The 72,089-nt window shown below is 36.1% G+C and overlaps 2 protein-coding genes across 3 annotated transcripts; both read right to left on the bottom strand.

Moving 5' to 3' along the window:
* Window positions 1-17,524: 17,524 nt before the first annotated feature.
* On the bottom strand, window positions 17,525-27,082 carry LOC134846318 (apolipoprotein D-like). Of its 2 annotated transcripts, none has more exons than XM_063863625.1 (6): window positions 26,979-27,082; window positions 26,371-26,595; window positions 24,123-24,201; window positions 21,750-21,846; window positions 21,140-21,362; window positions 17,525-17,904 (listed from the first exon to the last, which is right to left on the bottom strand). In XM_063863625.1, the coding sequence occupies exons 2-6, from the start codon at window positions 26,506-26,508 to the stop codon at window positions 17,746-17,748; spliced, it is 696 nt and encodes a 231-aa protein (XP_063719695.1). In that variant the 5' UTR covers window positions 26,509-26,595; window positions 26,979-27,082; the 3' UTR covers window positions 17,525-17,745. The 2 variants fall into 2 exon arrangements, with proteins under 2 accessions (XP_063719695.1, XP_063719694.1); XM_063863624.1 differs by lacking the exon at window positions 26,979-27,082 and adding an exon at window positions 26,778-26,902.
* A 3,199-nt stretch (window positions 27,083-30,281) lies between these two features.
* On the bottom strand, window positions 30,282-63,440 carry LOC134846729 (neuronal acetylcholine receptor subunit beta-2-like). Its single transcript, XM_063864115.1, has 9 exons — window positions 62,807-63,440; window positions 55,337-55,474; window positions 45,920-46,108; window positions 42,183-42,316; window positions 41,570-41,596; window positions 38,663-38,781; window positions 32,615-32,784; window positions 31,736-32,218; window positions 30,282-30,713 (listed from the first exon to the last, which is right to left on the bottom strand). The coding sequence occupies exons 1-9, from the start codon at window positions 63,065-63,067 to the stop codon at window positions 30,456-30,458; spliced, it is 1,779 nt and encodes a 592-aa protein (XP_063720185.1). The 5' UTR covers window positions 63,068-63,440; the 3' UTR covers window positions 30,282-30,455.
* Window positions 63,441-72,089: the final 8,649 nt, after the last annotated feature.

The following is a 72,089-nucleotide window of genomic DNA, read 5'->3' as shown; positions in this document are numbered from 1 at the left end:
AAGATCGTCATAGAGCTTTCCGAACTAAAAGAAGCGTTAAATGAACTTTTATCAATAGTCTTGATTTTTTCATGTCTGATTTTTCAAATCAATTTTCAAAGTTTATTATTACAAGAGTAGATATATTTTCAACTTTGATGGTCAAAGTGAGTTATATTAATCATTTGAAGACAACAGTTTTGTATCTGAAAATTTGCCCCTGGGGTTATCGGCCTTCCAACTATTAATACTCATGATGAGTTAGTCCTCAGGATCTGCATTATACACTTCTACAACTTGTACAAACTTTGCCAACTTCTTTATACAAAAAATAGTATCAAGTGCGCTTCTTTATTCAAAGAGTAGTTCGATCAGTTTTTGAGTTTATGACGGACGTAATAACGGAAATAGAGATGACCGCTAGTGTACGACTGTTTAATACTAGTTTAATTCTATTTTCTGGCTGCTGTTCGAAAGACAATCTCTTGAGACTAATGCCGGTCTGTTTTGGCTCTCCTTCCCCCGTTTTGCTTTTGTATTCCGCACTTAAGCGCCTGGTCCCCATTCCTCGTGCGTCATTGTTCCGCTCGTCCCTTGACCCGCTGCGATTGCTTCTTCCCGCGGCGCAAATTCGACTGGTAATTTCGAATGGTATCGAGTACAATGGCGGATAGTCCTCACTGTCCGAGTCGTCAGATGGTTCGGCAAATTATTGTTTGTTTCGCAATATTTACAGTTTTTGGCCGCATCGATTTGGGACTTCGTGTAACTCCTCGTTTCGCACTTGTAGCATCTCCGTAACTGTCGCCGGTTTACGTTTCTTCGGAGTAGTCTGTTTGGGTTTCGCTGCTACGGCACTTTTTCTAGGTACAAACCCGTTTTTTAATTTGATTCGGATACTATATTCGATTTCAATAGCTTCTACCGGCTTAGCGTTCTGCTAGTAGACGCTGGTAGATGTCGGCAGCCTCCCCACTCCCTTGGTCTACTTCCATTTGCTATCTATAATCAGAGATGCCTTTCTTAGAGTTAGGGCGAACTCCAGGTCCGACCTTTCCTCCAAGGTCGAGTGCCGTGGGTAAGCTATGGCGTTCATCTCCGAGTCATTTTTGTCTAAACATAAACACTTTTGTTTTAGGATGTTACTCCAATTCAGGTTTTGCAGACTTGGTATTTTCGTGAGATTACGCAAAATTGTATTCGGTTGCCGGCCGTGAAGTGCTTCAAAGGGTGCTAGTGCTGTTGTCGCTTTTTTGAGAAATGTAATACACCTAACGATCTGTTGACCCCACACACGTTTGCAACCGGAAAGGAGCAAATTTATGCTCTTTTTCGGTTGCATAGCTGAGCACGATTTTTTTGAGGCTTCCTATTGTTATCTCCACCGAACCTGTTTTCCGGTGATTGTTTACTGGGGAGTATATTAGCTCGATGCTTTCGCTGTTACAGAAGCTTTTAAACTTTTTGGACGTAAAACATGACCCTTGGTCTACGTGGATTCATCGAGGAAGATATAATTCTCCGAAAAAATCAGTGCTTTGTCCTTTATTTGACGTGTTGGTGGTAGTAACTATAGCCGATGGCCGCCTGAAAAATGGTCATCGCGACCAAAACATACTTTTCAGTTCATTTAAATAGCTTCTGAGGCCCCAGAAGTCCAACTGTAAGCATTCATTCGGTTCCCCTGGTTCAGGATTGGTCCCGACATCTCTCTTGGTTAGCAAAATTTTTAAGTTCATACATTCATCTGTGTACTGTTGACAGTACGTCGTTTTCACCGCCAGACTTCGGTACATATAGGATTACCAAACAACCCGAGCTGCCTCGAACATGTTTCGCTTCCCATGCTGGTTAAAAAAAGAATCCGTGCTTTGACCGGTAGTTGGAGTGGTAGAGGACTTACCAGTCGTCCGTCTAACCAAACACAGTCGTCCTTGAGTGAAAGATCGTTGGCGTGTTGAGCCCAGTGTTTTACCACTTTCGTCAACTGCTCCTTCAGGTTTGTCTTCTTTTGTAAGGATTCTTTAATTTCAAGTAAGTCGACATCCGCAGGTATGTTTGAAGCGATAAATTCCAAATTAAAGAAGTCAGGTAAGGCTGTAGATTTCGTAACAGTTTTACAGTCGCGTGTTATAATTGACGTGACTCGTTGATTAGGATTTATAGTTGGAAATTTAGTAGAAATGGACAATACTGTAATATTTTTCGAATCCCGTGTAATTTTAGTGATGGCTTCAATTTCTGGATTTAAAACTCTTTTTCATCGCTACTTTCAAGACTAGGGTCTAGTCTGATTGAAGAATTGTTTTTGAATCAATTTTAATGACTGGAAAGGAACAATTTGAACTTTCATCCATTTTTTTCTTCGTTGTAAATTACACCTAATGAACCGTCTTCCAGGGAACGATATATAGCGCACACTGAATATCCCTTTGATCTAGTTGACGTATGCGGTATTCAAATATATCGACTCTTATTGGCCTGCTTTCACACGCATGACTTTCCGCGCTCAACCGTTGATGTGCGTACGCATGTTTCCCGTTCTCGATTCTGATTGGACGGGTCCCGTTTAAATTGATTAGAACCAGTTTCTTGCGTTCTAATACTTTTTCTTTTACCATGGGGTTGACAATTGACCTTGAAACCAAGAAATTTCCTTATAGAGTCCAGTTTAGCAACGGTGAGTAAGTTATCGTATTGACTAATAGGCTTAAGTGGTTCGCTTGGGTGTCTTGACAAATAATTCGCAAATCCGATTTTCGCTCCTAGTTTATGTTCTATGACAAAATCGAACGGAATTAGTCTGTCTAGCCATTGTGTTAGTCTCACAAAAATGGTTTTGTTCTTCTTACTATTCTCTTTGAGTACCGAAATTAAAGACTTATAATCTGTGAATACAGTAAAGGGTCGTCATAAGATACAGTTTCTAAAATATTTGGCCCCCCACTCAACTGCCAACAGTTCCAGCTCGTTCGTGGATTATTTTTTTTCGGCGGCGTTTTAAAACAATGATGCATAGGAGAATGGGCGGCACCCTTCTGTACCTAATTGTTCAAAAACCGCTCCGAGACCATTTTGACCCGCGTCACAGACAACTCTAATAACTTTTTGAATATCAAAATAGTTTAGTTCGATAATGTTTGCTACCCCAATTTGACATTTTGAAACGCATTTTCACACTCTTCAGTCCATTTATATTTCTATTCTTTGCTAGGAAGCGGTCTTAGTGGCGCTGCCAGCTCTGCTATTGGCGGTAGGTTTTTATGAAGAGTGAATCGAGCCAATAGATGATTTTAATTGCGTTACAGTTCTTGGGGCAGCCATCGCGTCGATTGGCGCGGTTTTCCGTTTCAGAGGTGTTACTCCCGATTCCGTTATGCGGTTTCCGAGCCACTCGCGTTCTCGCTTTGCGAACTCAAATTTGGGTAGGTTCAATGATATGTTCTCGCGGTTTAGTTTTCGAAGGACCTTGTCAAGCAAGGATTTGTTTTCCACTTTGGTTTTCTTGGTTGTAACCAAGATATCATCAAGAAAGCGTTTGCTTGAGGTATTTTGTTCAAGTTTGAGTCCATTACCCGCTGGAGTTTGGCCAGCATTGACGTTTATCCGTAAAATCCCGTCCAGAACCGGTACGTTCCAGTCGATCGCCCGTCCACCAGTAAGAAATTACCATTCACGCTCGTTTCTTCGCCGAGTGGGAGTTGCCGTACGCATAACTTAAATCCATCGTGGTAAAGTACTTGTACCCTTGCTCTGCTATTGGCGGTAGGTTTTTATGAAGAGTGAATCGAGCCAATAGATGATTTTAATTTCGTTACAGTTCTTGGGGCAGCCATCGCGTCGATTGGCGCGGTTTTCCGTTTCAGAGGTGTTACTCCCGATTCCGTTATGCGGTTTCCGAGCCACTCGCGTTCTCGCTTTGCGAACTCACATTTGGGTAGGTTCAATGATATGTTCTCGCGCTTTAGTTTTCGAAGGACTTTGTCAAGCAAGGATTTGTTTTCCACTTTGGTTTTCTTGGCTGTAACCAAGATATCATCAAGAAAGCGTTTGCTTGATGTATTTTGTTCAAGTTTGAGTCCATTACCCGCTGGAGTTTGGCCAGCATTGACGTTTATCCGTAAAATCCCGTCCAGAACCGGTAAGTTCCAGTCGATCGCCCGTCCACCAGTAAGAAATTACCATTCACGCTCGTTTCTTAGCCGAGTGGGAGTTGCCGTACGCATAACTTAAATCCATCGTGGTAAAGTACTTGTACCCTTGCTCTGCTATTGGCGGTAGGCTTTTATGAAGAGTGAATCGAGCCAATAGATGATTTTAATTGCGTTACAGTTCTTGGGGCAGCCATCGCGTCGATTGTCGCGGTTTTCCGTTTCAGAGGTGTTACTCCCGATTCCGTTATGCGGTTTCCGAGCCACTCGCGTTCTCGCTTTGCGAACTCACATTTGGGTAGGTTCAATGATATGTTCTCGCGGTTTAGTTTTCGAAGGACCTTGTCAAGCAAGGGTTTGTTTTCCACTTTGGTTTTCTTGGTTGTAACCAAGATATCATCAAGAAAGCGTTTGCTTGATGTATTTTGTTCAAGTTTGAGTCCATTACCCGCTGGAGTTTGGCCAGCATTGACGTTTATCCGTAAAATCCCGTCCAGAACCGGTACCTTCCAGTCGATCGCCCGTCCACCAGTAAGAAATTACCATTCACGCTCGTTTCTTCGCCGAGTGGGAGTTGCCGTACGCATAACTTAAATCCATCGTGGTAAAGTACTTGTTCCCGTTTTTTTTAATTCGGAATTAAGCTTTCCTATCGCATGTACAAGTTCATCTATGTTCGGCATCTGACATTTGTTTTTATGCACCTGTTTATTAGCTTCTCGCAATTTGAAAAAGGCAACACAAAGGTCTAAAAATTGCGGGTATCGGATCGTTTCCATATCCAAGTGTGGTTGCTGATTATGCAGTGCCCGCTGTCCCTCGTGTCCAAGTTCAAATTAGAGATAAACGTCCTTTCTCCCTCTTCACTCGATTTTCCTCCAACATCTCCCGGTGCAGTGATTTGTGTTTCTGTTAAAGTCGCATCGAAGTAGTAATTGGAAGAAACTAATACATGTTTCGCCACCAACGCCCAATGAAATCTTTGCTTCCAATGTTTCCAGAGTAGTTGTGGCTTCGCCTGATTCGGAGGCCAGAATGCAACAGTTCTAAATGAGGTTTTTCCCCCTCCATCTACCTGCTGCGCCATATCAAGGTTATTCAACTTGATTCTAACTCAAATAATTCAGACACTGAATTAGAGGTCAACAACTAGACAGACCTAGATTGATTGACAGGCAGGTACCAGCTAACACTTAGTAGTGATATGAGAAACTCTTAAGAATATAAATAATGAAAGGTATCAACTGAAATGATTGACATCCAAATATGTAGCCTCTCACACAATTAAGACGATTGAACTCATAGAACATAGAGAAAGATGGCGCGAGACAAGTGGAGACTATACTTGCAGTTCGTGGAAATTTTTGGTAAAAAATACAAGGAAAAGTTCGAAATCAGTTGGCTTATTTTCGGGATTCCTAATAACGTACCCAAAGTGGAGAACTTCAGCTGTAGATGTGAAAAAGGCCTTTGTACATGGAGACGATATTAGGAGATCAATTTACATTGCTGTTCATGCAAAACGGACGCTCCGCGACGTTAAGTATGGCAAATGAGGGTGGCTGCGAATGGATAACAGAGCCAAATCAGAGACAAGTTTTTGTTTTGTGGGGTTGCAATTATAGCAAGAAGATAATCGAGGGACGTTGACTTCTATAACAAAGAAGACGAGTGAATAGCAACTGATGATTAGAAGAACAATTCCAATACTTCCCTCACTCGGGAAAAATTAAGCAAGGTGAAGGTAAAACGACTAAAATACTCATACTCTTTCCTCTGGTGACTGGGAAAACAAATAAGAAATCACAACAAAACAAGATGTATGGAATTAAAGTGCAATTTAAGAACAACATTGATGGGGTGGATGAATTTTTAAAAGCATAACTGATCCATAGGTTTTTATGAAGTACTGTGACTGTCTGAATGGTTTTAAAAATTACGGTACAGTGCAATTAATGAAGGCTAGAAAATAGCGATTTAGTGTTCTTCAAATGTTAACGGTATGAGTTGATGCAGAGGAGTTTATCAACTTACTGTAATTATGCTGAATGTAGCTATATCATGGAAAATTTGTTAACTTAGCACCTAGGTTTGTCGAAGATTGTGGCAAAAATCTGTACTTCTGCTTAAAATTTCCCTTCTTCTTGGGTTGATCCGCAAACTTAGACACTCTAGGTGATTTTGATCCTGAGGTTGAGCAGTGATTACCACTTCTGTCTGGGTCCTAGGTTCAATTTTTCTCGTCTGGAGTGGGAGAGCTTTTATAAGCATCTTTGGTTTAGCAGCTGAGCAGCTGTGGTTTAAAAAAGGGAGTGTGAAGTTTTATTGAAAGTCCCTGGTTTCTTTCTCTCAGAAAAGCGATGTCGGCATTTCCAAATTTTTTCCGTTCGGAAGACTAATAGAGGATTCCAACAAGCTAATTGCTTTGTATTTGATTTTGCGATTCTTATCTCCCCATTGTTCCTAATGGACACTTTTCAGAAAAAAATTGCATAAGCTTAAATGTCTGGTCAACGATTGTCTTCTGGATGATGAGCCTCGTTTAGTAGGTGAGGCAGAAGGGTTCAATTCGTATTCTTTTTCCGATGCATTTTTTTTATTTGCGGTACGAGAATCCAGATAGCCGTCCTTCACTTGGTTATATGCCGCCCAATCAAGCGCATTATACGCAGATTGATTAGCTTGGATCTAAAGTTTTTTGCGTTGTTCTCCACCAGTCTTTTTACTGTGTATTAAGTTTGCAGTTGTACTTCTTCTCGATTGAAATGCAAACTAATTTCGATTGAATCGTACCTGTTAGGTACCAACTATTTTGAGATAATGGGTCGTTTAATGTAGATTGTTTTACCCACGGCATTAGTAATATGTTCTCGTCTGTAATTATAGGAAGATTTTTGAAGTTGAAAAAAAATGATGTCCAAAATTTGTTTTATTTTTTAACAATTCTCCACATTTGTTTGCAAAAATAAGTGTTTTATTTTGGATCTTTCAACAATTGGAGACTAAATGAGCTGAGGAAACTACAATTTTGTAATTTACACTTATACATTGAAAGTTTTTAAAATTTTTATAGCCTTTGATTTTTCAAAACTTTGATTAATTGCGAAGAAATAAGAAAAAACACTTTGATAAAAAATAACTCTGAAAAAAAAAATCGTTGTTTGAATAAACTAAGAGAATGCAATTTGTAGTACAAAGTTCAGAACAAGTATGTTAATAGTCACATTTTTCAAACTAAAAAGTTGTTCGAACTGATAAGTTTGTTATGTAAAACTTCGACTAAATGGTCATTGAAGTATTCTAAACTGTGGCCAATCAGATGGCTTTTCTTACAATAACACCATCTTCATCCAATGGATTGTAAAGTAAAATTATAATGTTTTCACTGTACCGGTTCCATGTTTTTTCGTCAAAGTATGGCGTTTGGATGGGTTTTCTTTTTGCAAATCTAGAAACTAGATCTGGAAAACCCATATCTTTCCTCGCGAGGTGTGTTTTACTGTAAATTTAAATGGTGGTATTTTGCCAACACAGTGTGTTAAACGGGCCTGATAAGTTTTTTTTCACTCGCTTGATTGACCTGGCGGATGGATAAATAGGCTTTATAGTCCATTATAACTCCAAAGTTCGATCCGTTAAGGTAGTTCCTGTAACGTTCCACCTCCCAACTATTCTCAGAAGTTTGAGTTTGTTAGTAGAAAGTTCGCGTCGACTGTATTAAGTTATCTATATGCGATTAAAAGTGTTTTTTTTTTTTGCGATTAAAGTGTTTTTTTTTCGGATTTATTCCGAGTAAAGTTTCAATTTTTGATCAAAAGTGGGCATAAACGATTCTGTAAGGTAGCTAAATTCGGGACAGAAGTTTTTTTAAGTTTTTTTCTCAATAGGGTCTGAGTTTCTTAACTATTTCTAGGGAGTGGTAAAATTTTCATGGCTAGTGTTTCAGTAATTTTGCAGCCAGTTGCAATTTTGGCTGATTCAGTAATTTTGCAGCCAGTTCATTCGAGTTCTTTTGCATAAAATTGGTGATTTCATTATTTGACCGAAAACGACTGGTTGTTTAGATTAGCTGAAATTCGATTGACTATATCTTTTTGGTCTTTTAGAGATTTGAATCCATGATTGAGATCCAACGATTAAGTCCATCATGCGCTGGAAAATGTTCGTCATACTGCCTTGACAATGGCAATACTTTTGGGTGATTCAGATTCCAATTTCAAATCGTAGTTTAGTTGTTGCTTTTAAATGATTTCTTTCTGATTTTTGAGTTTTGAGTCTTTCAGTTTACTAATTTGGCGGCATAATCATGTCAAAAATGTGGTAAAATTAGGTTCGGCAAAGATTAAAGTTCAAATGTCGTAGACATAGCCGGGCCCATTTGCAGGTTGCAAATTAGAAAATTGTTCGTTGAAGCTGATGGTACGTCGTCGTTGATTGTAATGGTCATCTAGTTGTTAGCTGTCGTTGATCATGTTGGTCATCTAGTTGTTACTGTGGTCCAATACTCGCGAGAGTTTGACTGCTGGTCGGTGTAGAATCCCCCTGCTAGTTTTAATTTCGCAGGAGCGAACGATTCCGTCTGCACCTGGGAAAGTACGAAGTACCCGTCCCAGGGGCCAAAGACCTCGAGGCGTTAGGTCTTCCAGTATCCATACAAGGTCTCCTTGCTGAAGATTTTCCACTTGCTTTGTCCATTTCGTTCGGGTCGTCAAGGTTGGCAAGTAGTCTTTGAGGTATCTGTTCCAGAACTGTTGACTCAAGGCTTGAGCTTGTTTCCAAGTTTTCTTGTCCGTTGTGTGGCGAGGGAGAAACAATCCGGGAGGCAAATTGTTTGTTGGTCGTCCTAGTAGAAGGTGATTGGGTGTAAGGGGCTCGTCGTCGGTTGGGTCTGATGAGACGTGGGTTAGCGGGCGAGAATTCATCATAGCTTCAACCTCGCACGTGAAGGTTGACAGAGTTTCGTCGTCCAGTGCCCGTGTTCCAATGACTTTGTAGAAGGCAATCTTAAATGTTTTTATGAGGCGTTCCCATGATCCACCAAAGTGAGGAGCTGCAGGTGGGTTGAACTTCCAGGTTATTCCAAGTAATTGGCATTGATTGTTGAAGTCGTTGCTGTGTTGAATCTCAGAAAGGCTTTCCTGTAATTCCTTGTCAGCTGCAACGAAGGCTTTTCCGTTGTCAGAGAAGATGATCCTGGGTTTACCGCGTCTAGCGATGAAACGGCGTATGGCTTGTAGAGTTGAGTTTGTGTCAATTTGCTGGCATATTTCTGAATGAACTGCTCGCGTGACGAGGCAGGTGAAGAAGAGAACGTATCGCTTACTGTACTCGTCGTTGTTCCGCGTGGCAAAGGGTCCAAAGAAGTCAATTCCTGTTGAGTAGAAGGGGTAACTGTTTTCCGATAAAGGGAGTCGTTGTAGGGGTAGATCTGCCATCAGAGGCTTCACTGGTTCCTGTCGAAGGCGTCGGCAAGGTATGCATTGTCGAATAGTTTTCTTCAGATGCTTGCGTGATCTTATGATCCAAAAGTCCTGTTGAAGAATGCTTCGGGTGTGTTCCATTCCACAATGGGAATTTATTTCGTGTGTTTGCTTCATGAAGAGTTGTATTGGGTAGTTTTCTGCGTTCAGAATGACTGGATGTCGGCTGCAAAGTAGAAGCGGGGCTTTCTGTAGTCGTCCTTTGGCACGTAAGTATCCGTGATCGTCGATGAAGGGGCAAAGAGGTTGTAGAGGGCTGCGGGGTGGAATGTCAGATTTCTTTGTCAGGCATGCTATTTCCTTGGGGAATGATTGATTCTGTGAGTGTTTAATGATCCATGCGAATCCTAAGGTGAGGTGTTGAAGTGAGAGGTTCTGGCGTGTCTTCCTTTTGATGTTTTCTGCGAAGAGAAGAACATATGAAGTAACTCTGAGTGCTCTTGTCCAAGTGCTAAATCGGTTGAAGTCGATTACTGATGTTGGCGGTTGTGGGTCGTTGTCTGTCAGATGAATATCGGCTGTAGGTTGTGTTGGCGGGTGATTAGGCCAATCGGATGATGGTCTTAACAAGAAGTCTGGTCCTTTGATCCATCGTGAATCGGTAGTCATGTCACATGCTTTGTAACCACGTGTTCCGTCGTCTGCAGGGTTGTCTTTGCTGGGCACGTATCTCCAGTCCAGAGGAGATGTTGAGTCCATGATGAAATTCAGGCGGTTGGCAATGAAGATCAGGTGTCGTTGATTCGGCGAGTTTATCCAATGAAGAACTGTTGTACTATCTGTCCATAGTGTCGTACTGTCGATTCTTATGTCATGTTGTTCTTTGATGAAACGAGACAGTTTAGCTCCGTTAGTGGCGGCTTGAAGCTCGAGATTTGGAATTGTCATTCTGCTGATGGGTGCTACTCGGGCTTTTCCAATGACGAACTTGAGTTCCGTTGTGTCGTCGTCGTATCTGATTCTGAGGTAAGCAACTGATGCTAAGGCAAGTTCGGAAGCGTCGCTGAATACATGGAGTTGGGTTTCCAGTATCTTCGTTTCTGGTTTGAAGTAAGTCCGGGGCAGGCAGATGTCGTTGAATTGGCTTCGCTTGTCTATCCAATCGTTGAGGTCTGTTAAATGATCCATGTTTAGAGGTTTGTCCCATTGAGGTCCATTACTCCAGGCAAGTTGAAGTGATTGTCGTAGTCGAATTGTCAGTGGCATCGTAATTCCAAGCGGGTCAAAGATTGAAGAAGCAAACTTCAATAGTTTGCGCTGCGTTAAGTCCTTCTTGTCAATGGCGTGAAACTTCTTTGCTTCCACAAGAAAGACGTCCGTGTCTGGTTTCCATTTCACTCCAAGAACTCTTTCGAGGGGTCGTTCCTTCTTGGTGAGGCTGTCGTTGTTTTCCAAGTGGTTCTCGTTAACTGTTGTGAGGAATTGTTGAGAGTTTGAGGTCCATTTTGTGAGGTTGAAACCTCCAAGGCTGAACATCTTTTGAAGGTCGTTCATTAACTGTGTCGCTTCCGTCGGCGTTGAAACGGCTTTGTATAGGTCGTCCATGTATATGTTGCGTTTTGTGATTTGCTCCAAGGCTGGATATTTGTCGGCATTGTCCTTCGCACATTGTCGAGTGGCGTAGCAGGCAACACATGGTGAGTCGGTAGCTCCGAAGATGTGGCGGGTGTATTGGAAGGTTGTGGGTTGGCCCGTGTTGTCCTTCCACAGAAATCGCAAATACGGCTGGTCCTCTGGGCTCACGAAGACCTGCATGAACATTGATTCAATGTCGGCAGAAATAGCGATTTGGTCTTCGCGAAATCGCATAACGATTCCAGTAAGGTTTGTGAGGAGGTCTGGTCCAGTTAGTAGGTTGCTGTTGAGTGATACTCCTTTGTAGATGCTCGATGCATTAAGGACTCGGCGTACCTTGCCAGGTTTATTGATGTTTGTCACTGGATGATGAGGAAGGTACCATTTTCCTGTTGAGTCTTCATGGGAATCATCAACTTTGACTATGAAACCTTTCTGCAAGTCGGTGTCGATGGTCTCCTGATATTTCTGTGCCATCTCGGTGTTTCTCTTCAGTCGTCGGAGAAGGCTGTCGAGCTGCTTCTTGGCAAGCCATCTATTGTTTGGCAGTTGTTGTCCACGTTTCCTAAGCATTCCAATTTCGTAGTGTCCATTGGGCAAGCGAGTTGTTGAAGATTCCAAGATGCGGAGAGCTTCCTTGTCGTCTGTTGAGAGGCTGCCTTGGTCAGTTGAAATCCCTTCGGCGTCCAATTTCATCCATTCAGCTACGTGGCGAAAGAGTTTATCGTCTGTCGTGAAGTTGATTGTGTTGATGTCGTTGGGTGTCGCTGCATTGTCTCGTCCGCAGAGAGACCATCCAAGTGGCGTTTTCCATCCAATAGGCACATTTTGTTTTGAATGGATTACTTCTGAAGGTGTCACGAGTTCGGCGAAATCGCATCCAATGATGATTCCGATTTCTTTCGAGGGCAGTGTGGCTATCCGAATGTGTTGAAGAGGCTCGTTTCTTTGGCAGATGGAGTTGACGAGTTCAGGGTTGAATTGGGAAGGGTTCCAATCCATTATGACGTCGATGTCATTTAGTTGAAATGGCTGCTTTTGCTGGTTGTAGGGTCCAATCGCAATCGTCATCTTTGTAGAAGCTGTGTCTGATGATGTCAGTGCTTGGTTTAGCTGGATGGTGTCGTCTAACTGCAGATCTGGTTTGAGTTGGAGGGCGATTGATGATTTAAGCAATGTCAGTTTGCTTCCACAATCAAGCATTGCATAGGCATGAACTGTATGTTTGCCATGAGAGATCGTTATTGGCAGGGTCGGAATGTGGCGAGTCGATTTCCTTCTGTTTATGCTGGTGCTGCAGTTGGTGGTGTCGTCATGTTGTCTGGAGTTCCGGTTGGCTGTCTCCCTTTGTGTCGTCGAGTTGTAGGTGCTGCTGTTGTGCAGAAGTGTGTGGTGTTTCTTACTGCATCCGTCCGTCCGGCAGGTTTGCGTTGATTGACAGTCGGCGAACTTGTGGGGGCTGAGGCAGTTGAAACATAGTTGTAGGTCCCTGGCATGCTGTAATCTGTCCTTTGGGTTCATTGCGATGAAGTGATGGCATTTTCCAAGGTACTGGCAATTGCGTTTCTCCGGGCAAAAATCTCGTCGTTGATCCTTTTGTCCAGATTTATGTTGCTGCTGGCTGCGTTGCTGGTTCCGGTGGTTCTGATTGGCGCGGTGATCCGATGGTCCATGTTGGTGGGTGTGACCGTTGGATGATGATCCTTGAGTGTTGCTGCTGTTGTAGTTGTTGTTGCTGCTGCTGTTTCTGGTGTTGTTGTTGTTGCTGTGGCTCGGCAAATCGCTGCATGCTTCGGCGTAGATGTTGAACCAATTGGTGAGGTCGATGAGTGATGGTTGTCTGATGTTGCATTGCAGATTGTATCTATTCCATTCTAGTCGGCAAGGGGTAGGCAGTTTTGACAAAACTGTTTGGACATTTGTCGTAGAGTGTAGATCGTGCTGGAATCCAAGTGTCGTGAATGTATCGACCATTGTCTGTAGGAAGTTGGCGAGGTCCTTGTAGCTTCTGGTATGTCGTAGATTGGGGCCGCTGATGGCGTCGAGTCGTCGAAGGAAGGATGTAACTATCTTCGTCGGGTTACCAAAGTCGTTTTCCAGTCGCTGAAGGGCTGCGTCATACATTGCTCCATTGCATCCATATCCTCGGATAAGAGATTTTGCATCTCCGGATACAAGTTTCTGCAGATGTGTCATCTTTTCCGAGTTTGTCATGTCGGTGCTGTTGATGGTTGCGTTGAACAGTCCTATCCAATCTAACCATTGTTCAGGTTCTCCGTCGAATATGAATGGTTTGACAATGGGCACTGATTTCCTGAATGTCTTCGAGATCGTTTGATGATGGGTGTGGTCTGTCGGTGCTGTTCCAAGGTTGGCAGGAATCGGAGGAAAATAAGACGGCTGGTTTTGATGTGCTGCATGTTGATGTGCTGCATGTTGATGGACTGCATGTTGATGAGGGGGAGGTCGGTTGATATTTTGGTGAGTTGATCCTGTTGGTCCCCTGCAGCCTGCATGAGTGAAGGCTTTTGTTGATGATGTCGGCATGTTCGTAGGGTTGTATGCTGTCGTGGTTCCCAGAAATCCTTCCTGGTACGATCTTATGGCAGGTTGTGTACATTGGTGAGTCAGGGTCGGCTGGCTGGAGGTCCAATTTGTTGCTGTTCGTTGATCTCCTTGGTTTGTTGGCAGTAGTGCTGGTTGTGCTGGTATCGGTACTCCGTTGATGTTTGTGATACCCTTAGCTGTCGTCTGGTGTCCACAGAACACGTTGGTGGGGGGATGATTGGTTGAATTCTGATTTCCAATCGTCAAGATGGGTCTAAAGGCGCTATTCGGATTATGTGTCCTCTGTTGCTGACTTGGATGCTGATTCTGTTGTAGGCTTGAAGGCTGGTTCTGTTGTTGGCTTGAAGGCTGGTATAGTCCATGTGGGGGGCTAGCTGTCTGGGGAGCAAGAAATGGGTGTGTGATTTGCTGTCCAATCATTTGACTCTGAGCTGCTTTTGAAGTTGCTGTCGGAAGAAATATTGGCGCTGAAACATTTCTTTGTTGGGTTGCTGGTGCGTTCATCTGCTGATTGAAAACTTGGATTTGAGTTCCAGGGTTGGAGTGTGGTGACGTTTCATGAAGTTGAGCTTCTGAGTTCGGTCTTTGTCCCACTGTTGCTGTCAATTGCTGATTGTCGATTTGGAGTTGAGTTCCATTGTTCAATTCTATAGTCGTTCCTTGAAGTTGAGCTTCTGGGTGGTTCGGCTGAAGGTTTGAACTTTGTGACAAGTCGGCGTTCGACTGCTGCAATGAGAGGTTTGACTGAAGATGGAGGTGAGTTCCATGGGCAGTTTGAGTTCCAAGAGTTTCTGTTTTTTGTTGATGAATGCGATGATCCAAGGTATTGGCGTCGCTGTTAGATCCGGGGCGAAGTAGGAGTCCTGAATTGTCCTGGGCGGAATTTGATCTGTGGTTTGAAGTAGCGTTTAAGCTTGCTGGCAATCCTGAAAATTGTGGCAAATCGTCCGGGGTGTCCTGGTCTATGGTGACGTTTTGTGTAGTGGTACTACGGGTTAAACTTTCCGTTTGGCGTCGAAGGGGAAGATTTTTCAAGGCTTGTCGTATTATTGAAGGCGTCGAGACGTTGCTGGCTACTCGTGATGAGTTTAAAGAAGACGTGGCAGTGTTGTTGAGGGTACGCTCGTATCGTTTTGATCGTAGTTGGATCGTTCGGTACAAAACTTTCAAAGTTTTCAATCGTTCAATGATTGAGTCTTGCTGGTCCGTTCCGGTGTGTATTATCTTGACTGCTTCGTTATTGGCATCGTCAAGCAAGCTCTTCAATTCCGTTAAGAAATCGTTTATGATCTGTACTTCGTCGGAATCGCTTATGGCTTGGTTAATTGCTTTTGCTAAAATTTCTACGTCTGTTTCTATGACTTTAAAAACAGCATCATAGGTTGAATTCATTTTTAATTGACTTTGTCTCCTAAACTTAATTCACTTTTTGACGTGTCAGACAAAAATGTAAATGGCCAATATGTAATTCCTTTGATTACATGGAACCCTCGCAATTGTATTGTAACAAAAAAAAATGATTTTGAGTTTTTTTTTTCTTTGGAACTTACAATCCAAAAAAAAAAATAATAAACTATATGACTGGTTAGTATAAGGATGGGTTCGTTGATTTTTCCAACAAAAAAAAACCTTGGTTTCGGTTTCTTTGTTTTAAAAACTATTGGGCGCCAATGACAATGGCAATACTTTTGGGTGATTCAGATTCCAATTTCAAATCGTAGTTTAGTTGTTGCTTTTAAATGATTTCTTTCTGATTTTTGAGTTTTGAGTCTTTCAGTTTACTAATTTGGCGGCATAATCATGTCAAAAATGTGGTAAAATTAGGTTCGGCAAAGATTAAAGTTCAAATGTCGTAGACAAGCTTTAACGAAACTAATTTTACGTAAAATCAAAGACAAGCAAATCAAAATTTCTTCGTCATCAGATTAATGAAAAATTAACTAATGACATTTTCCCAGTTCAATTTTGAATTTTGGTTTTGTTATGAAATAAGTTTTATCTGCGATTTACTTTTTTTTTTTAAAAAAGCAATATTTCCGTGTAAAATAACGTTATCAAAAAAGCGTTTTTTCCGTATGAAATTTTTTTTATCACTTTGGTTAAAACGTTCAAAACGTTCAAAAAATTAATTTAAATCATTTTTTTTAAATTTTTTGTTTGATTTAAAAGAAAAGCTTATTTCTGGTAACTAGCAGCCACAATCTGTGACAAAGCTTTCTAATTTAGAGCCCTGATTTTAAAAAGCTTTTCAGTGCTGAAGACAATCAATTGTGACCGCATAGATTTTGTTAAATTTTAGCGAAAATAAAAATTTTGGTAAAACTTAAATATCAACTCATGCAGCAAAATCTATCCTGGTAAAACGCAGATCACCTACAGATGCATCAGTGGCAGTTTTTGGAACAAATAATCCTGATTGTTTGATTGGTTTGCTGTATTCCAATTGCAATGAAAATATTTCTTTGTTTTTTTCTCGAAAACTTTTTTATCCGAATTTTTGGTATCATCTGAATTACATATTGGTAATTTTTTCAGATGAGTTCAGGTACCTTGAAAACACTTGGTAGAGTTGGAAAAACTTGGTAGAACAAAAAAGTTATAATATCCACCTGTTTCTCAGGTTTTAAAATGACGCTCATCTGATTTTCACCTGGTTCATCTGATTTTTCACCAAAAAAATCAGGTAGTTTGATAAAAGCTCAACTGAAACCAAATGTTGCTTCATACTTTAAGTCCATTAAATTTTACTTTCTGTTTTTCTGACTAATATAAAGCTTGATTATCAGAATGGGTTGTCCACTTAACCACTCCCAACCGGTTTTTTATTTTCCAGTTCTCAGGCTGGAAAACAAAAAGGCTGGTTTCAAAGTAGTCCACCTACGAAACTAGAAGAGGAAAGCGTGGAAAGAAATCAATAAGTTTTGTCGGAGAATATTTTGTTTATTTCAAAGCGTCACTTTACTCTCTACTAACTTTCCAGGATGGGTTGCTGGTTAATCGTTTAGCATCGTTGACGTCAAAAAGTGCTCGCTTATCTTGAAATTTTTCTCGGAAATTTGCGTAGCCTAACCATTAAATCCTATTTCTACAGTGCCGGGAATTAGAAAATGCAAACTTTTAAATTCAACAAGAAAATGAACAAATTTTTTTCTTCACGTTTAGATCGTTATAACATAGAGTTGATTACTTGTTACATGCTAGATGTATCAAGACATAGGGCTGAAGAATTTGTTACGTTTTTAAAATATAGGGTTGAAACTTTCTTACATGCCAGATGAAACTTTAGTCCATAAAAAATCAAATTACTGGTGTAATTTGCAAACTAGTCATCATATACTGGCTGTTTTTACTTCTTCAAAATAGAGTTTCTCAAATTAACCCCAAATTTGAAATAGTTGCAGAGAAAGCGTCAAAAACAGAAGTAAATGTTCATTTATCAACTGCAAGCTAACCATTAACATTTTGCAAGTTAACAAAAAATCAAAAATTTTTTTTTTTTTTTTTTTCAATTTGCACGAGAAATTTCTTTGATATATCTATCCAAATTACCCAGCCAATTATTTTGAGCTAAGTGATATGATTGTGTTTGATCAAAATCATTGTTCAGCTTGCCTGAAAAAAAAAGAAATTTCATCCGCTAAATATATATCTAGGAGATACTAAATTTAAAAAATTGCTTCAAATTCATATTTTATTAACGCAACCTGAAAACTTCTAGATCGCCATATCCGAAAATAATTGAAATTTTTCACAAAATATTTTTTTGTCTATAGCAATGTTATGTTAACATAATTTAAAGGTTTTCAGCGCAATTTTATGTCGCTCTTTTTATTTTTTTTTCTCACCGTAATCATACTTCGTGCACCATGGTAAGTTAACCATGCAGAGTGATACGAATTTCGTGACATGGCAAATTTAGCAATTTTGATGTAAATTGATGAATCTGGATGCTGTATAAATAAAATTAGTTTTTTCTTTCCTTCCGAACTCTTTCAAACTTCAATTTCGTCCAGAAGAGCGAAGTCCCACTTCAATCCGGATTCCTGCTGAGTTTCCGATTCCGGGTCATCTTGTTGCTCAGAACCTGACGATTTTGCATCATCTATTGTTGAAACTTCGCCATCATAACAAGCGCTGTGCTTTTGATTTACCTACAGCAGTCGTCAAATGGACATCAGTCGCGGTCAATTAAAAAAACGCTGAAAGGATACGTCTTAAAAGTCGAAAGAGTACCCTTTAAAAGAAAAAATGAGTTCTAATAATTCTTTAGTCTTTAGAAAAAAAAAATATATATATATACCCCTATGAATGACTATTTCAACGGTAACCACAAACTAAATTTCTAACCGTATTAGATTTTCCTGCCGTTGGCCTTTTTTGCAATAAGGGGGGGGGGGGGGTGGTGTAATTGAACAGATTTTTTACCGCAAATAAACCTCAACTGGTGTTAAGTGATGTAAAATATGCAAGTTTTCTAGTATAGTTTGAGCTGTAATAAAATATGGGTGTTTCTTCTCAAGGGGGATTTTCAACATATGAGTGAAAACATTGTCGACCTTTTTCTGATTTTTAGGCCGACCAAATTGATTTTTCGAACTCTCCCGAAGCACTATAAAGACCATGTACTGTGCCTCTGTCAAGTTTTTGAAAAAAAACAGTCCTAAAATAGTAAAAATTGTTTTACTTCCATAATTAGTATAAATTTCGAAGGCACCTTTACAAAAACTTAAGAGTCGGTTGGCCGAAAATATATGTCTCAAAAAAGTACCTTTGGGTGGGGAGGGGTCGAATCTCTAGGAGAAATCCGCCCCTGATTCTCTCCATGATAAAAACTCGCAGTAAACTATGCCCCCCTAACTAATAATAACGTCACAGCCACAGGATAGGGGGAGGGGTGGGGCTATAATTTATTTGTTTTTTGCCTGAAGGGCTGCAATTAAACTCTTCAGACACTAGCTACTGCGTTGTTGAGCAAGCAAATTGAAATAATGTGCTTAAATTGTTGTTTAAGCACCCAACAATCCCGCACCGAAGTTTCTCCGATTATTATCTATTATCTGGCGATTTTGTGGTCGAACCAAAAATTATTCTTTTAATAATCAATTATCTGGTGATTTTGTGGTCGCAGAGTAAAATAATCGATTATATGGAGAAAACAATCCATTAAAAAGCTTTATTTTTATGACCATTATGTTGGAATTTTAATAGATTATAATAGATTATAATAGATTATAATATAAGCAAAATTGATATAAAAATTCGATCAAAAACACAAAAATGTGCGACGTCAACTTTTTCGAATTCTTAGTTGCCTGAGCATGGAAATATAAGATTTTTAGCAGCAAAACAAGCTTTTAAGTAAATTTCGAACTGAACTTCAAGTTTTGTTACGTGTCTTGTTCTTACATCATTCTCAATCCCATCAGAACTCGAAATAATAAATTTGATTTGAATTGGCGGGATGAGCAGCAGGTATGAAAAATGACTCAACTCAACAAAAAAGACTTCGTAAATTTGTTTAATTTGCATCGTATTGTAATGGGGGAGTTGGATAATGTATCTTAGAATAAAATCTAAAAGTCTTTTTTGTTGAATACAGTCATCTTTCATGCCTGCTGCCAATCCGACCCATATTTGATTTGGTGAATACTATGATGTTTTTCTAATGTTTTTAATTTTCAGATCAAGTTTTAATGTTCACGATAATCGCAGCTGTTTTCTGGGCGCAGCTGTTTTCGGACGATTTTGACCTGAAAGGAGACTACTCCCTCTGTTGTTCTGGGCAGGAATTCTCGTTTAGTATGACGTTTCTTCCTACGCTTTTCGATGAAGATGGTGATCAACTGAAAAGGTGTTCTAGGAGGTCAAACTATTGTCCTTTGGCTTGGCTTCTTACAGATTGTAACCGATTAAGTCGGGCGAGGGGTCGGGAACATGGTGGACTTGTAGATACCATTTGTACTATCTCAGCTGGTGGGGTATCCTCGTTTTGATTTTGTTAAAAAGTTTTGATTTTATTGAGTGTTTGTTTCGCTGAATCTTGTCGGAAGAGTTTACACCCAGACAAATTTTATCTCTGTGATAGAAGGCACGAAAACCTACAGAGTGCTAAGAGCAATATCTAACGTAAACGTGCCAAATGCGAGAGATGCAACTTGGATTTAGAGAGAGGAATCTTTACAATTGTGTTTGCGCAAAATCTGATTTACAATGATGATTTTCTACATTTTTGTTGCATATTTTCGAGCTCAAAATGTCATTTGTATTGACCCATTTAATCATTTCTTTTAAAAATTTTTGCCCAAGATCTGATTTACAATAATGATTAACTATGATTTCATTGCATATTTTTGAGCTTAAAATGTGATTTATATTAACCCATTTAATCATTTGTTTTGTAAATTTTTTGCCCAAGATCTGATTTACAATAATGATTTACTATAATTTCATTGCATATTTTCGAGCTCAAATTTGGTTAATATTGACATTTTTCTGGAATCTTTACAATTGTGTTTGCCCAAGATCTGATTTACAATAATGATTTACTATGATTTCATTGCATATTTTTGAGCTCAAATCTGGTTTATATTTACAATATTATTGAATTTTTACATATGTTTTTGCACAAAATCTGATTTACAATGATGATATTTTGTATTTTTGTTGCATATTTTTTGTGCCGAAAATCTTGTTCATTTTGATGATTTTCATGATTTGTGTCGTTTGGTTTGAATTCAACTTTTGCTTTGAGTTTTCATATAGCACGCTTTAAGAAGAGAAAAATTAATTTTTCTGACAATATAATTAAATTTTTTGACAACAATCGATTTTATTGCAATTTTATGGCGATAGCAATAGTTTTTGTTGCGATTTTATGGCAGTTTTATGGCGGAAACAATAGATTTTATTGCAATTTTATGGCAATAACAATCGATTTTATTGCGATTTCATGGCGATTTCAGGGCAAAAAAAATAGATTTTATTGAGATTATATGGAGATAAAAATACATTTTAGTGGAATTACAAGGCAATATATTCTTGATGAAAATAATCTATTTTCTTTCTATTATAATAGAAAATGTTGCTTAAATTGGTTACACATAATCGATTATAATGGCAATATTTTCGGCAACATTTTCTCAATATAATCTAGTTTTATCCGAGAAACTTCGGTGCGGGATGTTTTCCGTGATTTCCTTAGTTCTAAAGTTAAAGCCAAAGCCCGCAAGTTGGCCGCCAAAAAGCAGGCATGAAAGCAGGCACTAAGATTAAATCATTTTTTGTTAATTCTAGAGCAACCGCAGTTCTTTTGTATTTTTAACTTAGTGGAAATGCGATCAGTTGTTTTGTTTGAATCAGAAAAACACCGAACTCATTTTTTCATACCTTTGTCATTTTCAGATCAACTTGGAGAGATCTCAGTTTTTTCTCCAGTCGAAACAGGTCTTCAGGCGAGACGTGCTGTTCTCTGCTCATGATCCAGGCCTTGTCTGATTTGAAAAAGGGACTAACGGGTTGACATAAGAAAGTGAGGGCGAAGTTGGGCTCGGAGTAAATTAGGAAGAAGTTGGGACTTGTGATCAAGCTGGGCCCGACCATGAACTCCCCTGTAGAGATCGGCGATATAAGTTTTCTTTTGGTGAAAATTATTTTTTTAAGAGTCCATAAATGGAACCATAACTCTCATAATGACCATAATCTTCGTAACAGACCATGACTCTCTAAATTTGAGGAGATTCACCCCTCCTTCAAGGATTTGACCCCTCGCCATTTAAAAAGCCCCCTTTGGCTCTATATTTTCGGCCAACCGAACCCCAAGTTTTTCTAAAGGTGTGTATGGCTCCAAACAATTATTTGGATGGATATGATTTATTAATAGTTACTCGGTCGAGTTTTTGTCTTAACTTTTTCTTTGCCTAACATATGAAGAAATACTTGAAATGTAGAAAATTGCAATAAGATGTTCTTCTATCGCCGATCCATCTAGTACTCTCCTTTCAAATTTGCCGATGCTGGTCTTGGTTCTATTATCATACTTTCAAAGTGAGTCCCTTCCACGTAACTAGTGCTGTTCATCTGAAAGCTCCACTCATCTACAAAAGAAGCAAAGAGGGAGTTAATTTAGCTAGGTTTTATTTGAAGGTCTGTTTGCTCACTATAGAGAAACTATATAAAAAACAAGACTGCTCGATCAGGGCGAAGCCCTGAATGTTCCGACTTCCTTTTAGGGTCTATGGAGCAGCAACAACCTGAAAAGTTTAAATGTAATAAAATGAAATTAAGTATTTTTTTAATTTTGAGATTCTTTTTTTTTGTTGTGAAAACGTCCCCCCACACGCCATAATTAGTACAAAGTGATAGACTTTGCTCCTATTAACAAATCAATTATGGCATATAAGCTTCCTTGAATCAATTTGGAACAATTTCTAATACGGATTAAATCTCGCTTACGCGTTAATAGCGCGAAATATATCGCACGTTAATTGTCCCAAATTGGCCGCAATGACACTTTTTAAACCTCCATAACTTTACGAAAAATAATCACAGGTGAAAAATATTTCAAAATTAAACTCAGGAAAACAATAGTTTTTGATTGATAAAAGAAAAATTCCGTCAAAAATGGCTAGTTAAAACGTCGAAATTTGTCTGAAGAAAAAAAACCACCCCGAGCACAAAGATTCCGTTACTTTCGTATCGAAAGTCGGAACAATAATTTTTGACTGCAAATATGATAAACAGTTCAAGAATTCTAACAAAATGTTCTAAATTCAAGAAAAAATTCAAAAATATGTTTTTGATATGCTCGTTTTGTCTCAAAATTTTAAAAAAAACTTTAGTTAAAAATTTAAAAATTAAGCCCACAGGTTTCAAGTAGATCTACAAAAATCTTCTAGCGTCAATCAGAGCAAAAAATAAGTCTCTTGAAGTCCATTCGTTCATCTGATTTTTTAAGAGAATCTAGTTTGCATTACAGATGTGTTACTAAAACTAATTAAATAATATTTATTGTATATTTTTATTCTTCCGACTTTCGATTCGAAAGTACCGGAGAATTTGTGCTCGGGGTTGTTTTTTTTCTTCAGACATATTTCGAGTTTTTAACCAGCCATTTTGTTACTAAAACTAATTAAATAATATTTATTGTATATTTTTATTCTTCCGACTTTCGATTCGAAAGTACCGGAGAATTTGTGCTCGGGGTTGGTTTTTTTTCTCCAGACATATTTCGAGTTTTTAACCAGCCATTTTTGAAGGAACTTTTTTTATCATTCAATGTTACTAAAACTAATTAAATAATATTTATTGTATATTTTTATTCTTCCGACTTTCGATTCGAAAGTACCGGAGAATTTGTGCTCGGGGTTGGTTTTTTTTCTCCAGACATATTTCGAGTTTTTAACCAGCCATTTTTGAAGGAACTTTTTTTATCATTCAAAACGTATTGATGTCTTGAGCTTAAATTTGAAAAGATATTTCACCTGTGATTATTTTTCGTAAAGTTATGGGGCTTTAAAAGTTGCCATTTTGGCCAATTTGGGACAATTAACGCGCGATGTATTTCGCGCTATTAACGCGTAAGCGGAGATTTAATCCGCTTATAAATCAATCCAAATTAGTTGAAAGAAGCTGATTTTAATTATTTGTTATAAGAATTAGTTGATTTGTTACAAGGAGCGAAATCTATTCTTTTGTATTTTATATGGCATGTGGGGTGATGATTTTCACAAAACAAAATCTCAAAATTGAATTTTTTTCTCATTTTGTTTTCTACATTTTTACTACTGCTCCATAGACCTTGCAATGCAGTCGGAACATTTAGGGATTCGCCCTGATAGGAGCAGTTTATTCAGGGGTGGTTTTTTTATTCAGTCAATTTTCGCCGATCAAAAAAAACAGTTTTCAACAAAAAATTTTATACATCATTAAAAATATTGACTTCTTGAGTTAAAATGTAAAAAGATATTTTTTCTCCGATTATTTTTTGAAAAATCTGGGGGTTTGAAAAATCCCAAATTGGCCGTGTTCTGGACTGAATTATGCGCACTTTGAAGAATTTATTCATATTGCTGAGAGCGTAACGCGAATTACGTATGCGTGGTGAATTATCCCGCGCAAGAAAATCGTTCCAAATTGAATTGAGGCTAAATAATTTGATCGGTCGTATTAATTTTTATACGACTCAACATTTCACACTTTGATATTGTCCAAAATATGCAAGTTTTTCAATACTTTTTTTCCCAAAAACTATTCTGTAATTCGATATGAATTAAGGGACAGCCGGAACATTCAGGGCTTTGCCCTGATATACGAGCAGTCTTTTTATTATTATTTTGATTATTATTGTTATTAAGTTAGATATATTACTAACTTTTGTTGTTTTTTGTGAAAGTGAACTCTGCAGTGCTGCACACCCGCTTGTTCTTGGCCGAATTGTCTACTTTCGCGACCTGAAAGACAATCGTGAAATTCAAAAGAAAGGAGTGAATCACAATTAAACTACAATCTGGAAACAAAAACAGACTATGGATTTTGAAAATTGAAAAAAATGCGTTTAAAAGACTTTTTAAAAATATAATTCATAGAAACCCTTTCAGAAAAGTTAGACGGATGATTACATTTTTTTCACACAAGTTCTTTAGATTGCGATGAAAGTTTTTTCAAGAACAACTATTTTAAATTTGTGGCTTGAAGACAATGATCATGCTTTTTAATCGTGATTCGAGAAGTACTAGTATCATTTTTCCGCCCTAGAAAACCTATAATTTGAAACTTAATAGTTTTGAAAAAATTGATGGTTTGCAAAAAAAATATGGATGACAAGGATGACAAGGCTCAAGGATTCTTATCGTCGTTAGCTCTGTGTCCTTCAATATCACCCGACATCAAACCAGCCTTTTAATTCAGCCCTTATCATACCAAACCCCATAAAATTACAGCCCAACAGTTTCAGCCGGATTCATTCAATTTTTCCGAGGCTCTTACATTTAATCCTGTCAATTACTTACTTTGAGTTGCATATTTAAGTATTATTTTCGACAGTTCAAAATATAGCAACTGTTTCCGATGATAGAAAACTATTTTTCAGTATGAAAAATCAAGTCGCATTCTAATGTTTAAAGTTGTTTCCAGGCTCTATTCCACTTCTATAAAACTTTTCAGTTTCAATTTTAAATACTTATTTTAATGCAATTATAATGAAGTCATCATGCAATAAAACTTGGCATGGTGAATAAACTAACGAATTATATGAACTTTTAAATTATATCGCAACGTCATGAATTTAGCCATAACTACACGTAAAACAACTATAAAAAAGAAGATTTGAAAAGTTGAGGAAAATGAAAAAAGCCCGTTTCTTTTGGAACTGAAATAAAATTTGTGCTAATTGGGGCATTTTTGATAGTGTTTTTATCATAACAAACATAATTGTGGTCTCAAAGCTTGTTTTAATTTTTCTCATCAAAGTTTTGTCAAAAAATTTTAGATTGCAAAAAACTGCTCAAAATAGCTAGTTAAAAGGTCAACATTTTTCTGAAGTAAAAAAAACACGATCAAAAGTATTCCATATTTTTTCGAAAGTCAGAACAGTAAACAGCTCAAAAATGTTAGGTCCCTTAAGTCTAGTTTCGAACGTTCAGAAACAGGTCTTTTTCATTTTAAAAACAAACAATCCAGCGCCCTAAAACTTTGTCAACATAAGACAATACGGTATTTAATGCTAAAACGCCAAAAGTAATTTTTAAACAAGAATTTCAAGGTTTCAAGGTTTACTCAGTTTGTTGAAAAAGTAACAGTACCAATTAATTGGATTTTTTCTACCAGTTAAATCATTCGCAAAAATTTTTTATCTTAAAGCTTCTAAAAAATTGATTTGAGATTTTGGGTATATTTCCTTTGTTTTCAACATTTCTTGCAAGTTCGACCAAATTGATTTTCCGAAGGCTCCCAGAGCACTATAAATACCCTCTTTTCACCGCTGTAAAAAATCAGGTCAAAAATTGGTTTTTTTTTTCGGCGCGCCAAAATCAAATTTTTCAAAAGCGTCTTTTATCTTGATGTTCCTTGTTGTTCTTGATTTTGCCCGTTTTTTATCAGCTGGAAAGACAGTTACTACTTCAATTAAAATTTTTGTCTATTTCTTTTTGTAAACTTTTTTGTTTGTGGAAATATTTCAGAAATTCGCCATTCATTTTAAGGAAGAAGTTAGGAAAAAAGAGAAGGAAAATTGTCCCCGTGAACTAAAAATCTTAAATAAACACTCAAAATGTAATTGTTTATTGATGCCCAAAAAATTTTATTAAGAAAATGTCTTTTTACTGTTTTGGGATAGCTCAATTGTCATCCAAACTGTCATCCTAATAGAAAATAAACAAACGTTTGAAAAATCCGAATCCTCAGCCGTCTGAATTTGCCAAGCTTCAATTCATATTATATAGGCAACCAACAAGATAATCCTTATAGAGGGGGTGGGGGGGGGGGGGGGGGGGGTAGAGGTTTGCTTAAGTAATAAACACAGAAGGATTTTAGTTTTAGATAGACCCGAATTGACTCATTTCACTAAGCGACCACTTTTAAAAAAAAACGAAATTGATATACTGAATTTGAATTTAAATTACCTCATACCAGGTTCCCCCTAGATCATTTGGGTCGAAGGTGATGGGTTTGACCTTGGGACAGCTCCCTTTCCTTACTCCCAGGCAGACTCCGAACAAAACAGTAGCCAGAATCAAGGTCACGTGAACAAAACGTGACATACTTGTTAGCGAATTTTCTCTCTCCGATTTGCGCACAGAATTCAAAGCGGGATAATTTTTTTTCTCGCTTAGCCAATTTTAAATGACCTAAACAACTTTTCTGATAACTTGATTTCTTTTGATGATTGAATAATCAATGCAATCTTTGGATAACTTAGTTTTGATTACTATTACTTCAGCCAAACTTCGTATCCATTGAAAAGTTCTAAAAGCAACACAAGAAAAACAAAAAATGTAAAAGTAGTTTTGTCAAAAAAAAATGGAATTACGTTTCAAAATTCGAAACTTTCAGTTGCTTCGTTGGTCAAATATTTGATCACTAAATTTTAATAAGACGTAATGTATGACATGGTTTGCTTAATTGTTAGATTGTTTGTTGACCTATCTGTAACCATTTTATTTTAGTAAATAAATAGCGAAAATGACATGTTCAAATAGTTGTCAGATTTGACATTGAATTTGTTAGTCACCTGAAAAAAGGCAAGGCCACTGGTTGCGAATTGAGGTCAAGAATATTCAACCTTTAGATCAAGCCAAATTTGTCAAATTCATCATTCAAAAGGTTGAATTGCTTAATGCTAGATAAACATAACTAATCCTCATAGTTTGTCCAATTTATTATAATTTATTCTTTAAATATATTTGGCTGACTTTTCTACGCAGTGCGGTCTACAATTGGGGCAGTACAACAGCGCCTAAGTGCAAGAGTTTCGAAAAAAAATAGTCAACAGTGCCGAAGTTTAATTTTTTTTATTCAACAAAGCCCCCCGCAAATTGACCAAGTTAAGATCCTCCACCCCAGCGCTGAATTTAAATAAAATTTGTTAAGGGCTGCATGTACAATGCTCGATTCTGATTGGCTGAAAATTCCCAACTTAGAACCAAGTTAACATCCTCCCCCTATCCCTTTCGAAAGCTTAAATCATTACTTGCAACGTCAAACAAAAGATTTTCAAAATTTTCCCAACGTTTTTGCTTTCCCCTCATAAAATCAAAATTGAATTTTGAATTGTGATTTTCAATTCGAGTTGATTACAATAAAATTAATGCAGCTCGATCGTGTCAGATTAATTAATCAAGAATTAGGTAAGCTGGAAAAACTCATTTGAAGTGGAATTTACGTCAGAATTTCAAAATTTGTCGAAATTTTGAAATTAATGTCGGAATTGGATTAGTATAAGATGCCAGTGTCATTTGCTGCCTCAAATATTTGTAAAATTTAGCTCAAAATTCCAACAAATTGAAGCATGTGATATTTGGCACCCAATACTTTAACATTAATAATTGTATGTTTTATTCCATCTAAGTTACGTCATATTGAGCATTGAAACCAGCTAATTTGATACTATAAGCATAATAGTAAGCCTATAATCCAAATTGTTGTGCTGATATTTGGTGCGACTTTTTCAGTCTTAAACCCATATTCAACCTGCATACAAAATTTTAACAATGGACAATTTCGCATAAACGTTGAACAGCTCAAAGGATATTTTTTCTTGAAGTTACAACTTCCATATTTAAAAATTACTTAATATCAATCGGCAATCGATGTTAAATAATAGAGCTACAAGTTTGCTCAAAAACGCTCTGCAAAAAACAGGACACGACAATTCAATTTACAAAAAAGTAGGCGTTTGATACACAAAGGGCACATAAACATCTTATCTTTGAGACATTTCAAGAAGAGCTAAAATGCAAGCAGACTTCAAACAAGACTGCTCGTATCAACGCGAAGTCCCGAATTTTCCGACTGCTTTTTCAAGTCGATGATGTAGTGTTTTGATTAAAACATTGACAATTTTTTCAAGAGAAAAATGCATACGAATTTTAATGTTATTTTTTGAATTTTTGAAAACTATACACCCTCGCGTTATCTTAAGTACAAAATGATCTAATTAGCATAAAACAAAGTATTACACAGACCAAAAAACACGCTTCTATTTAAATTGATACGATTTCTAAGACGGATTAAATCTCAACTAAGGCGCGTTAACAGCATGAAATAGGTTGCGCGTTAATTATCACGAAATGCCGAAATTGCCATTATGTAAACCTTCAAAATTTTACAAAAAAATCACAGATGAATTACTTTCTAGATTTTGAGCTTATGTCAACAATGTTATTCAGTTGAATTTAAAAAAATGCAACAAAAATTTTTCTTTCAATAGTCGAAAAATGTCTAGAGAAAAAACCCGATCACAAATACACTGTCACTTTCTTCGAAACCTGGAATAAAAACCTTACTTCAAGCAAGTATTTTTTTGTCTTGAAACTTCCAAGTTGTATCATTTATAGTATATAGAAGCCTAAGCATTTCAAATCCTCTACATCTTGGTAGATTTTTGTTCCGACAGGCGAAAATTTGCTGCATGGTTGGGAACGATCCATACACCTCCGTGTTCACGGAGGACTCGCGCACAACACCTTACTCTTCAGTCTGAGTGAACTGAGTCTAAATAAAACAGTTCTATTAATACCAATTATCCAGCGTTACAAAATTATTCCTAACTGAGACAAGCTAATTGGTGTTTTATTTCCATATGCAGTTAATATTTCAGTTTTCAAAAACTATTTGTGACCAATTGAAGTGCAGTCTGGGCGGATCATTCACGCCTTTGCCCTGATATCCAAGGAGTCTTGTTGTTCCAGCTTTCGAAAAAAAAGAACGTATATGCTCGGAAGTGTTTTCTATTCAGACCAATTCTCGAAAGTATTTCACGCGATGCATCGATGCATCTTGGTGATTCCAGAAGGGTCGCGCTCACGACTAGAGTTTCGTGACAATTATTTTGCTGTGAAACACTCTTTAATAGATTAACGTGATTAATGCACTGTGATACTTTGAAAGCAATGCGATACGTTTCGAATTCAATTGAGGCAGGCTAATTGATTGTGTTTGATTTTATAAACACGATTCCTTATATGCAGCTTACAGCTCATATTTTGTTCATATTTCATTAACCGAAAACTCTATGAAAACATTTTATGGACAGCCAAAACACTCAGGACTTTAAAAACTTTTAAAAACTTATTCAATTTAAAGCTGTAATTTACTTTTTTCAAAGCACTCGAATAAAGCTTTGAATTATTGGTTGGATTACTTCGAATCAAGCGGTTATTTGATTACTTTAAAAAAAAATTTTACTATTAGTAAACACAAGGAAACATTTGCATTTAAACCAACAAACTTAAACAACAACAAGACTGCTCGTATGAAAGGCCCAGCCTTGAAATTCCAGTTGCCCCTTAATTGATGTCAAATAGTTCTTGGGAGAAGAAAATTTTAAAGAACTATGAATTTTGGTCAATATCAAAAATCTATTTTGAAAACTTGAGTTGTACGAAATTAATACGACCAATTAGCTAGCCTCAATTTGATTTGGAACGATTTTGCGGTGCAGGATAATTGACCCCAGATATGAAATGCGTGTTACGCTTTCAGCAGTATAAATGAAATCTTCAAAGCGCGTTTGAAATGGTCCAGAGCTTGCAAAAAGAGCTTTGCAAAAAAACATCGAAAAATATCTTTGTAAATTTGATTTCAGGGAGTCGATTTCTTCAATGATGGGGAATAAAAGTTTTCTATGAAAACTATTTCGATCGCCGAAAACTGACTGAACAAAAAGCCATCCCAAGCATACATATTCCGTTTTCTTCAAAAGTCGGAACAACATTATACGCGTAGAATGCTTTATCAGACTTCATGCTCATATATATGGCAAAATGTCAATGAGTTTGAAAAAAAAAACGTTCTTGACATTCACTGATTGAATTTCGATGATAACTACAACAAATATTTCAACTTGTAGGAAATGCAGAGAAACAATTAATTTTTATTACCACCAAAACCATCAACTTGCCCAGAGTTGCTTCAAAAGATAACAATCTTCTGCCAGTTTTTTTGTTACTTTTTCTTGAAAATATTAGGTTGAAACGAATGTAGTTTTTTAAATGTATTCAGCTGTTGTGTAGTAGTTTACAAATGGCTCCAAGAATAAGGTGAAAGTGAGGATTAAACAAGTGGCACTGAAGATGATGAGGAAGAGTCTGTCGACGACCATTGCCACGAACTGCCAATCATCCGACACCTTCTGTGAGTCATCGTTCGACTTCAGATTGTACACTATGTACTCAATGCACCCGTATGCAATCTGCAGGTCACGTGATATTCCCATCACGTCCAGCTGGCTGTTGTGAACTCGGTTCTGCAGAAGAATCTAGTTATCAGTTTCAGACCATGCTATAAATTTAAAAAAAAACAATCAAAGTAATTCAAAAAACGACAAAAATTAGTTTGAAGCCGCACAATCTTTAACAGGATTCTAAAAATTTGATGTTTTTTACATTTATTTTTTGGGGAGCGGTGATGAAGTGGTTACGTCTCCGCCTCTCAATCGAAAGGTCGAATGTATGAGGCCCACCATGATCCGTGCTCGTTGCTTGAGGGCGAGGCAACAATACCCTGCCCAGAAAAATAACTTAAAAATATGCATTTAGTTCTTAAGCAGGAGGATAACAGCAGCTCGCCGTGATGAGCTGTGCAGCTCGTATGTTGGTCTTAACAGTTTTATTTTACAACAGCTCGAATGGTTTGTACCATTACCAGCTACTTAATAAATGTCAAAAAAACCCAAAGCGATGAATACAGATCACGATGAGCAATTTTATTGTATCATTTGAGCGCAGCCTGATTTTGAGGCAACGGTACAAGTATGATAGCAAAGGTGCCTAGAATACCTATGGGTGCCAGAAGAAAAAAATATGTACCTCTAAAATATCTTCACCAACAGTTTTTGAATAAAAATTCTAACGCTTTTGACATTTTTGCAAACAGAGGAGGACTTAGCGGGAGGAGGCGGAGGGGGAGGGGGTGAAGCGGACGATCTTTTCGCTCAGAATTCGACCCCCTCACTAATCAAAAGATCCCCCATTTGGTATTATTTTATGACATCCATTTTTGGCTGACCAACTCTAAAATTTTTTAGAGGCACCTTCGGCGCCAATGTATACTAATTTTAAACGGGAGCGTGCGCCGAATAAACGCAAATTTTTGTTCTTAATTTCCAAAAGGTGCCCAAAAACGGCATTTGACCTGATTTTCTTTTTGTCAAAATAGGGTTTTTATAGTGTTCTGGAAGCGCTCGGAAATCAATTTGGTCGACGACTATTAAAAAAGGGTCGACAAAAAAAGGTTGACCCCTACTCTCCCTAAAAAGAATCGATCGACCTTATTGTTAACTAGATTCCATCCCTGATTCGGCAGATGTGATTGGTTGTTCTCCGCGCCTGCTCCGAAACGTCGACTTTTCCTATTGGTCAGTTGACTATTAATCGACAATGACGTCATTGATGCTTTAGTGCCCATAATTGGACTGTCGTTGATTTCAGTCGTTGCATGTCTTGACATGTCAGTCGATTGGGTGATGAACCCTGGATTAAATTTCCGAGAAATTGGAACCCCGTCTGAGTCAAACTCTGTAGTTCCGTTTTGCATGCTGAGTTTGTCCAGAAACTTCTGCAGTTTTTTCTTTTTCCGGTCGTTTTTGGTCGCAGGGCGCTCCATGTATAAGTATTTGGGCAAAGTTTTGACAAATACGAATTTGATCCAGTTGGACATTTCGGTCGTGTCGGCTGATCGGTAATGAATATTAACCACAATAACTGAGCTCATAACTGAAAAACTGCTTAGAACCATACCCGACATGATGTACTGAAGAATAAGTATAGGTGATGTAGCATTATGTATACCTGTCATACATACAAGTGGTGCGCCAACAAGCCGAAAACTAATATTTATAACCAAAATAGCCACAAATAATCACGGTTTTTATGCAATTCTTAACGCTGATGTAATTTTGCCTTCAAGATGTGGCGTTTTGTAGATATGGTGTTTTTTTTTGAGTTTGCGCTGCGCGGTGGAACTCTGATTTAAACAGCGAAATTAAATTAAAAAACTTTATTAGTAAAGGGGGTTCTATTTAATGATTTTGTCTGGAAGAATTGTCTGGGATTCGAAGCAATGTACTATAGGTTGGGGAGATAGTAAAAAGATCCAATGTAGTAATGGGATTATACTGTATGACATGTATAATCTATGATACATCACCTGTAGAATCATAGGCACTGTATCGCCCCCGTTACTCATGTATTTGGAACACAGCATGAGAGGTAGAGTACATGTGAGGGTTAAAGAGATACTCAAACCCAGTTTTTCACCCGCCTGGACGGGTAAATAGAACACGAGTGGAACCAGTAAAATAATTATTAAAGTTGGCACTATTAACAGGTACAAGTACGATAAATATAGATCCCCATGATAATACTAACGTAAGAATTTTCGAATTCTATTAAAACTAGTAGAAAATTTAAATCAAAATCTTCGTAAATTTTACATTTAAAAACAGCTTAGCAACCAATCAGAAGCTGGCTATTGGTCAAAACTGAGCGTGAAGCAAATTTTCAGGGGTTGCTTCCACATAACTCGGGCCCTATGGCACTATTTTACGACATCCATTTGTTTTGACCAGGGGCGGATCTAGGATTTTCAATCTGACGACTTTTTTTAGTGTGAAGAGAAAACTTTCTCCGCAGGCAAATTATTAAAAGCAGGCCATTATTAAAAACCGGTCAAATTTATCATAATTCAGTTTTGATTTTTTTAAAAACGCGTTTTTGACCCCCCTTTCCCACAAAATTAGCACATTGAAGCCAAAAGCGCCGCTAGAAACATTTCAGAGTCGGTCGGCCACAAGTAAATGTCTTAAAACATTCTCATAGGTAGACCAACCCTTTGAAAATGAGCGGGAAAAAGCGTAAAAACCGCACCCAAAAAAAACTCCGTTACTGATTGTTATCCGTACATATAAAGGATATCCATTAGAATGATAAAAAAAACTAAAATATCAAACCATACTTAAGATCACCATATGATTCTATTTAATCGCTTTGCAATTATATAAAATATTATTTGGAAGTCTGATTATGTATACGTACTCGAATCTTTAGTTTATGTCTCATGAATAATCACACAGTTTCCGTGGATATTACAAAGCCCAGCAGGAACAAAATATTCATTGGGCGTCGCGTCATTTTGGCCAAAGGCATCGGCTGAACATCCAACCAAATTAAAAACGTGGACCAGCAACTATTTCTAGAAAATATTCCAAAAGACGGTACCAATCTCCAAACATTGCAACACAATCCATCACCAGCACAAATCAGAGACTCAGGCTTCCGGAAAAAGGAAAACAAATCAGGCTTACGGAACCGGAAAAAAGGGCCCAAGGGAAAACCAATGCACCTATTTTCAAAAGTTATGCCCAACAGTCGATGGTATACCATTGGACGAGGCCTACATAAAATTATACCCTTACCTTTATCTATAATCGGAAACCGAAGGACAAAGACGCCTTGACCAAAAATACCCAAATCTGAGAATGCAGGAAACCACAACCAGACAATCAAGAGTTAACCTATAACTTTCTTCGTCAAGCCAAATAATATGACTTTCGATAGATACGATGCTTTCGCAAGAAAGCGGAACAGATTTCCGAATCTAATCACCAGCTTTCTTAGTCCGCAATGAAACTGCTCTAGAGTCGGAATTCTGTTCCGCTTTCTTGTGAAAGGATCGTATCTATCGAAAGTTATATTATTTGGCTTGACGAAGAAAGTTATAAGGTTAACTCTTGATTGTCTGGTTGTGGTTTCCTGCATTCTCAGTTTTGGGTATTTTCGGTCAAGGCGTCTTTGTCCTTCGGTTTCCGATTATAGGTAAAGGTAATCACCAGCTTTCTTAGTCCGCAATGAAACTGCTCTAAAGGGAACTTCAAGTGCACTGCCTGTCAGAATGGTAGCCCAGAAGGCAAAAGCATCAGTGATCTGTTCACAGCAAACAAGTCAAACAACGAGCTCCAGAAGGATTTGTTGCACAAAACAAAAAATCCAGAACAAGCGTTCGACTATGAGATTGAAAACCAAATGCAGATTAGAAAATAAGGTGTGCCAGAAGTGTCAAATCATTAGACACATGTTAAGGTTAAGTCAGAGCCAGTCACGTATAACAAAACACGAGACAACAACAACAGAAACAGTTAACGAGGTGGTCCAGGACGAGTTTTTACCCCAAAAGGGAAGATCCTAACGACAAAGGCAAAAAAACGCACAGAAAAATAAATAAGGCGTTAAATAAATTAATCAGCAAAAAATGGCTAACCTTGTTGACAAATGTGAATTTGGAAACAAAAACCTTGAATGGATTGGCTTCGTTATAGATGAAAACGGCATAGTTACGGTGAAAAAAAGTTCAGAAAGTTGAAAGGCTTAGCTTTCTATTGAATGAGTACGGCACAACTCCGATGCCCAAAATACTCGAATTTTTTTTTTAAATTGATCCATCCTATAACTTTCATGCAAAATTAGGTGTTATGAGCTCCATTCACTACTTGATTATGTTTTTATCAAATCTCGCTGAATTATAAAAACGTTACGCTCGCCGCTCGGATGCTAATATGTTTCATCTTGCATGCACAACCATTGACAAAATTTTCGAAATTATGCTTGACCCGTTGCATAATATAACCAAAAACCGCCACCTCAAAAACGGCCATGAAACATGGGTGGTGTACAATACACTGGGTGGTGTATAAGCACACTCGCATACGCATCACGTTTCCCAAATAAATATGAAAATAAATCAAAGACAAACAAGCAAGAATTCTCTGCCGCAGTATTGGCGATAGAATAATTTATAGTTTACCTATATTGCAGCAGACTTATGCTGATCACCGATAACCAAGTATTACTTGGTGCCCTACAGAGCAAAAAGCAAACGAAAAAATAAACTGATTAACTGGATATACAAACTGCCTTTTGTCGTCTGATTTTGATTTTAAACATACATCGAGTAAGAAAATGGGTCTAATTGACTACATTTCACAGCATTCGAAGGACAAAATTTAGCTCCGTGCTTCTTGGGACAATCTTTTTGATTTCTTCAGTGCGGTAAAAGAAGAAATCATAGTATGCCCTGAGTTTTAAGATAGCACAATGGCAAACCTTGAAATGAACTCAAATCAAAACGGATTTCCAGGCTCGCACAAGAAGAACCGGATCATCAAACTTTTAGCTCAAATGGCAACGCAAAAAGCTTTCACTGCTATCAGTCAATGGCCAACTCTCAACAGGTTAAAATCTCATTCAATTCAAAGCCAAAATTACAAAATTGAGAGCTGTAAATTGGTTCTTGTAACTGAGATGTCTGTTCTTTGTACACGATTTGGATTTGATCCTCACTACTAGCTTCCCAGTTCAACATGACTCGGGCTGGCAGCGCTGGTTTTGTCGGTTTTCAGTCTCAACATGAGAATTTTGTACACAGGCGAAACACAATTCTGGAAACAAAATAAAAGCACCAGCAGAGCACAGAAAAGACCAGGGAAGACAAAGTAAGGCAGCGACCAAAGAACCTGAACATCCGCAATGTACCGATGATGACTTCGACAGGAAAAAATCCATAAGTGTGCATCTATCTTCAAAAAATATACCTTATGATATTATAAGGGCAAAACGCTGTTTCTTGAACAAAAATTAAAAAAATGACATCACCAACTGAAGAACAAAAAAGCCGATGCGCCTATTACCAATCCAAGAAAACACAACCTGGATTACCTCTAGATTTTCTTAAAGACCGGTATAATGGTCCACATCATACAATAGACCCAAAACTGGGACAAAAATGTGAAGAAGTAGTTAGAAAAACTGGGAACGTAGCTAGAAAAGCGAGAAATCCAGTGGCTTTTGGGACACAAATTAACTTCATCGAGAAACGGGTCCATATTTAAATTACTCAACACTTACGGCTCTGCTACAGGAGGACGGACGGATCAATTGAGCAATCTCCCCCCCCCCCCCCCCCCCATTCTCGCGTGGGGGGGGGGGGGGGGGGGAGATAGCTCAATAGGTACTTGAGACATGTTTATAACCACTTGAAAATAGTTTGAATGACATGAAATCATAAAAAATATTTTCCAATGAATGTGGAAAGCCGAAATTTACGATGAAAAAGCTCTAAAGTTTCATTTAGATTCAAAAAAAGAATAAAAAAAACAGGCATAAAAAGCGACTTTTTTCTTTCTTAAATTGACAAAAAAATTTTGCGAACAATATTAGGGTGCTACGGAGAACCGTTTTTGCTATTCAGATACAAGGCTAGAGCACCAACCCTGGTAAATTGCTTTCTTCGATGAGGCTATGGTCGCCTAAACAAAGTTTTGCAAAAAAAAAACATTTTTTTTTTCATAAATTTCGATTTTATTTTTTTCAAAATTTTTCTCGATACTCATGTAAGAAAAACTTCATTCGGTCAATTGATTGCGTGCTATAAACACATCATCCATCTACTTGCGTTTGCTGACGTCTTTTTGTAGAGTTTATTCGTTTTTGCTGGGGGGGTAGATAGCTCAATTGGTCATTACGGGGGGGGGGGGGGGAGATTGCTCAATTGATCCGGACGGACAACAACGTAAAGGTTATCAGACATGACGGGCTAGCCTTCGTCGAGATCTTCGATCTTAAGTAAGATAGAGATCTGCCGCAATAAAAGACTTTGTCTAATATAATCAATTACATCAAGTTAATCAGCGTATTTCGGTACCAAAAAAAAGAAAGGTGCCAGCGAAGCTCAAGCCACAACTAACGATGAGTCAACCAACAAAATCGCAAAAATTCACGGGCAGCCATAACAATCAACAACCACAGGCCCCAAACGGCAACCCCCCGAAAACATACAAGAGGTCATATATTCCAAGAGGTCAGCTCTTCAAATTTGTTTGACAGAGGCAAAAAAACCCGGATCGCCAAACAAAAGCAAAAAGTTGGTGCAAGATAACAAAAAAGATATACTAAACCAACACTTGAAGGCAGCCCGCAGAAATTGAGAAAACGAAAAACCGTCAAAAATACAGTTTAAACATGACACGTCAGTTTCCCCGTCTTCGGACTCAACAGAAAATGCTTTCATCCCAGAAACCAGCCGCTTAAAAATTGACTCAAAACGTACCCCGGGCACAACACTTTTAGAACGTCGTCGGTCATCAAAAGTACGATCATTTAGATTGGCTACAAAACCTCAACGACTACATCGACATCTCAATCATTTAAATTTTGGACAGCAACCCTTGCACAAAAACAAAGTATGAAAGCTTACATTTACTCCCGCAAAAAGATTAAGCTAAAAATTAAGCCAACAAAAAGGGAAAAAGACACGGAGACACTCGAAGACTTAATGGATAATGAGTGTACTGTAATCAAATAGATACCACTGCGCCAGAAAATATCCGAAAATAGGAGGAAGCCACAAACCCGAAAATTTTCGAAAATTTTGACCTTTTTTTAGGTCGTCCAAATTGTCTTTCTGGGCTCTCCTCAAACATTAAAAAGGTTATGGTTTGGTCAAATTTTGTGCACCGCAGATAAGATTTTGAAAAACAGCTAAAAAACGTTTTTGGGCAATTTTTTGAAAATAATGACTAAAAAATCGCGTTTTTTGGCGCGCGCTCCCACTCAAAAATAGTATATATTGGCGCCGAAGGCGCCTTTGGAAAAATTTTAGAGTCAGTCGGCCAAAAATGGATTTCTTAAAAAGATCGGCAGGGGTCGAATCCCTGAGCGGGGAAGGCGTCTGCTCCCCCTAAATTCGCCCCTGATCTAAGCTTAATATATTCAAGTTTGCTTATATAAAAGCACTTATCAAAGCAAATAAATCTGTAATAGTTATTATGAGTCTCTGTTTCTTGGTTTATTTCAAATCAGACGCTAAATTAACTGGTTGAATTTAATTTGTTAAAACTTTTCTTATTTTTTACGCTAATTTTCACTTTATGTTTCACATGGTGCCGCGATTAATCACACAATTTCCGTGGGTAAAACACAATTTCCGTGGGAAAAATCTCAAACAATTATGTTTTTTCTAGTTTTTTTCAAAGTACTTAAAAAATTAAAATCCACTTGAAACCTATTTTTCTTGCTTAAAAGCGACATGAGAATCATTTATATTCACAACATTTTAGACCACGAAAATCCAGTTTAATCTATTTTTTTACTTTTATTAAGAGCGGGTAGTTAAATTGATGGGGGGCATCTATCGTACTTGTACCTATGAGCCAGCACTGGTAGAAGAGTGGTTTGCGAGTGACGTGAAAAGTGAAAATGACGAGAGAAGTGTTCAAGTCCGTGCCCATAATCGGAGCCGACGACTCTCGACAGGGAACTATTCTGGCCATTCATTAAAATACAAATTCACAGTTAAATATATAAAACCATGTTTAAAATTGGCAATAATTAAAAACATACAACAAATTCCGTCAGCTGGAATGTTTCAATGTGTTCCAGCCACAATTTTATAACATATTCAAGAAAAACAAAAGAAACAAAACTGCTCGTATCAGGGCGAAGCGCTGAAAGTTCCGACTGCCTTTTAAGGTCTACGGAGCAGTAATAACATGAAAAATGTAGAAGTAATAAAATGATATTTAAATTTTTACAAACAAACTTGAGATTTTCTGTAAAAACATCCCCCCACACGTCAAATTAAAGGCAAAGTAAAAAATTTTGCAACCATCAACAAATCAATTATGGCATATAAGCTTCCTTGAACCAATTTGGAACAATTTCTAACACCTATTAAATCTCGCTTACGTGTTAATAGCGCAAAATATATCGCACGTTAATTGTCCCAAGTTGGCTAAAATGGCAATCTTTAAACCCCCATAACTTTACAAAAAATGATCTCAGGTAAAATATCTTTTCAAATTCAAGCTCAGGACAACAAAATATAAATATTCGAATGATACATTAAAAAACTCCTTCAAAAATGGCTAGTTAAGAAGTCGAAATTTGTCTGAAGAGAAAAAACTCACCCCGAGCACGAATATTCCGTTACTTTCATTATGAAAGTCGGAACAACAAGAATTTCTGAATGCTGTGCACGTAGCGCAGAAAGTTCCAGTCACATTTGTTTATATGCAAGGTTTTTCTTTTTTCAAATTTTTGTCATTTTGTGCCGAAAGAACTAAAATTAATAATAACACACAACTGAGTACAAAGTTCAATCCCACTTATCGCTCGGAAAAACAATACTGTTGAAAGTTCAATCAACCTCCAATTTACCAACCCCGCACTTTTTAGGGTATCTAAAGGAGCAAATACTTTTCGCATGGTTGACTTAGCATTTTTCAATAACAAGTTTTATGTCGCGATATATTTTTATTTCAGCATCTTAGCTGTTACGAGTACCAGAAAATGTTATAATATAGTTAAAATTCTTACTTAAAATTCAACCTGAAATGCCAAAAATTCACAATACCTCGCAGTTTAATTTTTATGAGGTGTATGAAAAGCCCTTTTGTTGAATTTCATGACGATTAAGTGAAACTGATCTATTAATCATTCTATTAGAGAAACAAAGTTAAGTTGAAGCTGCGACTTTTTGGCTTTGGCTATGAAAAGGCCATTATCAAGGGCTGAGACTTTTGACGGCTGAAAATTGTTTTTTTTACTTTCATTACGAGGACATACTGTGCACTTTGTGAATTTTTCGCTCCTTTTTTATTCTTTCATTTTCTTTAATCGTTCCGACAAAATTAAATTTTAACATCTTTAAAGATTTGTCAATGGAATCCAGGAGCATGCAGATACAAAAATGTGCGCCTATCCAGTGCACAGTTTGGCCTCCTACTGTTTTAACTTTTTAACGGAAATCGCAATTTGACTTCTTTTTAACAAAAAAAATTGAGGGGAGTTTGGAATAGCAAATGTCCAACCGCGAGAAATAATTTTATTTCATGTTTTTTTTGTAAAACCAAATCGAATAAAATCATTCAATCGATTTTATCATTCAAATCGAATAAAATCATTCAATCAATTTTATCATTCAAATCGAATAAAATCATTCAATCGGAAATCTAGCAGGTTATAAAAACTTTTCTTTATGAGATACAAAAACGCAATAAAATTTTGTGTATCAGAAAACCCTGTAAGTTGAAATGATCAAGCAATTGCTAATTTTGTAATCAAAACTGTCTTCAAAATTTAAAACTGGTTCTCAAAATGACTCTTTGCTGATCGTAAACGACTGCAAAATGTAGTGTCCAGTGACTTACTAGCTTATAGCTACTGTTCATTTTTTACGGTACAAACTGTACACTAGATAGGCACACTGTGTTTTGAGTGTATTTCAAGAAATCAGTGGATCATCTTTCACAAATTCTGTGGATTCCGCGCACCGATACCTTTTAAATTTATGGGCACATAATTTAAGCGGACTCAGTAAAATGGTAATGTTTAATGCGACCAAAGCAATCGATTACGGAAACTGTTTTCGAAATAGCAATATTCGTTCCGCATTTGGCTGCTTTTGGAGCGATTTTGAGTAATTTTAGTGTAGCGGCTATTTGTAGGTGGAATCCAAAATAGCAAAGAAGAAAACAGAAAAGCCACATTTGGATTCCTCGACAAATCTGTTTTCATTTTGTTTCGCAATCTACTTACAATTCTCAAATTTGTACAGATTGTACTCATAATGTTTTACAGCAACAAAAATTTTTTGGTCGCCTGTGGTTTTTGTCCTGTAATCTTAAAAGAAAATTTTTTTTTGGTATTCATCGATTTTAATTTACCGAGTGTTCAATTTGCAAGTTTGGCCCTAAGGTAATTTTTTATGCGCACATTTTTTTCTTTTTTGCTGAAATTTGTAATGCCTAAGTCGCTAAATGGTCGAGCCCATGAAGCAGATGAAATTGGATTTGAAACTCTTTGTGGTTCAATTGTTATGACGGCCAAATTAATACTCTCAGTAGCAAACATGGCCTGTGGAGGCGCATTAAAAACAGATTGCCAAATAGTGATATATTTTTTCTTACATTAAAAAAACCGTTCTTTATCAACTTTTTCTTATCACCAAAATTTAATGAAGCATTTTAATTTGGATGGACAGAAGATTCATATCTTCATCCTGATACGGCCACTTTGTTGAGCTTATTCTTAATTTGCCCATTGGAACTACTTCGAATTTTGTATTTTCAGACTTTGGCTGCACAAGACGTTAAAGTTTCTTTCGAATTTATTGTTTCAAACTTTTTTATTTTTTCATCTCTATTTTGTTTAACTTTTAAATTATTTTTGCAATTTTGCAGATTTGATCTAGAAAAATTTTAAACTATGAAAATAACAAAATTTTCGCTGGCATTTGGAAACTTTGCTTTAAAAAGTTTTTACGGCATGAAATGCTTTCGTTATTGCTACTTAATCGCTTCCTTCAATGCAAAATAATTTAGGTCTGAACCGAGTCCTTTTAAAGGTTGACTATTTACAACAACAGTTTTGACCCTCTAAGCTTTAATTTGTTTGAATATTTCAATTCCCCTACAAAAAATTGAAAAAAAAGTTGAAAAAAAAATCTCTAAGGTACGCTATAAAAACACTTTTACTCTCTTTAATAATGAGAGCATGCGAATATTGCTTTTTTGTAGTAACGAATTATCCCCTTTTTATTACTGGAGATACTATCTTTTTTTTGTTAGAATTATGGGGTGGGCTGATCTCCAACTCTAGCTAAAAGTTGAAGAGCTCCTATTTGTCTTTAAGATATAGCAATGGCTATTGTAATGTATGGCCACTAGCTTCGGTTTATTTTCCATTCGGACGACTCGTAGAATGAGTTCGGGTTGTCGTAGCTGGCCGACTCAAGTGCACATGTCACCACCACTTTAGTAGAGTCGTATGTGAAGCTGCCGAACACTAACTCACACTGCTGAAACGATATGCATATTTAGAAATTTCCTCGAAAAAATCTGTGTTACTTGCTCACAAAGACAGCCGGTTGAAAGAAAGGGGAGCAGTGGTGAAGTGGTTACGTCTCCGCCTCTCAATCGAAAGGTCGGATGTTCGAGGCCCACCATGATCCGTGCTCGTTGCTTGAGGGTGAAGCAACATTACCCAGCCCAGAAAAATAAGCAAAAAAAATTGCATGTAGTTCTTAACCATGGGCACAACAGCGGTTCGCCGTGATGAGCTGTTCAGCTCGTATGTTGGTCCTATCACTCGTGGATAAATGATCTTAAAAAAAAAAAGATTTTTTAGTATTTTCCCGAAAAAGCAAATAAGTTTGTTGAAATTGCACAAAAAAGCGGCAAATAAATTTTAAAAGGCCTAAAGTTGTAGCAGAACTAAATTTGCAAGCTCATCAATTTTTGGCTAATTTAGTCCGAAAAACGAAAAAAAAATTTCTTCACGGATACGGTTTTTTTAATTTTTTTTTTGAATCTCAATCTTAAAGTTCTAAGATAGTATTTTTTTCACAAAAGTAAAAGAAGCTACAACTTTCTGGCCATCGACCAAATTGATATTCCGAGCTCTCCAAAAAAGTTAAAAGGACCCTGTTTTGACCAAAGTTTTGACTTAAACTTTTGAAAAAAAGAGGGCCTAAAAGGAATTTTGTGGTCACAATTTGGAAAATTTTGACCAAAAAATTGCGTATTCAAACTTGTATTATTGGCGCCGGAGGCGCGTTTAGAAGTTCAGTTGGCCAAAAATAGAGGTCATAAGCAATGTGCCAAAAGGGGGACCCTTGAAGTTAATCAGGGCTGCCGATTCCCTGAGGTGGAAGGGGGCGTCCCCCCTCTTAAATTCATTGCTGACTAGGTGGTAAAAAAACTCATCCTTTCACAACCAATTAAAGTCAAAAGGAGATAAATTCAGCATCTGCTGATATTTAGATCAATTTGCCTGCCTAAATTAATTGTTTTGATAAAGCTTTCGAAAACAGTATTTTTTCACGCATTTGCTATGCACTAAAAAATGTACTTTTCACGAATTTATTACCCCTTGTGTTAACCAAATTGCCATTTTTCAAACTCCAGAACCTCACAAAAAAAGTTCACAGGTGACAAATCTGTTGGACTATAAAAAAATTGTTTAGAAAACCTTTGAAGTTTGTTAAAGGTCTAAATAAAAAAGTACCTCAAGCATAAAGGATCTTTCATATTCTTCGATTGTTGAAAAAAATCGACAACTAAAAACTGATGTTTCACCTGTGTGACATTTTTGTCTAGTAATGGGGGTTGGAAGATTGCCAATCGACCAGCTTTAAATAATTGTTCGACTTTCGATGAAAAAGGAATATTTAGCTTGGTGTGGTTTTTTATTCAGTCAATTTTCGCCGATCGAAATAATAGTTTTTATACCCCATTAAAGGTATCGACTTCTTGAATTCAAATGTAAAAAAAATGTTTTTCCTCCAATAATTTTTTGTAGAGTTCTGAGAGTTTGAAAATGGTCAATTTGGCCGTGCTCTGGAATAAATTATGCGCGTTTTGAAGATTTTATTCATAATACTGAAAACGTAACGTGAGTTAGTTAAGGGTGGAGAATTAACCCTCACAAAAAACCGTTCCAAATTGAATTGAGGTTAATTAATTGGTCGTATTAATTTTATACGACTCAAATTTGATATTTGATATTGTCTAAAAATTATAGTTTTTCGATATTTTCCCCCAAACTATTCAATATGGATTAAAGGACAGTCAGAACATTCAGGGCTTTGACCTGATATACGAGCAGTCTTGTTGTTCCGACTTTCGATACGATAGTAACGGAATCTTTGTGCTCGGTGTGGGTTTTTTTTCTTCAGACAAATTTCGACTTTTTAACTAGAAATTTTTGACGGAAGTTTTTTATATCATTCGAAAGGTATTGTTGTCCTGAGCTTAAATTTGAAAAGATATTTCACCTGTGATCATTTTTCGTAAAGTTATGGGGGTTTAAAGATTGCCATTTTGGCCAATTTGGGACAATTAACGCGCGATATATTTCGAGCTATTAACGCATAAACGAGATTTAATCCGTCTTAGAAATCGTTCCAAATTGGTTCAGGGAAACTTGGTGCATAGATATTTGTGTCCAAGACATTTGTGTCCTTGACAAAACAGTCCGAAATGATAAAATTGTACCAGACATTTATGTCCCAGACAAAATTGTCCGAAATTGTTTTGCGAAATTAATTTCTTTGATTTGACCTTGTGATCTTTAATGCTTTGTTCTTTTGAGGTTGTTTGATCGTTCTTTAAGTAGATTTTATGCGTACCAATTAACCAAAGAACAGTCAAAGTGAGACAAAACTTTCAAAAAAATTGTGAAATTTAAAAGCGCATTTGGCCGAGTGATGAAGTCATAAGTCTTAAGGTCAAAAGGTTTGAAGTTCAAATCTCGGGCTCGACAAAAAACTGTCGTAATTTAGTCAATATTTGAAATTAAAAAACCCAAAAATGGGTAAAATAGGGCAAAATTGAAATGGGTTGACTTGATTAAGCCAAAAGGGAAGAGCATGGGAAAAGCTTGATTACATTGATCTTTTTGCCGTTTTCAAATCGGGTATAGCTCAATTTTGAAATTTTCTGGAAAAAAGTTCAACTTAGAAAAATTTATTGAAAATTATTGCTTCGCAATATCAACTTTGGAAAATAAATTGACTTTAAATTATACTTTGATGTTGCTGCTGCACCCTTTTAGGAAACTCAGAAGGACCTTTTTGCATTTTGGACTGTTTTTACCGGGACATGAATGTCTGGGACACAAATGTCCTGACACGGGGAAGCTTATATGTCATGATTGATTTGTTAATAGGAGCAAAATTTATCACTTAGTACTTATTATGACGTGTGGGGGGGATGATTTAAAAAAAATCAAATTTTAGAAAAAAAAACTTCTTTTTTTATTACATTTAATTTTTTTATGTTATTACTGCTCCATAAAACTTAAAAAGCAGTCGGAACAATCAGGGCTTCGCCCTGATACGAGCCGTCTTGTTTGTTTTGAAATTTCATTATTGGAGTTACCGCATATTGAAAATGGCGACTTATTCCATCTAATTAAAGTAATAACATGACCTGAGGCAAGAAAATTGATCCAAATAATGTGTTAGTGTACTGAGAATTTATCAGTTTTTAAACAAAAGTATGTGCATGTTTTTTTAGAATTTAGTGTTTCTTTTTGTCATAAACTATATTTTCAACAATTTAGGGCAGCTTTGTTTATACTTTTAAAGTTTGAAATTAAAAGTGTGACATGGTGCGAGAATTACAATGCGCTGACTATTTTCAAATTTTCGTCCAACGAGCGATCTTGGTTAATTTTTGTTAGTCGCAACGGTCGTGCACTTTTTTTGGGTTACTTCTTCTGCTGACACTTCTCATTGGTCGGCAGAAAGCGGAAACAAAAACAAAATTTTGGCATAAAACTTTCTTATGCTGAACCGTTGAATTATAGTTCCTTATAGGGGTGGAAGTTCCTTACTAGGTTCGAGGGGGGGGGGGAGTTAAAGGTTACAAAATATGCGTAATTAATCATTATTAAAAACCTGGCTGTCGAATGGGAAGTGTCTGGCATCCATTTCGCACCAGGAGTTGTAGATGGAGGGGGGCATCCAGGCCACCCGTCCCTCCTTATCTACCAGCATCTTCACCGGATAGGTCGGCTCATACTGCCCGTCTATGTTGTTCAGCAGCACAATGTCCCCATGCCACACATCCGAAGCAGGAACCCGCACCTACATACAAATACACTGTGCTTTATAAGAAATTGCAAAAAGTTGGAACAGACAAAAATAAAGAAAAAGAGCAAACGACCTAATTTTTACATGTAACAGCTAAGTTTTCAGCATTTTACGTCTCAGGTCGCCTAAAAAGTCATAAAGGGCAAATTTTTGATGTCAATCGAATAGTTGCTCTCTGTTTTCGATTCTGTTGTTGGTAAAAATGATAGTTAATACCAAATTATCGGTAAAATTGTGCTCAAATGTTTACGTGCTCAAATTAATGAAAAATTGGTTTCAGGCCTCAAAATCAGCAGTTGTTGTTTCATTAACTTCATTCAAGTTCGTTGACTTGAGAATAAGTGGTTTGGCACGGAGCCGCATTCCAGATTGGCCAAAAAATTGTTCCCGGAAGCCAAAATACTAGTGAAACATGTTGGGTGTGCCTGATCAATAATTTCGGGGCAATGAGAATTCGGTTGCAAAAAACTAGTTACGGGGGCAATCATTGTCCGTGTCATGTCATTATTTGATTAATTTTCGGCTTTATGTGATCGAAGCAACTTTTCGGCTATCCGAGAAAGCGGTTCTGTGGGTACTCACAAGAAAAATTGCCAATAATGTTGACATGGTATTCATATTGTTCGTTTAGAAATCAGTCGGTCGACCTTGATGCGTTCGGAATGAAAACTAGTCGACCTTTTCAAAAAAAAAATCGAAAATTTTGTCGACCTTTTTTTAGGTCGACCAAATTGATTTTCCGAGCTCTGCCAAAGCACCAAAAAGACCCTGTTTTGGCCAGATTGTCTGTGCCGCAGGCAATGTTTTGAAAAAACAGGTCAAAAAGACGTTTTAGGCTTTTTTGGAAAATGTTGACTAAAAAATCGCGTTTTTTCGGCGCGCGCTCCCCCCTCAAAATTAGTATCTATTGGCGACAAATGCGCCTTTAAAAAACTTTAAGGTCAGTCAGCCAAAAATGAATATCTCAAAATAGTACAAAGAGGGGACCCTTTGGGTCGGCAGGGGGTCGAATCCCTAAGAGAAAAAGCGTTCGCCAAACCCCCCCCCCCGCCCCCTAAATCCGCCCCTCTTTCATAGCAAACTCCTGAATAGTAAGTTTAAAATAATTTTGCTTTTAAAAACTTTCGTCTAAATTGTTTGCGATTTTTTGTTTTCAAATCAAAGAGAAAAACGACTTACAAAACGGAGGCAGTTGGTCTAGTGGAAGTGATGGAGGCAAACATGTGATTGATTGATCATGAGAATCATGTTGCTAAAGAATTTATAAAGCTACCAATTTTGGCTAGTGAGCAGGTAAAAGATGAATTTTTGACGAAAATCAAAACAGTCAAAACGCAATACTTCGGGCTCAAGAATGATATTCGGGCAAAAACTGATGCCTGACTCAGCGTTCAATGCAAGATATTCTCATGATGTAACATCGAAAACCCTATATTTTTCAAAAAATACTTGGACATCAATTTCATTTGTGATCGGATTAAAGCGTGTCTTGTTTTTGCTGGCGATGATAAAGAATGTTTACTTACCAATTTTGCAATGTCATTTGTTTTGACGACATGGATGAAAATGAGTGCAAAATCAAACTGAGAGGAAAATCACATTTACCTAACAACAGTTACTCTATGTTTCGGAGAGGCTTCCTAAGTGCGAAGCAAAAATTAGGTCGACTACTTACAGCACCGACATGATCATTTCTACAAACACTTGAATTGTGTATGTGTACTAGTCAAAAAATATGGGGCATTTGTTCGCGTGCGTTTCAAGGATGGACAGGTTGTGGTCAAGGAGTCAGGTTGTGGTTAAGTGACCGGCTAAGGCCGAAACGAGGATACTTTTATTAAACTCGAAGAGCACTAAATAGCTCTGATCTTCCAATTTTTCTATTTCAAGGATTCCTTGGCAATCAAACTGATTAATTTTTTTGTGAACACTCATATAATGAACTAGCTGATAACTTCAAAAAATGTTTAGGATTAGATTAAAACTCACATTTTTTTGGGTTTTTATTTTTTTCATGATTCTCCAGAAGCGCAGTGAGAAAAATGTCGAAGTGCAAATCATGGATGGGAAATTTGATTGTGAATTTCTATATTATCAAAATAGGAGCATCAAAACAGTCAAAACGGAATACTTCGGGCTCAAGAATGATATTTGGGCAAACACTGATGCCTGACTCAGCGTTCAATGCAAGATATTCTCATGATGTAACATCGAATCCCCTATATTTTTCAAAAAATACTTGGACATCAATTTCATTTGTGATCGGATTAAAGCGTGTCTTGTTTTTGCTGGCGATGATAAAGAATGTTTACTTACCAATTTTGCAATGTCATTCGTTTTGACGACATGGATGGAAATGAGTGCAAAATCAAACTGAGAGGAAAATCACATTTACCTAACAACAGTTACTCTATGTTTCGGAGAGGCTTCCTAAGTGCGAAGCAAAAATTAGGTCGACTGCTTACAGCACCGACATGATCATTTCTACAAACACTTGAATTGTGTATGTGTACTAGTCAAAAAATATGGGGCATTTGTTCGCGTGCGTTTCAAGGATGGACTGGTTTCCCTCGAGGGTCAAACATTTAATCGGAAAAGTGCTGCATTAAAAGTTTGTGCTAGGTCTCGGGACCTGGATGCTAATGAGAAATTAACGCTGAAACTGAACGTGAAGGGTGGTAAGGAGATTGAACTGTTGAATCATAACCTAACTTAAAACTGACCATTTGTTTTGAATGAAAAAAGCAGGTAGTAAACTTGATTGCGCAATCAATCGGAAAAAAACTAAGTGTTTTCTGAAAAATTTGTTTTGCAGGGCATGTATCGTTTTCTTGTTGAACATACTGTTTTTTCTGTTTTTTGAAAACTACTACTGAAACAGTGAAAGACGTTTTTGAACGATATTTAACTCAACAGTTTTTCCTGTGATTTCGCGGGCTGTTTTCAGTTCGCGAGCTGTTTTGAGATTGATTGTGAGTTCGCAACCCGCTAATGACCAAAACAGGATTTCACTTAAAACTTAAATATTAAACAACAGAAATTGAGTCCTCTCTGTGAGTTCGAGAGTAGTGTCGAGTCAGTTTGTGTGGTTAAGTGACCGGCTAAGGCCGAAACCAGGATACTTTTATTAAACTCGAAGAGCACTAAATAGCTTTGATCTTCCAATTTTTCTAAATCAAGGATTGCTTGGCAATCAAACTGATTAATTTTTTTTGTGAACTCTGATATAATGAACTAGCTGATAACTTCAAGAAAAAATTTTAGAATTAGATTAAAACTCACATTTTTTTGGGTTTTTATTTTTTTTCATGATTCTCCAGAAGCGCAGTGAGAAAAATGTCAAGGCCGATAAAAACATTAAGGGTATTCAGAAATTGAACTGGACAACATGTCGAAGTGCAAATCATGGCTGGGAAATTTGAGGCTATATTTTACTAGGGGGATATAATGGGAAAGACCCGAAAAGACCCCCACACACAAGCATCAATTTTATGGTCTCACGAGTAATTTTACAAGGTTAATTATGAAGACCAAATGTGTTTGTCATAGCTTAATTTATCTGCATGCCAATTTTCATGACAATCGGAGAATTTGAACATTAGTTTTAATTATAAAAAATTGCAGGTGGGGGGAAAAGGAGAAAGAGCCAAATTACCGAAGTGTCCATAGGGAACTAAATATGCTTAATGAGTCTTTTTAGCAGAAGAAAAAAATCTTTCTATCTAATTCAGCAATGAGAAGTCAAAAATAGACAACATATGTTTTTTTCAAAGTACCTCAAACCACCAAACAAGCAGGATGTCTTAAGTGCCTTGAAATCGACAAAGTTTGAAATTAGTTTCAATTTGGATAGTCTAAAAAGTTGATTCCTAAAAAACTGAATGATATATAGTACTCACTCTTAACAAAAATGATCAGAAACGTTTTGACGGACTGAAAGGTTTTTCTCAATTGATTGAAAACATTAAAAAGTGTTTCATTGTATAAGGAAGAAAGAGTTTCAGGACAAACGAAGTATTGGTCCGACGAAGTTTTGGTCCTATTCACTACTACCCATTGTTAAAAAACTGTAAGAAAGCTCAGGCACAATATGATTTTCACAGTTAATTAGTAATGATTCAGTAATCTCTTTTAGACTAAAAGAAGGCGTTTGAAGTAGTAGATCTTTATATTTTGCCTTCGAAGTGTAATGCATATGGCCTGAAAGTACATATGCTGGAAATAAATAAACCTTATCTCAGTAACAACAAACAGTATTCACGCGCAATCTGTTTTTAGTCAGTAATCACGCGCAATCTGATTTCAGATAAATTTTTTTGGCGTCTCACAGAGCTCAGTTCTTAATCAAATTAACAATCAAATCTTTATTAACAAAACAACAACTCAATTAAAAATTTGATATATAATTTTACTTGCTGATGATGCTATAATAAAAAGATCACTGAGAAAAAACGTTAAATGGAGAACGTCAAAACAAAAAACTTTGAATACAATCAACTGAAATCTATTTTTATAACAACAAGCTTACCTTAAACGCCGATAAAATAACGGCAATTTAAATTTTTTTAAAAAAACAAATAGGGCATAGTGTTCCGACCAGTCTTAGAAAACTAGAACGAAATTATTTTTTCAAATTAGTGCCGTTTTTTGGCCTGATGTGATAGAGGAATGAGCTGAAAAAAATAGAGCTTAGATATTTTGGTCAGCCCTTGTAGAAGATAAAAATTGGAAAATTGTGAAGACAAATAAAAAGTAAAACAAAAAAAATTTAAAAAGAATACTTTTTCGTAATTTTTAAGATCTTTTCCCAAAAGTTTTGAATTTTTGATTGCTAAGAAAAAGCTTAAAATTTCAAAACTAATCTAAGTTAATAAACTAAAATTTTAAGGTTAAATTAAGTACAAATAAGCTAATGTAGGCTTGCTCACTGGATCGAAAATGAACAAAAAAAATCAAACATTTCCAACCGGTTTTTTTTCAAAACTGCGAATTTTTTTTTAAATTTTTTAAATTGTTTCAAATCACTGCTGAAAGGGCTAAAATATCACTCAGCCTAGCCCAAAGTTTTTTTTTGCTGTAGCTGATTTCGCCTGGAAAACAAAAAAAAAACTAAAACACACCCAAGTACAAAGTTCCTCCCCAACAAGAGAAATCTAATAGAATATTCGCAACTCAACTTGAACGAAATTGTAATTCAAGTTTTTAAAAAACAATTTACCTTGAACTCCACAGAGCATGTAAAGTTATTTGACAAAAACTGATCCAGGACTGATCCTGAACAAAACTAAAGTTACTTGAAAAGCAGGAAAAATGCTGAACTGTGTTATACACTACCATTCAAATTTGTAAAGCAATTGCAATTTATTTCAAAGCAAATAACTTCAACTACACTTTTTTGAAAAACTACAACACAAATAACGAAGAACCTACTAGAAAGCAAATCATTATTTTTCCCAATGGTTCGCAGTTTTCTGTTCTTGTTTTGTTATCTTCAATTTTATTTTGATACAATCGTTGTTTTTTCCAAATTATTCAGTTAGAATCATTTTATAAATTTGATTGAAATTGCAACTGAGACATGGATCTCCATTCATGTAGAGAAAAAGTTAACTCATTTTTACTCTCAGAGAAGTTGCTCTTAGAAAAAACACCTTTGAAGCCATTGCTCTCAGAAAAAAACCTTTTGAGTTCATTCAAAGATCCAAAATTTTAAAACTTCAGTTTCACTTCATTCATAGCAGACACATGAGCAGTAAATTTGAAACAATTTTGATTAGAAAAACTTTTGCCACGTTGTTTGAGATTTTATAATTTTTCATCAAAATAACAAACCGCTTACGAAACTGAGTAGTTGGTGCAGTGGAAGTGATGGAGGCAAACAGCAGGGTTGTGAGTAAAGCTCTAATGTGATTCAACGTGATAACCATGTTGTTAGAGAAGTTGTAAATTTACAAATTCTGGCTAGTGGGCAGGCAAAAAAAAACAATTTTTAGCAAAAATGCTAGCAGTCAAAACGAAAAACTCTGGGCAAACACTGATACCTATCTCAGCTGAGATTGATAGTGAGTTCGCAACCAGCGACCGACCAAAACTGAATTTCACTTAGAACTTAATCTTTACACTACAGAAATTGCGTCCTGTCTGTTAGTTCGAGGGCAGTGTCGAGTCAGGTTGTGTTTACGCGACCGGCTAAGACCGATACGAGGATACTTTCAGTAGATTTGTTCTTCAAAAGTAGCTTTGTTCTTCAAACTTTCCTATTCGAAGGGTTGCTTGGCAATTAAATTGATTAAGTTTTTTTGTGAACACTCACATGATCAACTAGCTGTTAAATTCAAGAAACTGTTTTACAAATAGATTAAAACTCATAATTTTTTTGGGTGTTTTTCATAATACTTCAAAAGCGCAGTGAGAAAATTGTTGAAGCCCATAAAATTGTTAAAGGTATTAAGAAATTGAAATGGAAAAAGTCAAAAGCAAAACATGGCAAAGATTTTTGATTGCAATTTTTTATATTATCAAAATAAGGACAAGATAGTAACATATTCTCTATTGATTGATTGAAATCTTGCAATTTTTTTTTTGCAGAAACGAAGGATGCGGAGCTGCTGGCATTTAGTTCGGAAATAGAAATAAGCAAGACAGTAATGGGTTAAATTGTTTATAATAATTTGCATTTTGCAACATGAACAACATATGAAATTTTGAAATATCAATTTTTGATCACTTTGCAATGAGATTAGCGAGTGTGATAAGTTACAGCAGTAATGAGGAAATTACGACAAAAAACATTGCATCATTTGCTGAAACTTGAAAAACATCAAGTTGAAACAAAAAAAGTAACGAATAAAAAGACAGTTTTGATAACACTGATAATCAGAGCCGGCTCTTTTCCAGTCCCCCCATTAAAATACCGAGTTTGTGTTTGTTTTACGAGTTATTACGGCTAAATGTGGGATGTTGCGCTGTAAAGTATGAAAAATAAATTTGTTCAGAATTGTCAATTTGTTCACCACGCCAAATTTCATTGCATTATGACAACGTTAAATACACTTTTCAAAATTGAAATTGAAAGGGGGAACTGGAAAAGAGCCTGAGAGCCTTAAAAAATACTTTGAAAAAATTGAAAATTTTCTGGTCCAAAACGTAAGGCATTGTTGCCAAAAAAAAACTCATTTAAACAGATAAAATTAACTCAAAAGTCCGTGCAAATATGTAAAAAGGTTGATAAATATCAAAAGGAAAATACTGAACAAAACCAAAAAACGAAAAATTAGAATTTTACATAATTATCAATTGGGAACTAAACATGTTTAATGAGTCGTAAAAAAATCTTTCTATCTCTTTCAGCAATGAGAGATCGAAAGAAGACACGATATTTTTTTCGATATACCTCAAACAACCAAACAAGCAGGAGGCCCTAAGTGCCTTGAAATCGACAAAGTTTGAAATAAGTTTCATTTTGGATAGTCTAAAAAGTTAATTCTTAAAAAACTGAATGGTCTGTAGTACTCATGCTTACCAAAAATGTTGATAAACGTTTTGACTGACTGAAGTGTTTTTCTAAATTGATTGAAAATATTATGAGTATTTCATTGTATAAAGAAGAAAGACGTTCTGGAATAACAAAATATTCGAATATTTCTCGGCTACAGTTTTATTTGCTGATGATTCTATAAAAGTAAGACCCCTGAGAAAAAGCGTTATTTGGGAAACGTCAAAAGAAAACTTTGTATACAATCAACTGAAATCTGACTTTATGATAGCAAGCTTATCTTAAACGCCGATAAAATTACGGCAATATGTTTTAGAAAAGAAACAAGCAGGGCACAATGTTCCGACCAGTCTTAAAAAATTAGAACAAAATTACCCCTTCAAACAATTGACGATTTTTTTGGCCTGGTGTGATAAAAGTATCTGAGCAGAAAAAAAGAGCCCAATCATTTTCGTCAGCGATTGTAAAAAAAATCCTGGAAAATAAAATTTGCAGACAAATAACAAGAAAAACTCCAAAAACTATTCTAATTTGAAGAAAATTAAAATTTTAAGATTAATTTAAGCTTAATAAGCTTATGAGGCCTGCTCACTGACTGGAAAATTGACGAAAAATCAAACGTTCAGACTGCTTTTTCTCAACACTAGAATCACTAGAATCAATATGATATATCACTCAACCCAGTCGGATGATTATTTGTGGTAGCGGATTTTGCGCGGAGAACAAAAACAATGAAACACACCCAAATACAAACTTCTTCCCCATTTTTAATGGTCGGAAACATAACAGAAACCTAACAAAATACTTGAAAATCGAATTCAACGAGAATGTAATTGAAGCTTAAAAATTTTTTCTTTACCTCGGACTGATCCTGGACAAAAAATTTAACTTCGCAGAGCATTTGAAGTTGTTTGATAAAAACTGATCCAGGAATGATCCTGTACAAAAAAAATTATTTGATGAAAAACTTTTGCGGTAGGCATCGAAAACGTTGTGAACAATTCTCAGGTAAGAAACTCTAAACAGTTTTGCAAATATAAAAGAAAAAGTCAGTTAATGGAGCCACCTATTCAAGACCGCAGGTGACAATAGCTGCGTATAAGATCTCCAGATACGATTCTTTCAAAGCAGGAAAAATGCTGAACTGAGTTTATAATTTACCATCCAAATCATATAATTGTTAAAGCAACTGCAACTTATTTCGAAGAAAATGGCTTCAACCACACTTTTTTAGACAGCTGCAACATAAACAACGAAGAACTTAAAAGAAACCAAATCTTTTTTCTTCCCTAATGTTCCCAATTTTTGTTTTTGTTCTGCTATCTTCCGCTTTATTTTGATACACCCGATTTTTTAGCGAACTATTTAAATCCAAATTTAGTTGAAATTGGTAATGAGGTATTGTTCTCCATTCAAGCAGAGAAATTGTTAACTCATTTTTACTCTCAGAGACACCAGAAATTGGATCGTTAGATCTGATGGTGATCTCCAAGGCAATTGAAAGCTTACTAAAGTGTCGTTTCATTAATCTTTGAATATTTTCTGCCTGAAAAAAAAACAGTTTTTTAAATTTTTAATACTTTTTTATTTTTTGGCATAACATAATACCCGGGGCTATTTTTTCATTTTAGGAGAGTTTGCTGATCATTTTAGGAGAGTTGATTTGGAGGGGGTTTTGTTGAGATTGTCGCATGGTCCGCAAGTTCATCAATGCTCTGAACACTCACCTCTCTGGAAGAGAGTGCTGGGTCTCGGAACACTCCAGTCTGGTTCCAGGCCAGTCTGCTGTCACTCCACACCTGGTTCGGCCACACACTCGTCTTCATAATCTGACTTTTCCCGTTCAAGTTCACGATTTGAGCCACCTAACATGTAACCAACGAATCCAGTCCAATCTGTAAATTTACCATTAATTTTAGCTCATTGTTTTCCTTATCGCGAGGCGACAATTCATAAGAGGCGACAATTCGTAAGAGGCGACAATTCATAAGAGGCGACGATTCGTATAAGAGACGACGATTGTAAGAGGCAACGAGTCGTAAGAGACGACGAGTCGTAAGAGACGATGATTCGTAACAGGCGACGGGCTATGATTGGTTAGAGGCGATAAAAAACTCTTGGATCTCAATTGGCTATGAGTTTTGCACACTCGACACCACACAAATGCAGCAAATGTTTGCGACCGGAGTAAAGCCTAGCCAAAAACAAGCCTGTACCGATTAGATCCGCAGTAAAGCTATCGAGCACAGCAAAATGAGAAAATGCTTAAACTCGGTTTTATGAGGTTCTCAAAAACAATCAAAACAGTCGAAGTTTTGTTACGACTTTCGAAGAAAATGACGGAAAACTTGTGCTCGGGTGGTTTTTCCCCAGACAAATTTCGAATTTTTAGCTAGCACTTTTTGATGTTTTTTCTTATACCATTCGAAAAGTAGTGTTTTTTTGAGCTCAAAATTATGAAGATCATTCAGCTGTGATTGTTTTTATGTAAAACTATGGGCGTTTAAAAATTGCAAACTTGGCCAACTTGGGACAATTAACGCCCGATACATTATGTGCTATAACGAGTAACCGAAGATTTAATCCGTTCTAGAAAATGGTTAAAAATTGAAATTGAGGCATGCTTTTTTGTCTATTAATTACTCTGCTATATGCGAAACAAAAGTCGCTTTGTTCTTTACATAGCGTGGGGGGTTTTCAAAAAACATCAAAAACAACTTTTGAAAATTTTTCTTTTTTCTTAAATTTCATCAAACATTTTATTTTAGAATAGTCCATAGGAATGAAATCGCAGCGGAAACATTCAGGGTTTCGCACTGATACGAACAGTCTTGTTATTTTTCCGCAACATTTTGCTGTTAAGTTTCTAAGGTGTTTAATTAAATATATTTCTTGTCAACTTCAGCTTTTACGACTTTTACGTCTGCGTTACGAGTTATCGCTCAACACTACGAATACCAACAGTCAACCGTTACAAATAGTCATCTAAAAAAATGTTCGTCCAAGTTTTGTTTCGATTTTCAAAGAAAGAGGAATATATTCGCCCGGGGTGACTTTTTTATTGAGACCAATTTTAGTAAAGTTGACTGCGTATGGTCTTTGATCCGGAAATCTTGTGATTGCCAAGCGAGTATGCTAGCACTTCACCGTAGTGCTGCATTGCTAATGGAAAAATACTTTGATATTTAGTTTCACTGCGGGAATTATTTATGAGTCGGAATTTATGCGCACTCATAATGGTTCCAAATTGAATTGAGGCAAGCTAATTGACGTATTAATTTCATAAATGACACAAAATTTAAAAATTTTCTTTTTATCAGCTTAAAATTTTCATTGTGTCAATATTGCATATATCAAAAACGATTCAAGACAAATAAATGGGCGGTGGGAATATTCAGGGTTCAGTCCTGATTCGAGCAAACTTTTTATCATATATACAGACTTTCAAAGCTGAAAAAAATCTAGAATTTTTTCTAATTATAACAGTATCACGTGATAAAATCAGGCCATTCGAAAGGTAAATGAACAAAAATGATTGTATCTGTTGATTTTCTGACTGACTGGTTTTTACATCAGTAGATTATTGTTTTCTTTGAAATTTTTTTACGAAAAATCCATCTTTTAAAACTATTCCCCACACGCTTTGTAAAGTTCGGAGTGATAAATTTCAGAAAAAGCACAGAAATAAAAGGACAAAAAAACATGCCTGAGTTTCATTAGAACCAATTCTAATACAGATTAAGCGTCCGCCTACGGGTTAATAGTTTGAAGTATATCGCGCGTTAATCATCCCTTTAAGTCTCCATATTTTTACGGAAAAAGATCGTATAAGAGACGACGATTGTAAGAGGCAACGAGTCGTAAGAGACGACGAGTCATAAGAGACGACGATTCGTAACAGGCGACGGTTCGTAAACGGACTATGATTGGTTAGAGGCGATAAAAAACTCTTGGATCTCAATTGGCTATGAGTTTTGCACACTCGACACCACACAAATGCAGCAAATTTTTGCGACCGGAGTGAAGCCTATCCAAAAACAAGCCTGTACCGATTAGATCCGCAGTAAAGCTATCGAGCACGGCAAAATGAGAAATTGCTTGAAATTGATTTTATGAGATTCTCAAAAACAATCAAAACAGTCGAAGTATTGTTACGGCTTCTGAAGAAAATGATGGAAAACTTGTGCTCGGGTAGTTTTTCCCCAAACAAACTTTTAGCTAGCAATTTTTGAAAATTTTTCTCAAACCATTCGGAAAGTAGTGTTGTTTTGAGCTCAAAATTATGAAGATCATTCAGCTGTGATTGTTCTTATGTAAAATTATGGGCGTTTAAAAATTGCAAACTTGGCCAACTTGGGACAATTAACGCCCGATACATTATGAGCTATAACGAGTAACCGGAGATTTAATCCGTTCTAGAAATTGTTAAAAATTGAATTGAGGCATGCTTTTTTGTCTATTTATTACTCTGCTATATGCGAAACAAAAGTAAGTCGCTTTACATAGCGTGGGGGGATTTCAAAAAACATCAGAAACAAATTTTGATTTTTTTTTTAATTTCATCAAACATTGTACTTAAGAATAGTCCATAAGAATGAAATTGCAGCGGAAACATTCAAGGTTTCGCACTGATACAAACAGTTTTGTTATTTTTCCGCAACATTTTGCTGTTAAGTTTCTAAGGTGTTCAATTATATATATTTTTTGTCAACTCCAGCTTTTACGACTTTTACGTCTGCGTTACTAGTTATCGCTCAACACTACGAATACCAACAGTCAACCGTTACAAATAGTCATCCAAAAAAAATTTCGTCCAAGTTTCGTTTCGATTTTCAAAGACAGAGGAATATATTCGCCCGGGGTGACTTTTTTATTCAGACCAATTTTAGAAAAGTTGACTGCGTATGGTCTTTGATCCGGAAATCTTGTGATTGCCAAGCGAGTATGCTTGTACTTCACCGAAGTGCTGCATTGCTAATCGAATAATACTTTGATATTTTTTTTCACTGCGGGAATTATTTATGAGTCGGAATTTATGCGCACTCATAATGGTTGCAAATTGAATTGAGGCAAGCTAATTGACGTATTAATTTCATAAACGACTCAAAATTTAAATTTTTTCTTTTTATCAGCTCAAAGTTTTCAGTTTGTCATTATTGCATACATCAAAAACGATTCGAGACAAATTAATGGGCGGTGGGAATATTCAGGGTTCAGCCCTGATTCGAGCGAACTTGTTATCATATATGCAGACTTTCAAAGCTGAAAAAAATCTAGATTTTTTAAATTATGACAGTACCACGCGATAAAATCATGCCATTCGAAAGGTAAATGAACAAAAATGATTGTATCTGTTGATTTTACGTCAGTAGATTATTGTTTGCTTTGAAATTTTTTTTTTTTAAATCCATCTTTTAAAACTATTCCCCACACGCTTTGTAAAGTGCGGAGTGATAAATTTCATAAAATGCACAGAAATAAATGGACCAAAAAACATGCCTGTGTTTCATTGGAACCAAATCTAATACGAATTAAGCGTCCGCCTACGGGTTAATAGTTTGAAGTATATCGCGCGTTAATCATCCCAAATTGGCTATCTTTAAGTCTCCCTATTTTTACGGAAAAAGATCACGGGTGAAATTCGAACTCAGCCTGTTTTGGTTTATATAAACACAAGACTGCTCGTATACAGGTTGAAGCCCTAAATGTTCTTCCGACTGTCCTTTTAGTCATTACGAATAGTTTTTGTTAACAGAAAGTATTGAAAAACTATAAAATTGGGCCATCACCAAATATTAAAATTGAGCCATACGAATTTATTGAGACCGATTAGCTAGCCTCAACTCAATTTGCAACGATTTTATAGCGCGAAATAATTCGCCACAAAAAACGTTTGTTACGCTCTCAGCATTCAGAAAAAAAATTTCAAAGCGTGCATAGTTTAGTCCAGAAGATGATCAATTTGGCAATTTTCAAACCCCCAGAAATTTGCATTTTAATTTGGATAAAAACCTTCTTAATTTGAAATTTGAGTCTAAATTTTCAATGGGTTTTAAAAAAAACTTTATTTTTACTTTTTCGATTGCCAAAAATTGCCAAATAAAAAAAATCACACCTAACATATTTATTATTCTTCGATAGTCAGATTCAAAACCTGTCAAAAACTTCTTTCAGATATAAAAATGAAGTTTTCTGGAGGAAAAAAAATCCGAGCCTAACAGTTTTGTTACTTTTCATTAGAAAAAAAGACGGAAAAAAGCAGAAAGCGTTGAAACCTTTTTACTCGCGATAAAAAAATGATTGATTTGAATTCGATCAAAGAGCGCATTAGTAAAAACATCGCCTGGTTATGAAATTGAGCAGCGCAGTTTTGCCGACTTTTTATGGAACTGTTCCGATCATTGAAAATGGGGGTGAATTTCGTATACATGTGTGTATTTTGTATTTCCCTGCAAAATCATGTACCACAAATAAATATAATTCTTCGATAGTCAGATTCAAAACCCGTCAAAAACTTCTTTCAGATATAAAAATGAAGTTTTCTGGAGGAAAAAAATCCGAGCCTAACAGTTTTGTTACTTTTCATTAAAAAAAACGGAAAAAAGCAGAAAGCGTTGAAATCTTTTTGCTCGCGATAAAAAAAATGATTGCTTTGAATTCGATCAAAGAGCGCATTAGTAAAAACATCGCCTGGTTATGAAATTGAGCAGCGCAGTTTTACCGACTTTTTATGGAACTGTTCCGACCATTGAAAATGGGAGTGAACTTCGTATACATGTGTGTAATTAGTCGTGATTTGGACTTCCTTATAAAATTTTCAAAAAAAACAGCGGTGTTGAGAGAAATCGCTTTGCGAAGCTTTTGATATTTTGTCTATTTTCAAGCGAGTAAAGCGATCGATTAACCCTCGTTATGTATAAAAATTAATAATTGAGGCTAAAAATTGATAATTTTACTTAATAAATTATAGTTTTGAAATGATTTATATAGCGCTTTTCTTGCAAAAAAAAATTTGAGTTTTTTAGTGCAAAAAAAATTAAATTAAAAAAAAATTGAAAACAATTTTTTATTTTTTTGATTATTTATTATCATGAAGAGAATTGTAGTCGTTCATGTCTAGCTCATTAATTTTCTACGCGTTAGCGATTTTTAAAACCCCAGAATTTTGCATTTTATATTGGAAAAGAATTCTACTAAATTTGAAATTTGAGTCAAAAACTTCAATGAGCTTTAAAAAAACTTTATTTTTATTTTTTCGATCGCCAATAATTGACTAATAAAAAAATCACACCTAGCATAATTAATTTTCTTTGATAGACGGATTCAAAATTCGTCAAAAAATTTCAGATATAAAGATGACGTTTTTCGGGAGGAAAAAAAACAACTCCGAGCAAAACTATTTTGTTACATTTTCAAAAAAAAAGACGGAAAAAAAAGCAGAAAGGGTTGAAATCTTTTTGCTCGCGATAAATAAAAATGATTGCTTTAAATTCGATCCAAGAGCGCCTTAGCAAAAACATCACCTTATAACGTTGAGCAGCGCAGTTTTGCCATCTTTTTATGTAGTTGTTCCGACCATTGAAAATGGGGAGGAAATTTGTATACTTGTGTGTTTTTTTTTGATTTTCGCGCAAAATCAGGTACCACAAATAATTATCGGGATGGGTAGAAAAATATAACAAAGTAAAATCCTCTCAGTCGTGATTCGGAAGTCATTATAGAATTTTCAAAAAAAAAACAGCGCCGTCGAGAGAAATCGCTGTGATGTTTCTCATATTTCGTCTATTTTAAAGCGAGTAAAGCGATCGATTAACGTTCGTTATGTAAAAAATTACTAATTAAGGCTAAAAATTGATAAATTTACTGAATAAATTGGAGTTTGGATGCTTTATATAGCGCTTCTCTTGCAAAAAAAATGAGATTTTTAGTGCAAAAAAAATTTAAATTAAAAAAAATTTTGAAAACATTTTCTTTTCATTTTTTTGTTTATTTATTATTTTGAATAGATTGTAGTCGTTATGCCTAGCTCACTAGTTTTCTACGCGTTTATATAGCTCTTTCATCACAGGACCTAAAAGAAAAAAAACTATCTTGAAAAAAAATTCTGAGAATGTGGTCGAAACATTCTGTGCTAATTGCACAGCAACCGGCTATCCTTATTGTTCTCATTTGTTAATGTTCTGACGTTTGATGAAAATGCAAAATACTTATATTTCGTGTCATTTTCTTTGTCACCGTTATTTGCTTTGTTTTAAACGAACGCAAATAACGCGCGATATTTTTGGTGTCTTTGAACACCGTGTAAATAACGCGCGATATATTGCGTTGTCTTACCATTGGGTTCTTGAAAAGTTGCGTTCTTGTAAAACGCGTTCTTTTACCACGCCTTTTAGTCGGCCTCAGAGTGCAGTCGAATTATTCAGGGCTTTGCCCTGATGTACGAGAATTCTTGTTGGACTAATAACAAAATGCTTTTGAAACAATAAAACCGTTTGTGCTTAGTGATTATTTGGGAAAAGAAACAAAAAAACTCAGGTCGAGAAGTTTAAAAAAATTTTTGGCAGAGAAGATCGGATTATAGATAGAACATTTTGCTACTTTCTTCTTGGTTTTTTCTGGTCAAAAATCATAAAAAATCACCTGAAAAAATAAGTCGAGCTTAGCTTACAATGATGAGAATATAGATTTAATCTAATAAAAAAACGTATTTTTTTGGCGAGTCGCGTGTATATGATTTACTTTGATTTACAAAAAGTTAGTTCTAATATTTTCAATCATTGACCGTGTGTCTGTGATACCTAACTTTGTGTGAAATAAAAACAAACCTTGGAAAAAAATTGAGCTTTTTGTTGAAAAAAAAATTGCAAAAAAAGACAATTTTGGGTACATACAACCAAACGCTTTTCTTTAAAAAATGGTCTACGGGTACGCAATTGCTTTCTGTTAAGGTTTTCTTGCATGAAAAATGAAAAACCTTGAAAACGGTTTCTTCCCCAATCAACAAAACTAGCCTTAAAAAGTATGCGGTTACTAATCGAGTTAGGCGAACTGAGCTCACGGAATAGAGTTATGCCAAGTGAGCTTACGAATAGAGTCAGGTCAAGTGAACTCACGGAATAGAGGTAGGCCGAGTGAGATTACGATAAGGAGTTAGGCCAAGTGAGCTTACAATGAGACGTTAGGTCAAGTGAGCTTACATATAATGTTAGGCTGATGTGCACCACTTCACTCTGTGTCTGAACGGGTCTGGACCATCTATTGTAGTCTGTAAACATGGTCTCAATCAGCTTCCGCTCCTGGTCCGGACTGTCCACATCATACCCTCCAACGGCTATACTCACATCCGAGCGAAGAGACTGTTCCTCTGAGTCGTAACTTACAACATGGGCAATTTCAGTGAGTAATACAATAAATTGAACAAGGAGAGAGGCTTTATGTTCACGCCGATTGATTTTCATAGCTGCTTTTTTCGTATTTTAGAAGAGTGTTTGTTGTTTTTAGGATTTTTGGCTATTGTTTTCCTCTGAAAAACCTGTCAAAGAAATCGGTCTTGAGTCGGTACATTTTTGATGGCAACTTTCAAAATACCGAAACGGGACAAAACGCATGAAAATTTTTTTTTTTCAAAAAAAAATATATTTTGCAGTAATATAAGTGCAGGATAACTCAAAACTTGCTCTCAACGTGGCAATAAAAGAGCTAATCTATGAACCGACTTCGTGGTATAAGTAAATCCAAGACTATCAGAAATTCACATACCCAACAAATTTCAATTGAGCCCCCGTCCAGAAATTCAATGTGATCCACGCTGTTTTACAAATCCTTCCTTAATCCCCCATATAGCAGTTTTATCTCTCCATTCCAACGAACCGTTGTTCTTTTTATGCCAATGAATACATATATATTTCAGCTTAGTTTTTAACACTCCAGAAATTTACTTTAACAATCATGCAGTATGGTTATAAATAAAAACACATGAGCGTGCTCCACTTTGTACGGCGAGTAAGTTTTTGACACTCAACATGAAACCCACGCCAAAAATATAATTTCTGGGTGCAAAGTTTCAATGCGTAAATACGTTTTATGTAACAATCATGCAGTATGGTTATAATTAAAAACACATGAGCGCGCTCCACTTTGTACGGCGAATAAGTTTTTGACACTCAGCATGAAATCCACGCCAAAAAATATAATTTCTGGGTGCAAATTTTCAATGCGTAAATACGTTTTATGTAACAATCATGCAGTATGGTTATAAATAAAAACACATGAGCGTGCTCCACTTTGTACGGCGAGTAAGTTTTTGACACTCAACCTGAAACCCACGCCAAAAATATAATTTCTGGGTGCAAAGTTTCAATGCGTAAATACGTTTTATGTAACAATCATGCAGTATGGTTATAAATAAAAACACATGAGCGTGCTCCACTTTGTACGGCGAATAAGTTTTTGACACTCAACATGAAATCCACGCCAAAAATATAATTTCTTGGTGCAAATTTTCAATGGGTAAATACGTAAGATAATGCAATCATCTCTAAGCAGCCAATCGGACGTGACTACACCCAGGGGCGGATGTAGGAGTTTCTCGAGGGGGTGGGGGGCGAATTTTCTTTTGAGATCAGCCAAATTGTCTTGGCGCGTAAGCGGAAGCGGAGATTTAATCCGTAATAAAAATTGTTTCAAATTGGATTGAGCCATGCTTTTTGGTCTACTTTGCTATATGCGAAACAAAAGACGCTTTGTTCCATACATAGCGTGTAGGAGTTTTCAAAAAAAACATCAAAAATAACTTTTGAAAATTTTCAGTTTTTTTGAAAGTTTCATCAACCATTTTGTTTTCCAATACTCCAAAGAAGTGAAAACGCAGTCGGAAAATTCAAAATCCCCAGACGCTATTTTTGCAATGTGATATAGAGCCGACATCAAAACAAATTGAAACAGTTTCTAAGACGAAGTAAATCTCCGCTCATGCGTTAATAGCGCGAAATACATCGCCCGTTAAATGTCGCAAGTTGGCTAAATTGGCAATCTTTAAACCTACAATACTTTACAAAAAATGATACAAATGAAAAATGTGTTTTTTAAATTTGATCCCAAGTCTACAATACTTTTTGAATGGTATTAAAAAAAACCGTCAAAAATGGTTAGTTAAAAAATCGACATTTGCCTGGAGAAAAAACCACCTGATCACAAATAGTCAGTCATTTTCTTCGAAAATAGTCGCCCCAACAAGTTTGCCCATATACATTGAAAAATATCGGAAAATTGTTTTTGCTGCAAATCCCCGTCAACACGCTATAACAAGTACCAAATAAAAAGTTTCTCGTTCAATAACATGTTATTTGGGCGAAATAGCTCAACAATTTCGTATTATTTTAAGAGCTTGGCTCAACAATTTTGAATAGTTTTTGAGCAAGTTCAACTTGCTGATTACGCTATGCATCAAAAGAAAACTGGTAACAAAAATCAGGAAACTTTTTTGTAAAACATTTTGAATCCCCCGCAATCCTTTCGAACCCTTGCAAACTTTCTCAAATTTTATTAAAAGAAGAGTTGGATTACAAATGAAGTGTGTTTTCAATTCTAGAGATCAGCTCACCAGTTTCAGAGTGTAAGCAAAACACCATCGAAGCAGTTGATAAGTTTCAGGGTTAAAACAAAAAACCATCAAAAGAGCTAGATAAAAATCAAAGATTTTTCTTCGAGACAAAATTTCAAACTATGCTGTTGTGAGAGAAATTTTTTTTCCTTTTTTTTATTTTTAAATTTTAACTTGTTGCTCTAAATATTTAGATGTATCTGTTTTTGAATAATTTTATTAGGCACTTCAACGCTTAGTTTAAGTTTTAACTACCAAACGAGAAACTGGCTCAAATTTTGAACAAATAATCTCTTTTTCTGTAAATGATTTTTAAACTTTTTTTCTTATGTTTTTTCTATGGAATTGAACCCGCTCAAACTGAATTGAAGCAAGTTATTTGATCTATTTAGACTAGACGCAAAAAAACATCGATTGGTGATTTACATGGCGAATTTAACTAAGAACTTCATCAGTTTTTGAACATCAAATATTTAATTAATTGAGTTTTAAATAGAGTCAAGCATTTCAGGTTATCTCACTTGATACAAACAGCCTTGTAAGTTTTCTCTTTAGGTTTCCTTAAAACTTTTGTTTTTTTATCGGAAACTTTAAACCAAAAATATGTCGATTTACTGGACCGATTGTTTAGAATTAGAATGCTCCTCACACGCTTTTTGTAAAACTGAGCTAGCATTTAATATTGTGGAAAGCAAACTAGAAAAACTTTACCAATTTTAATATAGAATTTAGTTAAAAAGGTAGATTTCTTTATTTTTTTTCTTACATTTTTTTTTGTAAATTTCAATTTCTTTTCTGTTTGGCTTTGTTTGGGTTTATTGTTACGCAAACTCTTTAAGAAACGAATAGTGTAAGAAAAAAAATGTTTTGGTAAATCAAATTGAAACAAGACTGCTCGTATCAAGGCGAAGCCCTGAATGTTCTGACTGCCTTTTAAGGTCTATGGAGCACTAATGACATGAAAAATTTAAATGTAAATAATAAAATTAATTTTTTTTTTAGAATTTGGAATTTTTTGTAAAAACATCCCCCCACACGCCATATTAAGTAAAGAGTGATAAAATTTGCTCCTATTAACAAATCAATTGTGGCATATAAACTTCCTTGAACCAATTTGGAACGATTTCAAAGACGGATTAAATCTCCGCTCACGCGTTAATAGCGCGAAATATATCGCTCGTTAATTGTCCCAAATTTGGCTAAAATGTCAAAAATGGCAATTTTAAACCCACATAATTTTTTGAAAACTAATCACAGGTGAAATATCTTTTCAAATTTAAGCTCAAGACAACAATAGCTTTCGAATGATAAAAGAAAAATTCAGTCAAAAATGGCTAGTCAAAAAGTCGAAATTTGTCTGAAGAAAAAAACCCACTCCGTGCACAAATATTTCGTTACTTTTGTTTTAAAAATCGGAACAATAACTGTTTTTATGAAATATTTTTCTGCTTCCATTAGAATTTTGTTTATTTCAAATACTCCGAATAGATTCAAGAGATGACATGTTTTAACTTTGCAAAAAGTGCCTAGCAATTTACCATAAAAAACTGAAATTTAGCTTTAACTGCTATACGAATACGTAGCAAAAAATCAGGCCGTCGTGCGCAAAAGGTTTGAGATGGAATGCTTCACTTAAATACTGAGCAAAAACTTCTCATTGAGTTTCTTTTTTCAATTTTTATTCAAGTTTTTTTTTTGTGTAGACGAACTCCACACCCTTTAAGAATCAATAAAAAATCTATTGGTTTTGCCGTGATAATATATATTTGTAGTAAATTGTCATAGAGAGAAAATGCGCCGATCTTTATGAATTCAAAGCTCTTAAAAATAGTAACAAGGATAAAAATAATAGAGAAAGATTTTTAAATAAAAGCACTTTTTCCAAGTAGGAGCAATTAATTAATCTCGAGCGAATATTATCTCTGTTTAGGCAATAAATAGTCCTCGCTGATTTTAAGGTTGGCAAACAATTTTTTCTTAAGATTTTTTCATCAAAATGACTTTTTGCAGAACTGACTCTATTGATTTTTTCGCTGAGCTGAGTATAAATTATTTCAAAATTCAGCTTGTATTTCTAAACGCAAAAATAAAGATATTTAGAAAGTTCATTTTGGGTCAGCTCAGGTTAATTTAGAAGTTATCATTTAGGTGATTTTACATCGCTAAAGAAGTTCTCAGATTCTCTTCCTGTTTTTTTTTCCGTGCATATGCTCTTTTAATATAAATTTTGCAAGCTGGAATAATTGTGACGCAACGCGTGTTTTAACATGTACTGCAATGCAAGGATACGACGCATATGTAGTCAACCAGATCGTTATCTAAGCCGCCTTGTGGTAAAATAAAGTTACATTCATAAATATATAAATCAATATCAACCAAATGGAATTAAAGTTTTCAAAACAAAATTGCATTTGTTGTACTGTACATGATAAAATCTTTATTTATTTTATATGATTTCCTACTGTGCAGTTTACAAATAATTTACTGAAAATTAATTTTTTACAAAAAAAAATTGTACAATTAATTTTCCTGTGCCCAATTTTTTTAAAAAACCCTTGTGTTAAAGTCCATGTTAACACATAAATTACGGTCTTTGTGCGAGAAACTTCTCTTTCGATTTCTTATTCTTGATGATCGGTTTGTTATATATTTTTTCCATAATAATGTCTTTTCGGTTATAACCGATTTCTGGATCATTTTCAATAAACAATACAGGGCTGATATCGGGGAAGTAGGGCTGAATTCCCCCTTAAGTGTCCTACGTAGAGTTTTACCCTAGCCTCCAGAGGGTGCGTACCCACGGAGCCGCATTCCCGGATAGCCAAAACAACTAATTACCTCCCATTTTAATTAAATTAAATCAGTAAACTCTTCAATAAATTAAGACAAGTTGTGATTGGACAAAAAATGCTTCAAAAATTTGCAGCCTGTTAGCTAACAAAATTCCAAAAATTTTAAGAGATTTGATTGGCTAATACTTTTACTCTCATTGAATTAATTAACAACAAAAGTCCGACCTCTACAGGGATTTGACCCCCTCGGCAACCAAAGGGTCCCTCTTTGGTATGTTTTATGATATCAATTTTCGGTCGACAAACCCTAAAATTTTTCAATATATGCAAATTTTGAAGGGGAGCACGCGCTGAAAAATTCAATTTTTGGTCAAAATTTTTCAAAAAATCCCAAAAACGGCGTTTTGGCCTGTTTTTTAAACATTTGCACCCCCCCCCCTCCTCGAGAAAATCCTAGATCCTCCCCTGCATTAACATTATATTCGATCGATTATACTTTCGGTTAGGGGCCCTCATTTTGGGGGGCCCATAATAGTTTTTATTGTTTGCCGGGAGGGGGGGGGGGGCATGATGGGCGACACGCGGGTAGGGGACGGGGGTAATTGGGAGGAGGGTAAAGAAGAATGATGTGACTAAGTATGTGTGTGTGGGGGGGGGGGGTAGAGAAAGGGGGTACCCTAAATAAGAAAACAATGTTTTTAAGTAAGTCTGTAGGATCTCTTTAACTATTCCCCTTATGGTACCTAGTAACGAATCTCTCCCCCTCCCCCCTATTAAGAATTGGGTAAGGGGGTAGAAGGGGGGGTGGGGGGTGATTGTTGAGTCGATCCAAAATTTCGCCTATCCGGGAACGAATTTATTTTTCGGCCATCCGGTAACGAATTTATTTTTCGGCTATCCGGGAACGAATTTGTTTTTCGGCTATCCGGGAACGAATTTATTTTTCGGCTATCCGGGTATTCGGCTCCGTGACACGCCACCCTCCAGAGTTGACTAAATTTCGCAGTCTTAAAATTTTTCTATGACAGTTAAAACTTCTTACAAAATTAGACTCTAAAATAGTTACAAGATAGGTACTTTTCTTTAAAAAAGTCGGTTGTAAGATGGTGATTTTTAAAGAAGAAAGTTGTAAGATAGGATTTTTTCCTGCTAAAAAATCAAAATTTTTTAAACCTTTTTCCACAATTTTCTGTAAGTAAACAGTAGAAAAGTTCTCAACTGTCGCAGGGTACAATAACGAAAATTCAATTTAACAAATCGCCATATGAATTGATCAAAATAACAAGATCAACCATACGTCCAAAACCATATGACATGATTCGTCAAAATTGATGTTTCATTGTCTGCAAAAAAATTTTGAGCAGCTAAATATATAAAACTAGGAGAGTTGTTTATAAAAATTGCAAAATTTTTTTTCCGGAAATTACCACCATCTGAATATTTTTTAATTGCATGAATTTGAAAAAAAAGAAATTTTCAAAAATTGATTTTTATCCCTAATTGAGGTATGGGAACACAGTCAAATAAGTTAGCGATTTTAAAATCATATTGGTTCTGCATTATCTAATAAAATGAAATTTATAAAAATTATAAAAAATTCTAAGAAATGGGATTCATTTGTAAGATGTTCAAAACGGGAACGTTTTACCTTGGAAAACTAATTTCGCATAATATTTCAAATAAACGGGCAAAATTTGTCGCTCGGAAACAAATTTATTCTGAATAGCTTTTTTAGGATCTTGTTAACTATTCCCCCCATGGTACCTAAAAATATCTAACAAATACATTTTTCATATCCTCCAAAATTGATTTTTTTTTGGCGGAAATGTGCTCTGAATCCTTGCAGTTTTGAACCAACCTCGAAAATTGTAAAAACGCAATTAAAGCGATAACTAAGACTCATTAGACTCAAATGTTAAAATTATGCAGAGAAAACGCTAAGAAGGTAGGAAAAAGATAGAGACTAAACAATTTAGATAAAATTGTTGGTTTCGGCATGCCGTATTATATTATTCAGCGAACTCCAGCAAACTTGATCCAACTATGTTTTGAAAGTTCCATTTCCGTTTTTCATCAAATATGCGGGGTTAACCAAAAAGACTCATGCGTTCGTTATACTAATGAATTGACTCTACCCGGGTAAATCAATCCCTAATATATTCACCAGGATCTGTTTTCGTAGCAATTTTGGGATCTTGTTAACTATTCACCCCCCCCCCCGCCCCCATATGGTACCCTGTAACGAATCTCTCTCTCTCTCTCTCCTGTACGGTACCTTGTTACGAATCCCCCCTCCCCTATTGCAAATATCTATTTTGGACCAAATATCTAAACTTTTTTTTTCATTTTTTTGTTAATTTGTTTTTTGAGAACAGTTGTGGTATTTCATACCTAATTCACAAATTTTCTACGCGTTCGCATAATTCTATAATCATACCACGCAGAAAAAGCGACGCTAATTTGGAGATTTAAAAAAAATTGTATTTTTTTTTTCACGATTGCGGTCGGAACATTCTGTGCTACTTGCACAGCAACTAATTACCCTTGTTATATTTTGCTTATATGAGTAAACAAACGCAAGCACAGCAAAAAATTGAATTTTCGTAATTGGAGGTTAAAGACATATTTACTTTTGCTTTGTTTTACGAAAGAAGCTTGTTTATCTCCGCAGCAGTGCGTCAAAATTTAATTTTCTCTGCTAAGTTGCAGAGTTGCTTATTTCAGAGGAATTGTTTCAAAATTTCTGCCAAAATCAGATGTTTTTTGGATCATTTGAATAATCCCCTCATATCGGCTCGGGGGAAGATAGCTCACTAGCTAGCTAGTTGAGACCTGTTTATAACCTTTATAAAGTTTAGATTCAGACTTAAAAAAAGTGCCAAAATACTCACATATTAAGCCGGCTTTTTACAGTTGGTTTGTAAAAAAAATGTCCAAATACATACAATATTAGGATGTAGTAAATTTCTTTTTGATTTACGCAGAGGTGAGAAAACTGACCCTGGTAACTTGCTTACCTCAAACCAGAGATTGCTAAAACAAAAAAAAAACATAAAAACATGAAAGAGAAAGATTTTTTTTTCAAAGATTTTTCCTCGACACATCAAAAAATCTTCAGCCGGCCATTGATTGCGAACTATATACACTTCAACCACCTGCTAGCGTTGAAAATTTCTTTTTTAGTTCTTTTGCCGTTTTTGCTTGAGGGGTAGAGAACTCAATTGATCATCACAGGGGGAGGGGTGCTCAATTGATCCAATTGTACCACTAGTTCTTGCGTCAATTGTAAGCTGTAATCAAATCGGTTATCTTTTTTGAGAACTGTGAAAGGATAACGGCACGAGTTTATTTAATTTCTATTTTCTAAAGTTTATAAAACAGCCGCTGCGGAGCCAGATTATGGCGAATGGCAGCAATTGCTTTTTTGCAGCATACATATTGATCCGACTTTCGATACGAAAGTAACGGAATATTTAAGCTCGGGGTGGGTTTTTTTTTCTTCAGACAAATTTCGACCTTTTAACTAGCCTTTTTTGACGGAATTTTTTTCATATTATTCAAAAGGTGTTGTTGTCCTGAGCTCAAATTTGAAAAGATATTTCACCTGTGATCATTTTTTTATAAAGTTATGGGGGTTTAAAGATTGCAATTTTGGCCAATTTGGGACAATTAACGCGCGATATATTTCGCGCTATTAACGCGTAAGCGGAGAGTTAATCCGTCTTCAAATCGTTCCAAATTGGTTGAAAGAAGCTTATTTTCCATAATTGATTTGTTACAAGGAGCGAAATCTATCGTTTTGTACTTTATATGGCGTGTGGGGGGATGATTTTCATGAAATATTTCAAATTTTAGAAGAAAAAAATTTCATTTTATTTTTTCTTACATTTAATTTTTTAATGTTATTACTGCTCCATAAAACCTTAAAAGGCAGTCGGAACATTCAGTGCTTCGCCCTGATACGAGCAGTCTTGTTTTTGTTTGGTTCCTTTTTGGTCGGTTCTTTTGACACCGACAGGCCAAAATTTGTGAGTGCCAAGAAAATATAATTTCTTCAAGGCCGTCTTTAAAAAGTTTGAAAAAAAC

The sequence above is a fragment of the Symsagittifera roscoffensis genome, chromosome 5 (assembly GCF_963678635.1).
Source record: "Symsagittifera roscoffensis chromosome 5, txSymRosc1.1, whole genome shotgun sequence".
NCBI classification, from domain to species: Eukaryota; Metazoa; Xenacoelomorpha; order Acoela; family Convolutidae; genus Symsagittifera; species Symsagittifera roscoffensis.
This window is presented reverse-complemented; position numbering and strand designations above follow the sequence as displayed.

Excerpts from the sequence above, each read along its gene's own strand:
- LOC134846318 (XM_063863625.1), bottom strand. The coding sequence starts at position 26,508 with ATGTCACGTTTTGTTCACGTGACCTTGATTCTGGCTACTGTTTTGTTC. Across the intron at positions 24,202-26,370 it reads TAGGGGGAACCTGGTATGAG|GTCGCGAAAGTAGACAATTC; the intron begins GTAATTTAAATT and ends ATTGTCTTTCAG. Across the intron at positions 17,905-21,139 it reads TTGATCTGAAAATGACAAAG|GTAAATCAAAAGCACAGCGC; the intron begins GTATGAAAAAAT and ends CGACTGCTGTAG.
- LOC134846729 (XM_063864115.1), bottom strand. The coding sequence starts at position 63,067 with ATGAAAATCAATCGGCGTGAACATAAAGCCTCTCTCCTTGTTCAATTT. Across the intron at positions 55,475-62,806 it reads ACATCAGCCTAACATTATAT|GTGGCTCAAATCGTGAACTT; the intron begins GTAAGCTCACTT and ends GTTACATGTTAG. Across the intron at positions 32,219-32,614 it reads CAGTGCCTATGATTCTACAG|TACATCATGTCGGGTATGGT; the intron begins GTGATGTATCAT and ends CTTATTCTTCAG.